The sequence below is a fragment of the Panicum virgatum genome, chromosome 7K (assembly GCF_016808335.1).
Source record: "Panicum virgatum strain AP13 chromosome 7K, P.virgatum_v5, whole genome shotgun sequence".
NCBI classification, from domain to species: Eukaryota; Viridiplantae; Streptophyta; class Magnoliopsida; order Poales; family Poaceae; genus Panicum; species Panicum virgatum.
In genome coordinates this window covers 34,595,740-34,667,127 of record NC_053142.1, presented here as the reverse complement: position 1 = coordinate 34,667,127, position 71,388 = coordinate 34,595,740, and the positions used below count along the sequence as shown (strand labels likewise).

The following is a 71,388-nucleotide window of genomic DNA, read 5'->3' as shown; positions in this document are numbered from 1 at the left end:
CAGCATCTCGCGCGTCTACACCCCACGGGAGCGTCTCGCAGCAGGAGATGAGATACGCTAGCTAAGCCAGGGTCCAGGGATCTGCGGCGGTGTGGACGTACGGTCCAACTGCAACTTGCATTCGCGCCAAGCATGATCGAACACCCAACGACCCAAACGCTCGCTACAATAAGCAGATGTATTATTATTATTATTATTATTATTATGCCCATGATGTGCAGATCAGATACGATCATGGAGGACCTCGATCGTGCTAGCCTGCTAGGGTTAACATCAAACCGGTGGAAATAAGCTCTAGATCGACTCCAAGTTTCGACATGGCTACCCAGATCGGACAAGTATTGCCCGTCAGAGTTTCGCTTCGCGGCCAAGGCAATCATGGAGCTATTTTACCGTGTCACGTCAGAGGGGGCTGCTGACAAGTTGCCCGTGGCTATCAAAGAGATTTTGTTTTCATCAAAAGGTATGAAAGACAGAAAGAGATATCCCTTGGCATTACTCCTGACGGCTACTCCAAAATTAATTTGTTTGAGCTGCGACCTCCAAACGAATTCATCCAAACCTGGGAGGTCGGGCCCAACCTCCCTCGACAGGCTAGCGGTTTTTTTATTTTTTATTTCCGTTTTTTACAAAAATATATTTTCGATTTGGAAATTTACAGAAGTATACCCGGCCGCCCCGCTGCCGGGCGGCCGGGACCTGGCCGCCCGGCTGCCGGGCGGTAGGGACTTAAACGCAAAAAAAAAGAAAAAAAATTACAGACAGGTCCCTGGGGGCCGGTCGCCCGGCAGTGGGGCGGCCGGCCCCCCTGGCCGCCCGGCAGCTGGGCGGCCGGCCCCCCAGCAGCTGGGCGGCCGGCCCCCAGCCCTATATAAGGTGTTGGCCCCCTCAACCCCATTTGGCTTACTAAAAATCCAGAAAAAAAAGAAAAGAGATGGAGGGAGGGAGAGGAGGGGTGAGGGAGAGTCAAAGCGGCGAAGCCCTGTCGGATTTCCAAGGCGGCGACTTTAGGTAACTAAAATTTTCTATATTTTTTAAATAGATTATGTTGTAATTTTTTTTGAAATAGTAGAATTAGCAATCAGTTCAATTATTGTTAGGAGTGATTAGTGGTACATTTAGATGCAGTTACTTATAGTGATTAGCGTTGATATAGTACATTTAGTGTTAGATTTAGTATTAGAAAATACTAGAAAATTGTTAGAGAAGTATTAGAAAATAAAAAAATGCAAGATAATATTAGAAAATTGTAGAAAATTGTAGAAAATTATAGAAAATATTAGAATTTTTTTTAGAAAATGTTAGAAAATAGTTTAGCAATCAATTTAATTATTATTAGGAGTGATTAGTGGTACATTTAGGTGTAGTTACTGATAATGATTAGCGTTGATATAGTATATTAGCTATCTGATTGCTCACTTGTGATTGCTAGGGCTCAACACCATGGCATCCTCAGGATCCACCTACATTCCATGGAATAAGGTGACGGAAACAGTCCCCCAAGGAGTCCAGGTGCCTATGTGTTTTTCGGATCCTTATGCAAACTAATGAAATCAAGGGTTTTGGGGGACGACTTTGGCAAGAGATTCTTCATGTGCGAGAATTACGAGTACGACCCGCCCAAGCATTACGGCAAGGACCGAGCAAAGGTACTACAAAACACTATCAGAGTTTGTCACTTTCTGATCTAGTAATGACTTCTAACATGATTTGGGGAAAGACTCCACCGCCTCTATGTGATTTCGTGCAGTAGACACCGAGCAATCTCAGCAGGATAAGGACCACGTGGAGCGTCAAGCAAGGTGGGCTGCAGAAAGGTGGCAACGAATGCTGCATGAAGAACAGATGGAGGAGAAGCGCAAGAAAAACCAGGAAGATATTCAGAAGAGGATTGCAGAAGTGGAACGTCAGAAGGCAGAGGAACGTGAAGCTGACAGGAAGAGAAAGCGAGAGAGGGCCCGCCGTGCTAAGGAAGCAGGGTCTGAAGCTATTAGGAAGGGAAAATATCCCCGGTGCACTCAGTAAAGCACCACCATGTAATCCCGGCATTTTACATGTCCTAAGGCATGTTAGGTTTACTCACAACACGAGGTTATCGTGTTGCACATGCCATGGTTTTCATTGTTCAAGTATCTAGTAGTACGAAAGCCTTAGGCCTCTGCTTTGTAATCGTAGCATTGTTTACAAAACTGTATTGCAAACCGAAAATTTATGATTCGTAACTACCCTTCTATTTCAGTACAATTTCCAGTTTTTCCAGTGAGATATGAATTTTGAGTTACCACTCTCTTCTGTGTTCTTGGATTGTTCTTCCAACCATCATATATATAATCAGGGAGCGTACAGTGGAAACTCTATTAAATGCATGAACACTTCTCATCTTGTAAAAGCAGAGTCTTTGATTTTTCTTTTCATAATTCGTCAAGGAGAGTTGAAAAGTACATAACAACTCAAATAAAACAAAACACATAACAATTCAAATAAAGCAAAACACAGAACAATTCAAATCAAGCAAAACGTAGAACAATTCAAACACAGAACAATACCTTCGTAATATTACATGCTACAATCTGGTGCAAATACATATCCATACATAACGAAATGTAATTATCACATACAGGTCGGAATACATATCCATACATCTGGTTGAAATACATATGCACACATAACGAAATCTAGACGCGACGGGCTCCAAACTCCGGAGGCAATCCATCGGTGGGATTTCCAGAAGGTCCAACTTCAGCACCAGCATTATCTTCTTGCATTTTAGGGCACTTCTTGTAAGTGTGACCATCTGCTCCACACAGGTTGCATCTTTTTTTTTCTTCTTTCCTGCCTCAGACTCATCCATTCCGTTACGGATACGAAGTGTCTGCCGTCGACCTACCCCTCTCCTAGCATCTGGATTGAGAATGTACATTGGAGAGATATTTGGTGTAGTGAATGATCCCAGACTGCCTATGCCATATATCTCATGGCCCCAAGTGTGCACAGCGGTTCCTTTTCTGTAATATTGTGAAACAAAAACCTCAGGATCCAACCCAGATTCTGAACATGCCGCAATGTACTTGTTGATCCTTCACCGAAATGGCCTGCCTTCTGGTGAATCTGAATTAGCATTGCAAGAGGCCACCCGCGGTCAAGAGCTGCTTGCATGTAAGTCCGCCATTCTTCGGCGTTTGCTATAAGCATAAACTCCCAGAAATCCTCTTCAGTTCTCCAATTTGTCACAGTCTGAACGGTTAGGAAATGAGTCTTTGGATTCACATTGAATATCTCGTGAAGCCATTTGCGTATGGAACAAAAACTCCTCTCTAAGGGTTTATCTATTCCGCACTCTCTTCGTTCAAAAGCTGATAGATCTACTCCATACGCATCATGAGAAATATATCCGTCACCATAATGAACTTGAAAACGAAGCTTGCTCGACATATCTGGACATAGAATCATGATATTAAATTGATTGCTAATCTACTGTTTCAACAAAAATAATTACAACAAAAATAATTGCTCGACATATCTGGACACACAATCATGCTATTTGTAAAGCGTAGAAGAATTTTGGTTACCTGCAGTCGCCGGCTCGAAAAGTCGGCAGGGCTTCGCCTCTCTCCCTCCCTCTCTCTTTTTTCTTTGTTTCTGGAATTGTAGTGATGCAAATGAGGGGTGGGGGGACCAGCCAACCCTTATATAGGGGTGGCAGAGTCGGTCGCCCAGCTGCCGGGCGGCCACGGGGGCCGGCCGCCCCGCTGCCGGGCGACCGGCCCCAGGGACTTGTCTGCAATTTTTTTTCTTCTTTATTTTGTGTTTAAGTCCCTGCCGCCCGGCTGCCGGCAGCGGGGCGGCCGGGGTATATTTTTGTAAATTTCCCAATTGAAAATATATTTTTTGTAAAAAATGGAAATAAAAAATAAAAAAATAAAAAAACCGCGACAGGCTAACCTAACCATATGCATGAGGTCGGTTGAATTTAGCCCATCAAAAATCAGATGGCGACCCATTTCGGCCCATGCGAATTTTGGGTCGTTGATCCAGCTTGGCCCACCGTGGAGCTAACTTTTGTTTTATAGCTCACGCCTAGGCCGTGGACGTTAAAATCGACTGTGGATCGGAAACAAACACGTACGTGTCGCATGCCGATAGGTCTAACGGTAAAGCTACCGCCGTTCCTCTTCTTTTCTTCTGCGATAGCAATACTCAAACAGGACGACGCTGTGTGTGCGTGCCTGCACGCTGTTGTGGGTCGCAGAAGGGAGGCGGTGCTCTGCAGGTGGACCCGTGCGCACTGTGCTTTTTCAACCTCCAGCTCGCGATGGTGGTTAGCGCCGGGGTTAGGGGAGGGGGGGTGCTGGGTCCCGGGGGTGGTTAGTGGGGCGGGCGGCGGCCGGGGTGGTGAGACGTCCCCTGTTGTGAGACACGGACAAGTCATCAGCGTCGCGTGAACCACGCGGCCGGAAGCGTTGAAGTGGGTGGGACCTTTTTTCTTGCCACCTACTTCCTTCATCCACAAAAAAAATATAATTATAGAATCCATACAGATTAAATTAGATTAAGTTTGATCAAATTTATAGTAAATAGTATAGACACTTATATCTCCAAATAAAAATATTATAAAATGTACTATTCTATAACTTATTTAATGGTACTTATTTTGTGTATCATGAATGTTGTTACATTTTTATATAATTTTAGTTAAATTTTAAACTGTTTAATTTATCAAAAGCCAGAATTGCATCATTTTGTAGACGAAGGTAGTTGTTTAATTTATCAAAAGTCAGAATTGTATTCTTTTTGTGGACGGAAGTAGTAGTTTAATTTATCAAAAGCCAGAATTGTATTCTTTTTGTGGACGGAAGTAGTAGTTTAATTTATCAAAAGTTAGAATTGCATTCTTTCGTGGACGGGAGTAGTATTTTTTTTTCTCCAGGTCGATCCATCGCCGCGCGTCAAACGGATCGGTTGAAAGGTGGCCTGTGATTAAAGAAGTTAGGGTTGAAAGATGACGTTATTAGGGGCATGATTGGATGAGTGGATGTGTCCCCTGCTTGGGCGGCACCAATGAACACCAGGCTCTCCGGAGCCAGGTCAGTCGATGCAACCCCAGTCTGATTGGTTGCATGCATCTGAGCGTCCAGGTCCGTCGGAGCCGGTGTTTGGTTGCGATGCTCGCTTCGTTTATCATGATTTTTGCCTTTCAATCGGCGCGGTTCACCGTGTCTTGCATCTTCGGGCCTCCTGGCTCGGGAGAAACATTGGATTCCCACGTTACTCGGGCCTAGCTCAAGCTGTACCCTGCAGGCCTGCACGGCTGTCACTGAGCTCGCATGTGCAGATGCAAACAGAAGGATCACTCTTCATCATGTTCCCTGTGTGTGTGGTGTTGGGCTTGGTGGGGGTGGGGTGGGGGGTTTACATACAGAAAGTGCGCTTCAAGTTGAAAAAATATGGGTTTGGATTCCTCCAACAGTTAGCGCACTACCATGCGTAGTGCATTCATCCTCCTTTCTCCATCTCCCTCACATACACTTTTTCTCTTTCTCTAAAAAACAAAGAAACCGACCAAAAATACAATTGAAGCTTAGTGTGTAATAGGATATTCGAGTCATTGCATCGACTCAAAACTCCCTAAACTCACATACACTTTTTCTCTTTCTCTAAAAAACAAAGAAACCGACCAAAAATACAATTGAAGCTTAGTGTGTAATAGGATATTCGAGTCATCACATCGACTCAAAACTCCCTAAAATCAAGTAAACGGTTTTCGAAGCAAGGCAAGTCAGATAAAATGAACCGGTAGCACACTCAAAACTCGCTAAAATAGTAGCGCCTCATGCATCTCAGCTCATCATACTAGTCATACTGCAGGTGGATGATGCGAAGTTTCACGCGGCTACATATACATTTCAGCTTGAAACTTAATACGAAGCCACGCCCCACGGGCCACGGCCACGGGAGAATCCAAAGCACCAGTGGTGGCCTGGTGGGGGGGCACGCGCAGATGCGATCGGAATAAAAGCAAACAAGCCAAGCATCGATCAGGCCACTGTACACTACCGGCTGTGAGGCTCTGACTGCTGTCCACCACCTCAACTCAAGCCGATCGGCAACGGGGAGCCACACACAGGAACGAGAGCGGGAACCGGCCATGTAGATAGATCCAACAGGAACAAACGTGGCACAAGGCGTTTCAGGCTGCTTTCAGTGGTCCGCTCCATTATTGTCATGATGTTTACCCAAGCTGGCTCCCTGACTAATTTTTTTAGTCATCATCACATCAAAGAGAATATTACCGTTTAGAACTATTAAATGAAATATGTTTACCAAACTTTTTGTATGGATGTTAATTTGCGAGACGAATCTAACGAGTCTAATTAATTCTTACTTAGGCACGGTGATGCTACAGTAAACACCTGCTAATAATGGATTAATTATTCTTATTAGATTCATCTCGTGGCTTAGCATCCATCTATATAATTAGTTTTATAATCAGATTTTAATTAATACTTCTAAATAATAAGATTATTTTTGATATGATGGGACTAAAGCTTTAGTCCCCCTCCTCGCCAAGGCCATTAAGGCTGTGACCACTGACCGCCACCTCAACTGATCAGCTACCTGCTACCCCATCACCAGCGTGAGGGGTAAAGTGGGCCTGATCTTGGTGAGAAAAGTTTTCAATTATTTTTTATCTTTACAGTATAAATAATATGATAGTAGACATTTGCAATGTGTTAGTAGAAAGTTCTTAATTTCGGAGTCAAATTTAACAATTATAAAGTTTTCGGATCCTTGAAATGTTGAAACATGTTAATAGAAACTCTTGAATTTATTAAATTATAAAGTTCTGGAGTTTGTTTCGTAAAATATTTTAAACTTGCATCTCCAAAGTTCCTGAATTCAAAATGCAAAGTTTCCAAATTTTGAATACAAAGTTTTTCACATGCTGTTGAAAGCTGGACATGTCAAAAGTTTTGAATATATCGTTTGAAACTTTTTCATATCCAATCTTAAATATTTTATATGTTTATTTAAAAGTTTGAAATGTACAAAGTTATTTATACAAAGTTTCTCATTCATTGAAATAGAAAATAGTTAAAGTTTTTAATATATGCTTTATAAAGTTTTGTATATATATAGGAGTACAAAGTTTGTCAAATGCTAGTACATAATTCTTGGACGTATAAAGTTTTGAAATTGCAAAGTTTCAAATTTAGGTGTACAAAATTTATAACGTGCTTATAGAACGTTCATAAATTTGGATAAAATTCACTCATATTTTTTGTGCTAACAACACAAGTTTTTTTTATTGAATCAAAATGCTCTGAATATATGTTATCCAAGTCTATGGACTTATAGTTTTACATATTTATGATTTTAAAGTTAGGTATGTAGTTATGATATAGGTACTCAATCCAATATGTAAGAAGTTTTAGATTTACCCCTCAGATAAAATTTACTTAAAAGTTTCTAACATGTGCTTATAAAGTTTTGGACCCACGGAGAATAAAGTTCTGAAACGTGCTAGTATAAATTTTCCTGCAGCTGTGACTGAAAAGTTTGAAACTAAAAATTTTAGAACCGGGATGTCTAAGTTTATAATATAATAGTAAAAATTTTAAATGTTTTAGTACAAATCAACGTTAAGAATTACAAAGTTTTTTTTGGATCCTTGAAATATTCTAAAACATGCCATCAAAAACTCTAAAAAAAATTTAACTAGTGTCTTCAAAGTTTCTAAATTCAAAGTGCAAAGTTATCAAATTTTGAATGTAAAGTTTTTTCAAATGATGTTGAAAGCTGGACTTTGTCAGAAGTTTTAAATATATCATTTGAAAAAATTTTATATCCAATCTCAAAGATTTTAGACATTTACTTGAAAGATTGGAATGCACACATTTATTTATATGAAATTTAAAATTTTCTCAGATAAAATTTTACTTAAATGCCTCTAACATGTGCTTATGAAGTTTTGGACCCATTGAGCATAAAGTTTTGAATGCTAGCATAAATTGTACAAAGTTCTTGATTTTAGTGTTTTTGGATTTTTATAAAGATGTGGACTCCAGTGTAGAAAGTTTGAAAATATGTTAGTAGAAATTTTTTTGAATTTTGTGTGCAAGGTTTAAATTATAGTTTTCAAATATCCATGTATAAAATTTTGTATCTAGTGCCATAGATTTTTTTTGTACATAGTTCTTGGTTTAGTGTATAAAATTTTGAAATTGCAAAGTTGTGGACTCCGATGTAGAAAGTTTGAAAACATGTTATTGCAAAGTTTTTTTATTTTTTTACAGTGCAAGGTTTGAATTAAATTTTTGCATTTGGGAGTACAATGTTCGATATATGCTAGTAGTAAGTTTCAGATATAGGAGTGGGAAGTTTTGGTATATGTCTTCAAAATTTTTTGAATGTTGCACTAAATTAAAAGGTTCTCTATACATAGTTTCAAAGATTCTATTAGCAGCACAATGGTTTGGATTTGAGATATAATGTGCACATGCTAGTAGAAAGTTCACAAATTTGATGAGTGAAGTTTAGAAATACAGAAGTTTAAAGTTCCATATACCCACTACAGAGTTCTAAATATATGATTTCAAAGTATTTTTTTTTGAATTTCAGATAGATAGGGTTTTGATATGTATAAAGTATTTAATATTATATACGATACCAAAGTGTTTTTTATTTTTATTCATCGGGGTTTTTTTATTTAGTTATGTGGATGAGAAGGATATTTTCTCTATGATGCTTTTACTTTGCTATAGATGTCAAAGCAATTTTCTCGCATGTGTACTACCCACCTTATCTGCTGTCCCGAAAGGTGAAAAGATATGCACTAAGATCACTTCTGAGCTAACTTCAAAGTATCATGTAAAATAAAGTAAAAAAATAAATAAAGAAGCCAGACAGGGGAATAGAGAAGCAAAAACTACATGCATTGCTAGTTTATATGTATGCGCGCCGTTGGTAGATGTTTCCAACATTCGTTGGCTGCTAGCTTGCCACAGCGAACGCTCGCCCACTAGTGCCCCCCCCCCAACAAAAAACAGGTACAATGATGGAGGTCATACTTTTAATCATCTATCTATTATATATATATTTGAGTGTTAGAAGAAGCCACCACGTTTGCCGAGAGCGTCTAGAAATTACCACATTAATCTAAAAAAGAAAAAAACTTGCACCATCGGATTTTATGAAGATCTAACGGTCTAAACTAACCAGAAGAGTCTAACTATCCAAAAGAGTCTGTATCCAATTAAAGCTAAAGCTATAAACAGAATATATAGTAAATGTAGTAAATATAGAGTTCGCATAACTATCCAAAAGAGTCTGTATCCAATTAAAGCTAAAGCTATAAACAAAATATGTAGTAAATATAGAGTCCGCATGATACAAGAAACCAACGTTTCCATTTGTGTCTTGATTTATGTACTCTATATACCATCGTATGTTAAGTTATGGCCCACCAGCACTTATATGACATGTTATTTTATTGTCGCCTCCGTCCGTTGGATTTGCTACCGATTAGCATGAGCTTGGCAGTTTTGGCATGTTAACGCAATGATTGCGGCTACTTGACAAGAGCAGTAGTTGGTTGGGCCCTTGGAGCTAGGGAGTTGATAAGACACGTAGGTAAATGCGGTGACTCAATGTGCATCCGAGTGGATAGGATGAGATTGTTGTAGGTTTTTCTATTATTTTAGCTATAGAGTTTTCACTCAATTTGTTTTGCCGACTCTTGCTCTAAAAATCAAGTGAATACATTCGCTCAATATTCATATTTCATCGCCAAACTCTGTTACATGCAAGAAATTTTATTGAGGAAAAAAAACACTCGATTGTTGTATAGTCAGTCCTTTGAAAGGACCATTAATAAGAGCCAGAGTCAGTCTCTTAACAGGATGAGGATATATTTGTCTAAACAGGTGTTCGCCCATGTCCATTTATATGTGAGATTTTTAAGGATGACAAAAAGAACTGAAGGTGCTAATCGATGACCAAAATATTTAGGAGAAAATAAGGCCAAAAACATTATCTACAAAAATATCTTCTTATCAGTAATATAAACATGCTCTGCAAGTATTTAGATAAGTACACAGCATAGTCCTGTGAAAAGTGATCTCAAAATAATCATCTTCGGTTTTCAAAAAAAAATAATCATCTTCGTAATAAGAATATATAATAATCAGGAATTGCTAAAAAAGTATCAGCAAGTATCAAAATAGTGGATATATGCTATGCAACAGTTAAAGCTTACGTATCAGATTTAACAGAGTAGTATGTTAACATACAGAAACTTGAAACATATGGCTCACGCTAAACAATCATTTAAGAAAAAAGCTCTACGGTAAACCAACATATACCTTTCCTGCAATCAGAATAAATATCCTGCTTCCCACTAAGATGTTTTACAAATAACATTAGCCCTTCTGAAAGGTGCCAAAAAAAGTCAGAACCACCGTGCCAACTCAGGATGGCAACCGCGCAGCGGCACGGCCCGACTTGGGCACAAGCTTGGGCAGCGGCGGAGGGAGAGTAGCAGAAGCACCTCGCCTGAGATCACCAGATCTTGGTGCAGCTGGGGGGAGGGAGGGAGCAACAGCGAAACACCAACAACGTACGAGCAGACGACCGGCAGCGGCGGAGGCAACCCAACAGCTCCTAAGGGATGGGCAAAGCAGAGCATATGGTCAGCGTGGGAAAGGATAAAGAAGGAGGTTGAACCGACAAGGAAGGTACAAAAAGTGAGAAGAAAAAAAGAAGTACGAAAAATGAGAAAAATAAGAGAGAAAAAAGATAAAACAAAAATTATTTTATTATGTTTTTCATATAAAATTATATTATTATAAAATCAGATTATAGGTCATTACAGAAGCCGCTTCATCTAAGGGCCATAGCCGGAGCCATTTAAGCCATAGTTAGAACCCTGCCAAACTATCTCTAAGTCGATAGCCTATGATACACGACAAATAACTCCAACAACTGCTGCTACCGCCCTCTTCTCTCAAAAAAAAATAGCAAGCTCTAAAGCACAATCTAAATCAGCAACTGAGTCGAACTAAATAGGAAACTTCTCCGTTATGTGCATCATACACGAAATATACTGATCGATTTTAAATGTGTGGAGTAAGAAAATGGAATGATACACGACAAATAACTCCAACAGCTGCAGCTACCGCCCTCTTCTCTCAGAAAAAATAGCAAGCTCTAAAGCACAATCTAAATCAGCAACTGAGTCGAACTAAATAGGAAACTTCTCCGTTATGAGCATCATACACGAAATATACTGATCGATTTTAAATGCGTGGAGTAAGAAAATGGAATGATACACGACAAATAACTCCAACAGCTGCAGCTACCGTCCTCTTCTCTCAGAAAAAATAGCAAGCTCTAAAGCACAATCTAAAATCAGCAACTGAGTCGAACTAAATAGGAAACTTCTCCGTTAGGTGCATCATAAGCTCTAAAACACAATCTAAAATCAGCAACTGAGTCGAACTAAATAGGAAACTTCTCCGTTAGGTGCATCATACACGAAATATACTGATCGATTTTAAATGCATGGAGCAAGAAAATGGAAGAGGGAGAAATCGACAGGCTAGAAGTTAAAGAAAAGAGTTAAAAACAACATAAAAGACATGTCTGGAACTATCCATCACAAATATGACAAAACTCTAAAGTGGACTCATTTATGCAGTCAGCGGGTTAAAAACAAATTAAAAAATATACAGTAACCAAAGTGAAGGAAATTTATGGGTAAAGCACAATAAAACATCAATATATATATATATTTTGACTGGAGTAAGCAGGGAGGCCCTAAACTACTTTTAAATATAACTTTTAATTTAATTCATAAAATTCTTAATTCGCTCCCACCATGAATTAGATCTAGAACGGCTGGATATTTCTCAGGTGATCTAACAACTAGGCTAGACTTTCTTTCGTTAAATATTATTCAAATTATCGCACAAATCAAAGTCCAACATCTAAGTTACAAGTTGTTGGCTTCAACATCACTAACACATACATATAATATATTTGATACCTATATAAAAACTTTATAAAGGATAAACCATGTATTTAAGTTGATCCCATATTACAGTTAATCATCAAACTTAAATATCACATGCTACAATATGCATTCATATTGAAGGTGGAACAAAATTAAATTGAATCATCATATTTAGACTTTGCAAGTTAAAATATTAAACTATGAAAATATGATATAGAATAAAGTACTTTAGAAATCGATGATCGATATGAAACTATACATAGAAAGCTGTAAGTAGTATTCAACGAGCGAGAGATAATACTTCTATTCTGTTCAGATAAAAAATCTAAAAAATAATTAAATAACTAGCTACCCGTCCTATTAGCGCGGGCCACCTTGCTAGTTTTTTTATATAAAAAATATCACAGCCGATCAAACCCGTCGCGCCAATGCAAGCCCCGAGCTAACATACAGACAAGTTAACGGGCAGCGCACCTCAATTCCACTGCTAATTCCACTTGGCGTTTGAATTAGCCTGCCACGCACTGCCAGCCCCGGCCGCGCGTGACAGGGACATACACGCTCTCTCCTTGATCGGATCAAACCCGAGCCTCCCCCTCGATCAACTTGCGCCTATGGCCTATGGGTGTAGTAAACTAAAACTACTAGTCGTTGGAGCGAGAGAGGAGACTGCGTGAATTGCTAAGCGTGTCGTGTCGTCGTCTTGTCAGAACGAAAGCTAGCTGGTCGATGCCAATTGCCCCGACAAGGATAATCCTGATTACTAGTAGTACACTAGTACATGTTACTAGTACATTGTTAATTATCAGCGCGTTCGACGCATACGTGGATACTGTGATGTTTCCTGTGAGATTCCTGTGTTTGTTTTTGCCTCCGTTGACCTCTGCGTGGATGAGCTACAAAAATGATCTTCGGAAGGAGGAGGATGAGCCACGATAATCTCTCGAGCCGCTTTGGATTGACAGCGTGCTATCGTATAGTACATTATGATGACCTGGCACACGGGATTTTAAGTAATAGTGCCTCCCGTATGCCGATCGCGAACCAGGTGGGAGCGCTGAGCGAGCTTGCAGGACGTACGACAACAAGGAAACCGACCCCGGGCATATATATCACACAGCCAAAATGCTTGTATATATATTTTTACTACTGTACTTGGACATTACCCGGAGCACGACACGAAACCGCCGTGTTCGAGCTAATGTGACTTTTACAATACCCTATTCGTCGCGAGATTAGCGAGGCAGCAACACTGACGTCGCTGCACGAGTAGCAGGTGGTTTCCGGGACAGAAAAAAAAGTGATAGTGCCTGGAATTATTTGAGAGGCGGTGTACGTGGGGCATGGGCAGAGAGCTGCCTCCATGGCTGTCCGCCAGTCCATGTGGAGTTCATGGGTTGTATGTAGTGTAGCCGGCCGGAACCGTTGCTATCTCGGGCAGGTCAACTGTTTTTTTTTCCGCGAACGTGCCTACGTATCGATCAACAACTGTTCACTTAGTTCTTGTGCTTATGGTTTTGATCCAGAGTGATCGAATCATTAGCTATGTATGGGTCCAGGCCACCCCACCTACGTCTGTACGTACGTATTTATCAACTCGCCTCCATCTTAGCTTGGTCCAGTACGGACATTATTGAAGAGTACAACAATACCGCCAAGTGGACACAGCATACACGCATCCTAATAGTAGGTTGAATTCAAGAGCTCTTGCCACCCGACAGGAGCACGTCGTTCACCAGCTTCTCGAGGCTGGCGTACGAGCCCCCGCCGGGCCGCGTCGCGCGCACGGCCGCCTCCCGCCACTCCGCCGCGCGGCGCCGCATCTCCTTCCCTTTCTCCCCGTCCATGGCCTCCCGTATCTTCCCCTCCACGGTCTCCCGCCGCACGTCGTGGCCGATCTCCATGGCCACGCCCCACTCGGCGCACTTGTACCGGCAGTTGGTCTGCTGGTCCGCGATGAAGGGCCAGCACAGCATCGGCACCCCAGCGCAGAGGCTCTCCAGCGTCGAGTTCCACCCGGAGTGCGTCAGGAACACGCCCACCGCCTCGTGCCGCAGCACCGCCTCCTGCGGGCACCAGGTCGCCAGCAGGCCGCGCCCCTCTACCGCCTCCAGGAACTCCGGCGGCAGCACGGCGGCGTCGCCGCTCACGAGGTCCGGCCGGATGACCCACAGGAAGTCGTGGCCGCTGTTGGCCAGCCCCCACGCGAACTCCACCAGCTCCGCGTTGGTCATCACCGTGATGCTGCCGTAGTTGACGAACACCACGGACCCGGGCCTCCGGCCCTCCAGCCAGGCGAGGCAGGAGCCGTCCTCCTTCCAGAGGTTGGAGCCCAGCGCTTCGAGCTGGCCTCCATGGGGCACGATCTGCTCGGCGAGCAGGGCGAGCGGGCCGACGGCGTGGATGGTCACTGCAGGCGGGATCATGGCGCGCATGCCGTCGACCGCCTCCTGCTCGAGCTCGTACAAGGTGTTGAGGACGGCGGCGTCCGCGGCGGCTATCTGCTCCGTCGCCTTGAGGGCGAAATGGACCATGAACTCGTCGGGGTCCGTCGAACGGATGAAGCTTGGGAGGTCCTTGAACCGGATGTGCTTGCTCAACCCGGGCGCGCTCTCCACCGGCGTGTCCAAGAACCCATTCGTCAGCTGCTCCTCTGCATCCACCAAAAAATACACGTGAGCACTGAGCAGTGAGCACTTGACTAAGACGCGTGTGGCCGTGCAACCGTGCGCCGTGCGAGAGGTGTTGGCAACTTGTCACCTTTGAGAGGGAAGACGCCCTCTTCGATGAGGGTGCGGTAGTAGCGGTAGCCCGTGTAGCCGCAGGTGCTGGACGTCCAGAGCAGCGCGCACGGCACGCCGATCTCCCTGGCGGCTTCCTGGGTGAAGCTCATGACGTCGTCGCCGACGACGCAGGTGACCGGCGGCGCGTCCGTGGAGGCGTTGAGCTCAGCGAGGAGGCTCCTGAAGTGCGGGAGGCAGGTCTCCGCCGTGGAACGGCAGAGCGAGGCCCCGTCCTGTGTGACGTCCGCGTCGGACGGCGGCAGGCCGTCCGGGATGGTGGCGAAGCGGAAGCCCGGGAGGCCGTCGAGGGCGCCAGCGCCGCGGGAGCGGAGGAGGCGGCGGTGGTTGTACTCCGTGTTCACGAAGGTGACATGGAAGCCCCAGCAGTGGAGGATCTTGCCCAGCTTCAGCATCGGCGTGACGTGGCCCTGCGCCGCGGCCGGCACCAGCACGGCGTGCGGCTTGCCGGCGTAGGCGGCGATGGAGCCCATCTCGTCGGGCGCTTATTGTTCAAGTGTAAGCGGCACTGATTTGTTTCCGGTTGCCGTGTGTATGTATGGCTGTATATAAGAAGAGAGTAGCGAACATGAACTGATATATATAGAGGCATAGAACGACTGGCAACTTGTTCACCGTATGCTCTCAGATATTGTAAAGTCCGTTTGAGCCCCTAAACTTGTGCCTACATATGTCCTAATGGGCTGGGTCGGATGGAACGCACCAGGCACTACACAAAAAAATACGACTCTAACCCAACCCAACCCACGACCAATAGGATAGGGGCTGACCCAACCCGATAGCTCGGGTCCTGCCGAGGTCGGGACTCCAACCTATATTGCTGACCTTGACCTGACATAACTAACGGACCTAATCCGATCTGACCCGACTAACGAGCTGGCACTATTCAGCCCATTTAGCAGCCCACTCTTCATGTCTTTCAATCTCCCCCTCTCTTCCTTATCTTCCTCTCTCCCTTATCTCTTCTCTCCCTCCCGTCTCTGTCAGTGTTTTTACCGCCGGCCTATTTAGGGATACCCTAAGTATGATATTGCTTTGGGAACAGTGCAAGGACACAAGACACAAATTTAGACAGGTTCGGGCCACCAGAATAGCGTAATACTCTACATTCTGTGTGGTGGTTTGGTATATTGTGCCTTGCGCTGGGTGTTTGACTAGAGTAAGCAGGGAGGCCCTAAACTACTTTTAAATATAACTTTTAATTTAATTCATAAAATTCTTAATTCGCTCCCACCATGAATTAGATCTAGAACGGCTGGATATTTCTCAGGTGATCTAACAACTAGGCTAGACTTTCTTTCGTTAAATATTATTCAAATTATCACACAAATCAAAGTCTAACATCTAAGTTACAAGTTGTTGGCTTTAACATCACTAACACGTACATATAATATATTTGATACCTTTATAAAAACTTTATAAAGAATAAACAATGTATTTAAGTTGATCCCATATTACAGTTAATCATCAAACTTAAATATCACATGCTACAATATGCATTCATATTGAAGGTGGTCGGGTACAATGATTAGGGGCATCCTAATCATGGGACTAAAATCACCCTAAAAACACAAACACATATTAGGCAACCGGACCCACGAAGGCCTACAGCCTCCTTCCAATCTGGGAGAAAGGAAAGGACTCGAAAAAGCCCTACACGCGGCCCAAGTACACGGTGCAGCTCATCCGCACCCCCTTCGGACCCGTGGGGTGATCTCCGCCTCGCTCGAGGGCTCCCCGCCGAAGCCCTCGACCACACCCCGCGTCTCCGCCTCGCTCGAGGGTAGCGAGCCTGCCCTCGGGGGAGCGGATCGTCTCCGCCTCGCTCGAGGGTAGCGAGCCTGCCCTCGGGGGAGCGGATCGTCTCCGCCTCGCTCGAGGGTAGCGAGCCTACCCTCGAGCGGGGCGAATCGTCTCCGCCTCGCTCGAGGCCACCCCTCGACGGAAAGGACAAACGACCACGACACCCGCCCGTCGTACGGAGACAGTAAATGCCAACCACTCCTCCACAACACCCGGGTCAGATGGCGTCAGGCCGCCATTCCTCACAGAGGCAGTGGCCGGAGTCCTGTCCGCCAACCCCTAAACTTGTGGCTACATATGTCCAAATGGGCTGGGTCGGATGGAACGCATCAGGCACAACACGAAAAAACACGACTCTAATCCAACCCAACCCACGAACAATAGGATCGGGGCTGACCCAACCCGATAGCCCGGGTCCTGTCGAGGTCGGGACTCCAACCTATATTGCTGACCCTGACCTGACATAACTAACGGGCCTAATCCGATCTGACCCGACTAATGAGCTGGCACTATTCAGCCCGTTTAGCAGCCCACTCTTCCTGTCTTTCAATCTCCCTCCTCTCTTCCTTATCTTCCTCTCTCCTTTATCTCTTCTCTCCCTCCCGGCTCTGTCAGTGTTTTTACCGCCAGCCTATTTAGGGATACCCTAAGTATGATATTGCTTTGATGAAAGCGATCGGATGTTCTTAGCCTAAGAGGGGGAGGGGGTGAATTAGGCACTCTAAAAATCTTAACCTATGGCTCCAACTAGTTTTCACAAAATTTAAACTAAAATAAGCTATTTAGATGTGCAACTACGGTTCACCTTAGTGTGAAACCCTCATCCCAAAAGAGTTTTGCAACCTATAGCCAATCCTAGAAAAATACTACACTAAGAAAGTAAAGGCACATAAGTTGCAATGCGGAAGCTTAAAGAGAGAGATGAGAGGAAGCAAACTCTCGACACGAGGATTTATCCCGTGGTTCGAATTGCCACAAAGGCGCCCCTACGTCCACGTTGTTGAAGCACTCACGAAGAGTATCGCTTTCCTGCAATCAAGTCTCTTCCGTGAACACAATCACGGTCATTTTGATCCCGATCTTCACTAAAGGAGATTGCCCACGAAGGAGGGATCTCCGTCCCCCGCACAATGTTATCGACGTCGCTGCACACCAAGCTGGAGGGTCATTGACTTGCCGGCGAGCCACCAAAGCTCCAAGGATGGCCGGCACACCGAGATACAATGTTGGTTCACTCTAGAACCACAGCACAAGGATCTAAATCTTGCTTGATCACTCACTCAAGAGCTAACCTAGCACTAACACTCACAAAGCTTGTGCTAAGGACTAAGAGTTTGATATTTATGCTCTTGGATGGCTTGGAGGTGCTCTTGGATGTGTGTGTGATGTCTTGGGACTCCAGCAATCTTCAAATGGCCGGGGGAGCACATATATATAGGCCACACACTTGAACTAGCTATTTGGAGCCGTTGGGCACATTTCTGCGTAGGCATCGGAACTTCCGGTGCTGGGGCGTTGGTTCTTCCGGTCACTCTACACTCTGAAGTAGCTGTTGGACTCTCTGACACAGCTGCAGCAACTTCAGGGACCATCGGATGGACCGATACTATAGCGTCGGAACTTCCGGTGACGCTTGATCTTCATGTAGCCGTTGCTCTTGCTGGCGTCATTGCTCCGACACTATACTCCGGTGGGCATCGGTTCTTCCGGTACTGAAGGGCTGGCTGCTTCACGCTTGACATCGTCTCTGGAACATAGTACATTGATTGCACCGATGCTTGACTTGACAGTGTCGGTTCAACCGGTGCTACACTCTTTCTTCACTTGATCTCCAGAGGCACTCAGTCTTGCACCAAAGCCAGAGCGTCGGTTCTTCCGACAACCATCGGATGCACCGATGCTTGGGCATCGGTTCTTCCGATGTCCGGTGCTACTAGTTTCTGCAGAACTCGTCCAATTTAGAGTTTCTTTGAGTTCTTTCTTTGTATTTTGCTTTGTATGGCCTTTTTACTTCATCCCTGGGATCTAGAAATGTTCACTCAACAAAAATATTAGTCCCATTGATTGCATTGTCATTCGATCACCAAAATCACTCGAAATGGCATAAATGGTGCGATGTTCATTACAATCTCCCCCTTTTTGGTGATTGATGACAACACAATCGACAACACAATCAAAGCTAGTATAAAATTTGCAAAAATTGACAATTTAAACTACTTACACTTGCTTGGATGCTTACCATCATCCAATGACAGTTTGGCCTCCCCCTAAAATATGATTCCCCTTTGATTCTCCCCCTATCTTGCTACTCCTTCCTCATAAGTTGACTTGATTCACTTAGGCATTTCTCCTCCTTTGGGATATACTTCTTCTCCTTGAGAAAATACCTTGCTTTGATCCACATTTCTCCCCCTTTGGAATCAAATCACCTAAAAAGTCTTGCACCTAAAAGGTCTTGCAAAATAATATAGCTCAAGAGAAGATTAGTAGCTTAGGGAGTTAGTTCCATGACTTATGATCCAATTGTATGATATCAATGAAGATACCAATTGAAAATTTCACTACGATGGATCACAAAATCACAAAACTAGCATGACATGAGCTAAGCTTTCCATAAATATGTGCACAAAATGATAATGTGAAAATCAAGTGCACAACTAGATGTTATAATTAGAAAGCTTAGATCATATCATGCACGGAGGTAGCTCTAAAAATAATAAGAAATTGATAATGATACCAATTGAATGAATTTAGAACCTTGCATACCTCCGGGGGATCTTTATTTACCTTGCATGTACCAATTAAAAGTGACTTGCCACAATTGAAGTCTTTAAAAGATGAGCACTTGGTACATCAAAATTAAGCAAATGTATGAGCACATAGCCTATGAACTTAGATATGTGCATTTAAGTTCAATAAGAGCATGGCTTAATATTCATGAAAGCATAATTTATCTAATCACTCGTATAGAGTTGTTTGTTCACATTGATTGGGAATAACATTTTCTTAGAGTGTTAACTCCATCGTGAGACTACAAATGATAAACTTGCAAACATGTTAGTCTCAAAATCACAAACCATAGAATGAACTCCCCCTAAATGTGTGCATTTAGTATTTGAATCACCAAACAAATGTATGCATATTGATTTTAGCACAATTGAGAAGTTTATCCTATATCTTGTGTTCATAGTACACATATGAAATACATACCTCATGAGGTCCGTGTACCATGAAGGGTAATCTTGTGTAGCTTTCTACACACTTATCAAACTATGTAGATTGCTAATGGATTAGAATCATGACTAGGAGATGTAATATATGCAAATATCCTAGCTAAAGCAATGGTGCTACATGATGCTTGAATTGAAATCTAACAATCATTACCTTAATATGGGGGACTTGAGCAATAAATGTCCAAGTTGTGAGTTTAGCTTTTTTGGCTTGAACCTTCACTTCAACTTGTGAGCTAAGCCTCCAAATCCCCCGAAACCGTTCTTGGCTTTAAGTCTCCTTTGGAACCCACACCATTTGAGGCCCCTTCAAGTTGGTGATGATGTCCTTGGGCACTCAAATGGATTGGTTCCAACTCCTTTCCTTCTTCCCAACCTTGTGAGCAACTACCTTGCCATTGGTCTTCTTTTTTATCACATAGGAGGTGCTATTATTTTTGTTCCTCCAGTTGGGTTTGGTGTAGATGAGAGAACTCTTGATTGTGAGCTTCTTCTTGTTCTTCTCATCCGGAAGATTCTTCCTTGGTTGAAGACACTTGTTGGACTTGTGACATTCTTTGTGGCACTTTGAGCAAGCCACGGTGGACCCCTTCTCAAGCTTCTTCACCATGTCTTCACGGTTATCTTGAGAAGGTTGGACATTACTTTCTATGCCTTTGCCCTTCAATCTATACAAGTCCTTCATGAGAATTTTCCACTTCTTGCTTGAGCTCATTATTCTTCTTGGCAATGAGATCATCACATGGTTATACAACAACATTCTTATAGCATTTCTCATTGCAAGGGTTAGAGCAAGATTCATCAATTAAGTTAATGCAAGAAGTTGAAGCATCTACCCTAGAAATTGGAATTGCACAAGGGATAGTTTGCTTTATTTGCAAAAAAATCATTAGTATCATTAATGCTCTCAAATTTTAATTTGAGCTCTTCATGCTCCATGCTAAGCAATTTGAATTTGCACAATAAATTTTCATAATTTGTAGCAAGAGAAGCATTTAGATCATTGAGAGCATTAAGATTTTTGATTTCCTTTGATTGTTTTTTAATAACTTTTTGGTGCTTAGGAACTAAGTCAAGAAGTTCATCAATTGAAGGAGAGTCGGAGTCATCATCACTTACATCGCTATCCAAACCTTTTGCCATAAAACAAGTGTCGGATGATGATACCATGCGGGTGATGAATTTCTTGCTTGGTTCATCACTTGAACTTGCACTTCATTCTTCACCACCGCTTACCCATTCACCAAATATGGCATATGATTTATGCTTGGGCTTATTCTCCTTCTTTTGCTTGTTCTTCTTGAACTTCTTCTCAACCTTCATGAGCTGATGGTGAGACCCATCTTTGAGGAAGACCATATACCCCATTGAGTTGATTTCCTTCAAGCATTTGTTCATCTTCTTCACTTGCTTGTAGAGAATGTTCAGTGTTTTTAATATCTCCAATTGCTCCAGACGCCACGTAACAAAATTGATGGACAAAAGACCAATTTTCTTAGTTGGCGCGCGAGCGCTGCTAGCACATAGCAACGAATAGACATGCTAGTCTTAATACTTGTGCTTTAGCTGATTATGTTCCCTGCCGTGAACGGACGTCTTCATGAAACACGGGTGTTCGTTGGCAACTGTAGCAGTGAACAGCGAGCCAGCTCTAGTTGGAACCACGTGGACTCTTTTATGTCCTCTCATTTATTATCTTTATATTTTTTTCTGTTTCAATTTTTTTCTACGACATGAACAAGACACCAACTGTGCATTTTTTTATAAGTTGGGATGTCTCCGTTGAGCTTCTGTATGCACACATATCTCAAATTTCTAATACCAAAGCTCTGTGTTCATGTTCTTTTGTGTATGGAGTCAAAATGCTCTCAATATATGTTTTCCAAGTTTATAGGCTTATAATTTATATATTTATGATTTTAAAGTTAAATATGTAGATAAATATCTAACCAATATGTGTGAAATTTTCAATTTAGTTAAAAGTTTCTAACATGTGCTTATAAAGTTTTGGACCTACGGAGTACAAAGTTTGAAATGTGCTAGTACAAATTTCTTGAAGCCATGAGCGAATCCGGCAACCAAGTCAAGAGGGGGTTCAGACTCCATTCTCTTTTTTTTCTCCCCTTCTCTTCTTCTTCGTCCCCCTTTCTCCTTCATTCTTTGGTCCCAAAAATTAAGGGGGGGGAGGGGTGGGGGGGCTCATCGGAGGGGTATCCAAGGGATCTTGGGAAGATAGAGGGGGCTTGATCCCCCTAGCTCCCATGTAGATCCGTTCTGCCTGCAGCTGTGATTGTAAAGTTTGGAACAAAAAAAATTTGAATTCGGGTGTATAAAGTTTACTAGCAGAGATGCACGTGCGGCACACACGTGTTTTAAAAATCTTTTAAAAGATTTAAGAATCCACCAATTATAATTCTTGCATTAAAAAATACTATTACTATGATACTATGATTATTTTCATCTATACATCGTAACATATATATAAATGAACAGAGATGCGGGATCACATATAAACCTGCAATCTTCAAATCAGTAAAAACTGAATCAAACATATATTCTATCATATCATGTATCTATAAAAGCTTATACGCACTGCATCCAAATGGTAATCAACAAACGCCAAGCCATCATACAAGTATAGGTTTTTTGTTTGCCACCCTCAAAGGGGACATCGCCCCTCGTTGTCCCTCTACACTGCTATCCTTTGCCTGTCGCGCACCACCTCCACGCGCCCCACAACTGCTGCTCAGCCTTCGCACTTGGTGTTGATCATTGGGGTCTGCCTCCTACCATGGTGGAGGGAGTCGGGTGGAGGTGGGTATGACGGTGGCATTCCGGACGGGGTACCGCTAGAGGTGATGAGAAAAACAATTAGATTTTGACAGAAACACTCTTTAACTTGTGATTTCTATGGGTCTACACCCCCTCCCACCTCCCCTCCACTTGACACGCACATACATCTTAACATAGTGATTAAAATTCCTTAAACAATAAATATATCATTATTTTCAAAGTATATCGTGTCGATTTCACAGCAATCATATAAATTTTAAAAATTAAATAAAAAACTATAATAAGTATGTGCACCAAATCTGAATTGCTCAAAGCCAAGTAGGTAGCAGCAATAGAATGAATATAATACATAAGATAAGTAGATTACTAATCTGAATAGCTCGTTGCTACTCTCATTTTAATTTTTCTATTCCAGATTTTGCTATACTAATCACGAGCTGCTGTTCTTATTTCCATGCGATGGTTGAATAATTGTTGAACTTTCAAAGCAAGGGAAGAAAAGTGGTACATGAAAAAAATTATGTAATGTAGAACATACATGTTTGATTTAAGAAATTGACCAGAATCGTTTGCTCGTCTATTGAACTGATAGACAAGATATAGTCATACCGCAGTCTCCTTGTTGCTCATGGCTTTCCGCACATCATCTAACAGGCTGCTGCAGCTATGCCGAATTCCTCCAGCATGAACACAACAAACCAACTCCGACGAACACCACCACAGGCCACCAAAAGGCTGCACATCGCTGCTCGCTGCCGAGATGCAGAAATGGATTCTGCGATTTGCCGCTGCCAGCGCCGCCAATACACACCGCCGCCCACAATTTGGGAATCGAGGTGGCGCCATCGATCTGTGCCGCCACCGCTTCTCCTCCAACCGGGAAGGGGCTGCCTCACGTTTGCTTCAGTGGAGGGGATGGGAGAGGGGTAGGGCAGGGCGGCGCGGACAAATCAGGGGAGGGGAGGAGTGCGGCTGCGAAGGGAGGAAACGGAGGACACGTGGTTGACCTGGACTCGATGGGTGTGGGTATGCTCGGATGGGTAAAGAGCGATCCGGTGATAAAGAATATTATTTTTTGGTAGAAACATCCTCTAACATCTAATTTTTATGGGTCTACACATCACGTGCGGCACGCACGTAAATCTAATGAAATTTAATTCAAAAATATATTGAATTAAGTATTAAATTAATATATAAAATAAATTTCAAAAATATGTATCATAATAAACATCACTGTTTAGGTCGACAGAAATCCAATCCAATGACTCGTCGTCGCTGGAGCTCTGGATTTTTTACCACCAGAGCCGCAGCAACTAGCGCCACTGCCCCACGTATATTAGCAGTAACAGCAAGAGATCGCGCTAAGCTCAGCAAGTTCTAAGCTCTCCAATAAGATGTTCCTGAAAATAGCATGTCTCATCTTTCTTTACATGACAACATTAGCTCAGAAAATTTTGCTCATCTCATCTCCAAGTACTTGCAACGAAAACAAGTGAAACCAGCTGCGACGAGAATAGAAGCATGCGTATGCTTAGTGCATCTCTAGAGAAAGGATACCTGAAATAGAAGCTCCTCTGAAACTGATCGAGCAGCGAGCAAGGTGTGCCTTGTTGGGATCTTAGCTTCTTAGATGCCCAGACAGGGAGCATGAACAGTAAGGAAATAGCAATGAAAGTAGGTGCGCAACTCTCTTGTAATGACCAAAAAATTCAACCCTTTACACTGTGGAGAGAGGGGGCTATTTATACCCCTAGCCCTCGGCCAGGTTTTCCTAAATTGCCCCTTCCCAACTCATTTACAGCTCACTTTTAGCCGGCTTCGAGGTAAAATTACAAGGTGAGAGGTGTACAAATCCGACCTTCTTACGTACTCAAGAGGTGTACAAGTCCGACCTTCTCACATATTCATGTTTCACACACTCATCTACACCCGACGAAGGTCCTCATGTCCTTCGGTGTCCTTCGGGTGTTCTCATCCTCAAGCTTGTTCCCCCGAGCGGTCAGTCGCCACCTTCGGTCCTCGAAGGAGGTCATCGCGAAGCTCCGCAGGTCCTGGCCCCTGGGCTTGTGCTTCCGAGCGACCAATCATCACCTTCGGTCACCCGAAGGCGCGATCAGTCGTCACCTTCGATGCTCCATAGGTAGTGGCCCTCGGGCTTGGCTGGCACCGGGCAGCCTTTGGGCATTCTTGTCGCCCAACACCGGAGCCCTGCAGACAGGTTAGGAGATGTTTTTGAGGATGGAATTAACCTCTGGGCGCGTTCCTGAAGGTCCAATCCTCAACAGTAGCCCCTCGAGGGCGAGGTCTGAAGCCGATGGTCCGAACCCTTGTTAATGGAGAAGATTACGCATAACCTTCGAGAAGCTCCCGAGGAAAAACATCCCCCGAACTGTCGGCTGCAACGGTCGGTTTTGGTTGTGTACGTGTCGGGCTCTGGTTGCGCCGCTTGGGCGGCCGTCTCCTCGGTTTTACCGTTGGTACTGTTGCTTTTCACCGCCTATATAAGCGGAGGTGGGGGGGGGGGTAAAACCTGTGCCCTCTCGAGTTTGGCTTACCTTCGACGCTTTCGGCTATAAAGCGTTTTTTGCTAAGGTTCTGCTTTCGTGTGCGATCAAGCTGCTTGTTTTCCTCGGTGTAAGTAGCTTTGCGGCTCATGGCTCGCACTAAGCAAACAGCGAGGTTGATCGAAGGTTTATTTGAGCCTTTGTTTCTAATTTGACTTTGTTTTTTTGTAGATATGGCATTCATTAAGAGGGGGGGGTTCTTCGTGCAGACTCTGGTCCAGCTCCCGAAGGAGAGGCGGGTGGTTCGCAGCCGTCTCAGCAGCAGCAGCAGTCCAGCGAGAGTCTTTCGGCGGTGTCCGCAAACATGTTGGAACTGATGGCTCCGGAGAAACGTAAGACTTTGCTTTTCGAGCCATCTGTCGTATCTCAGAGCATGATAGATTTCTATGTTACGAAGGGCTATTTCACCGAGGGGGTTTGTCGCCCTCCGGGGGCAGAATTGATTCCTGTACCGGAGACCGGCGAGGTTGTGGTCTTTAAGGATTTTTTTACAGCGGGGCTTAGTCTTCCGATGGATCCAATTGTACCGAAGCTTTTGGAGCCATTCAACGTGAAGCTACACCACTTTACCCCGAACGAGATTGTTGCATTGGCCAAATTTCTGTGGGTGGTGCGGAGCTTTAGAGGGGAAGTGTCTGTGGATGCCTTTTGTAGGCTTTTTCAGCTGCACTGCCAGCCTCGTAAGGTCTATGTAGATGATAATTCGGAACTTAGAGAGGTTCAGAACGGCTGCTGCACCTTCATTCCTCGTAAGCCGAACAAAAGGACCGGCCTAGTGAAGGTTATGCTCTCGACAGCTTACAAGAACAAGTGGGAGGGGAAACTGGTTAGGATATTAGTTTTACACCAAGATTGGCTTCCCTGATCCCGAAGGTTCTGGCGAGGAGAAGTACCTGTTGGCTTCGGACATTGAGATGTTCGATCACGTCTATCAGCCTGCCTTCAGCAAGCGCGGGCCAGGTTTCAAATCGTGTCTGGAGGCCTTCATGACGGCTTGCCAAGTTTTTGGTGGCAGGGATGCTGTCGAGGAATTTCTGGCTGCGAAGGTTTGGCCGCTGGCTGGTCTCCGTCGAGGTTCGAGCGTAAGCACTTTGTTGGTTTGAAGTATGATGTGACTTCTCCGATTTTTGGGCTTCGGAGGCCCGAAGGTTCCAGTGACGAAGTTATAGTGGATGAGCTGGAGCGGCAGGCTGCGGAGATACTGGGCCCTTGGAACAAAAAGGAGTATCTTTCTTTGGTGGAGGTGTGCAGAGGGAACCTTCGGTTGAATCGGTGCTTGGCTGAGATGGGCGTCGCTTACGAGCCTCGGCCGGTGCCGGCGAACGCCATTCCAAGAATGACGCCGCCGGGGAACATTGGTTCAGAGGTTCCTGAGTCGAAGTCTAGGGGCAAGGCTAAGGTGGAGGAGGCGGGGAGCTCCGGGGCTACTGGCACGTGGGGGCGCGGGCGTGGTCGGAAACCTTCGAGCACGAAGGTCTCTGTCGCGAGGGCTGAAAGCGCCAAGAGGAAGGCGCTAGATGAGGAGGTTTCTTCGGGCGACAGTGGTACGCCCTCATTCATGGAAGAGCTCATGGGGACGGTGGGTGGGGACATCGTAGTTCCCGAGGGGAGGTTTTTTAGATCCCGTTATGATCTCAGCGATGAGTACGGGACCATGCTTTTCGGTTCCGGCCGTCGGGTTGAGGTGGCGAAAGTGCTGATTAACCTTCATTGTTCCTCCGAAGGTACGACGAAATGGAGGAGGATTCAAAGCCTCGTCAAGACTGGGCCCAGGCCTGCGGACCTTCCGAAGCCACCCGTGACGAGGGTGACTGCCTCGACGGCTGATGCCCCGAAGGAAGCGGCCCAGGCGACAATGACTGCGCATCCTATTCTTGTGGTAAGTATCGAAGAGGGGGAAGTCTTGGTTGGTGAAACACTGATGGCGCTCATAGGTGGAGAGGTTCCTGGTGGTTCTGCTCCACCTGCGGACAAAGAGGTCGAGGAGTTGGAGGGAATGGCCTTCGACGAGTCCGGTAAGCTTCAGCTATTTGCCTTTTGTTGATTCCCTGATTCGTTCTTGGCTCTCGAGGGGGTTTTGATTTTATTGTTTTTGCAGCTATGTCTGCGCCAATACAGTAGCTCTTGGCCGTGATGCATGGGCCTGGCACGTCCGGGATTCTCCCTCCTGAGAAGGGTAAGGCTTGGCCATTTTGCATTTTTCGCTTTTGTTCAACTTTCGTTGTCTCCGGAGATGATTTTGTGTTTGATTCAGAGTTTATTGCTGCCATGGCAGAAACATCCACCTCCGATGCTGCCTTCATCGTTGCCGAGTTAAGCAAGAAGCTTGCCCTCGCCAGCCGCATTTTGACACAGAAGGGCAAGGCGGACGCGGACCTTCGGGTCAAGAGCGCCACTGAGAGATTGGATCTAGCGGACAAACTGCGACGGGCTGAGGCGGAGATTCTTATGTTGAAGGACGAGAACAAGCAAATGATGGCTAAGTGTTCGAAGCTAGAGACAACTGCTTCAGACAATGAGAAGGTTCTGGAGAGCCTTCGGAAGACTGTTGAAAGGAATGCGAACGAGAAGGCTGCCCTTAAGGAGAGGGTCACTGAATTGGAGAAGGTTCACGCTAAAGTGGGTGAGATCGAGCAAGCCTTTGCTGAGATCGCTTCGCGAGCCGAGGGAGTGTACCAAGAGTACAAGAAGGCTCTTGCTGCTCTCGGAGCGGAGCCTCTGCCTTTGCTTGAGCCAGCCGAGGGTCCTCAGGCTATCTTTCAGCTTCTGGACTGGTTGCTGTCGGAGTTTGAGGGGCTTGGGGAGGTGATGAGTGTTGCGAATGATAACGCGGCGTCCGTCTCCTTCGAGGGGCTTGTGGGGAATCTTCTCCGCGCCGGCGCCGTGGATCTCTCTAGGCTTGAAGGCGGCTTTCAGTACGTCCCCTACGAGGGTTTGTCCGAAGAAGTTGACAGGATACAAGATGTCAAGGTTGCATACTTCGAGCATTTCTGGGCTCCTTCGGGTAGGGTTGCTGTTCGGACCCTCGCGGCCGCAGCGACAGGGGTGAGTGTTCTTTCAGCCGGCTCTACGTTTGTTGGTTTTTTGCTTTCTTGTGTTGACTGTAGTTTGTGCAGGAATTGAGTCCTGATCAACCTTCGGGGGTCGGGGGGGGCGCCCGAGGACAGGAGGTCTCCTTCGGGATGTGGGGCGTACAAAACGCTGAGGGCTCAGGTCTAGAGATTTAGCTTGTAGGGATTTGTTTTGAGGGCTTTAGGATTTGTTTGTAAATATTCCCATGCTGCAGGACGCGAACAGCGCTAGGGTATTGATGAGCTGGGAGGCTTTCAGCCTTGCTCATCCCGGATGCAGCGTTGCAGAATACTTGTGCTGGTCCGGTCGTGATTCATTGTAACTTCTTTTGCTTCCTTGACTGAATGTGACATTCGCGTCGCTTTTCGAAGTGTATAATATTCTCGCAATTGCCTTGGGTTTTCTTACTGCACCTCTTGGGTTTTCTTTCCTTGCGCATCCTTCGGGATGCCCTTCTGGATGCATCCTTCGAGGTGCTTTGCGCGTGTGCATCCTTCGAGGTACTTTGATTTGTGCATCCTTCGAGGTGCCTTGATATGTGCATCCTTCGGGGTACTTTGATTTGTGCATCCTTCGAGGTGCCTTGATATGTGGATGTTATGTGTCTTGAGAGAAACATCTCCCTTTCTGTTGTAATCCTCCCGGGGGTTTGCTAGGTAAGGTATGACTGGGCGGCACGCGGGTATTTTGTTTTTGGAGCGTGTTGTCCCAGGGGATCCTTTTCAAAGGCTGCTTTTTGCAGGGGGCGAGTTCCCTTCGGAATAAGTTGGACGGCTTTGAGTATGAGAAATGTCCTTCGGGAGGCAAGTTGTTGTTGTTCGGGTCGACGCTTGTTAGGGTTGTTTTTCTTGGAAAAAAAGTCCCCCCTTTTCTAATAAGCCGTCGCCCGGACGTAATTTCTTTTTTTGCTGTACCTCGATAGATAGTTTGTTTACCAATCGAGTCAACGCGTAAGTATTGTATTTTGGGAAAAACGTCTCCCCCCTTTCTTGCGCACTGTTGTCTTCGAGTGGTTTAGTTATTTTTGTTTCGGGTAAATTGAATGATGGGTGGTGAAGGTTCTTATGGAAAAAATGTCTCCCCCCTTTCTGGCATCCATCTTTCGATTTTTCCGAGGTAGCCTGTTGGCCTTCGCTTTGCACTTATTGTGCCCTTTTTTCGAAGGTTTTTGGTTCGGACCCTTTGAAAGGCCCATTGGAGTTTCTGCACTTGTTGTGCGTTTGTGCCGAATGTTTTTTGTTTCGGACCTTTCTTAAGGTCGAAGCCCCTTGGCGTTTTTGCACTTGTTGTGCGTTTGTGCCAAAGGTTTTTTTGGTTCTAACCTTTGGAAAGGTCGGAGCCCCTTGGCGTTTTTGCAATTGTTTTGTGTTTGTGCCGAAGGTTTTTTGGTTCGGACCATTTGAAAGGTCGAAGCCCCTTAGCGTTTTTGCACTTCTTGTGCGTTTGTGTCGAAGGTTTTTTGGTTTGCACCTTTCGAAAGGTCGAAGCCCCTTGGCATTTTTGCACTTATTGTTCATTTGTGCCGAAGGTTTTTTTGGTTCGGACCTTTTGAAAGGTCGAAGCCCCTTGGCGTTTTTGCACTTGTTGTGCGTTTGTGCCGAAGGTTTTTTGGTTCGGACCTTTTGAAAGGTCGAAGCCCCTTGGCGTTTTTGCACTTGTTGTGCGTTTGTGCCGAAGGTTTTTTGGTTCAAATCTTTTGGAAGGTCGAAGCCCCTTGGCGTTTTTGTACTTGTTATGCGTTTGTTTTGATAAGTATGCAAAGTTTACGGATTCTGCATACTTTGCTAACTTACTATTTTGTGCAGCATGTAGATGCTTGCCGAAGCTTGACTTTTGGGCTGCTTCGGCGAAGGTGACACTTTATTTGGGGAAAATTCATTGTATTGAAATTGTTTACACTGGGTCTGCCTCGTCAAAAACCTCACCTCCTGTGCGGAGTTTCCCCTTGTGAGGAAAAGAGTACAGCCCGTTTGCAATGTAAAAAATAACTGAAAGTAAATGCGAAGGTCCACAATCGCTTATAACTTCGCGATGCGTCCTTTTTACAAGCTTATATGTAGTATTTTTTGAGGCTGTCTGCATTCCAAGGATACTGCAGCTCATTGCCTTCGGCGTCGGACAGGTGATATGACCCTGGTCTATTGCTCTTGATTACTAGGAATGGCCCTTCCCACCTGGGTTGAAGTTTGCCGGAGGTTTCAGCATTTGGCTTCCTTTTTAGGACCCAGTCTCCGACTGCAATGATCTTTTTCACAATCTTCTTGTCTCTCCACTTCGTGGTTTCCTCTTGGTACTTTTCTAGGTTCTCCGAAGCTTGTAGGATGTCTAGTTCCATGAGGTCTTTGTCATCCGAGGGGATGTCCTCAACTGGGTGAGTCACCCTTAGGCTTCGTTTTTTTTAGCTCCTCCGGTGTCATTGCTTCGGCACCGTAGAGTAGCCTAAATGGTGTGAACTTGGTGGTTCTTGATTCTGATGTGTTGTGGGACCAAATGACCTTCGGGAGTTCATTGGCCCATTTGCCCTTTTTCTGATCAAACAGGCACTTTTTGATGCTGCCGAAGATGATGCCATTTGCTCTTTCGACGGCCCCGTTGGATTGCGGGTGGTACACCGAGGCAAAGATTACCTTCGTGCCCACACTGTAACAGAATTCTCTGAAGAGCTGTGAATCAAACTGTTTGCCGTTATCTACAGTGATCTCCCTTGGGACCCCGAACCTACAGATGATGTTCTGCCAGAAGAATTTTTTGATTGTTTCTAAAGTGATGTTGATTAGTGGCTTGGCTTCGATCCACTTTGTAAAGTACTCAACAGCGACTGTTGCGTACTTGTAGTTGCCCTGAGCTGTGGGTAGAGGTCCCACTAGGTCGATTCCCCATCTTTGAAGAGGCCAGGTCGGGGGTATCAGCTGAGTTGGCTCGAAGGTTTTGATGACTTCGGACTCATCATTTGGCATGCCTGGCATGTTTTTACTATTTGCTGAGCATCCTTCAGCGCTGTTGGCCAGAAGAATCCTTGCCTGAAGGCTTTGGAGACAAGTTGTCTGAAGCCAATGTGGGATCCACAGAACCCAAAGTTAATTTCTTTGAGGAGTTCGATTCCCTCGGTTGTCGAGATGCGTTTTAACCATGGGCTGGTTACTCCTGACTTGAACAACTCTCCCTCGGAGATAACATAGCCTCTCGTTCTCTGGAACATTTTCTTCTCCTCTTTCTCATTTGGTAGTTCGATGTTTCCCCGAAGGTACTCTATTATAGGTGTTCTCTAATCTTCGGCTGAGATGATTGAAACTTGCTTTTCTTTTTTTGGCTTGATTGAGGGTTCTGTGATTTCTTCGAAAAATACATCCGAAGGTAACTGCTCTTTTCTTGATGCTGCCTTTGCCAGCTTGTCGGCTTCGTCATTCATGTGCCTCGGGATGTGAACGATGTCGAAGCCTTTGAAATACTTCTCCATGGATCTAACGGCATCGAGGTACTCGATGAGCTCTGACTTTCTTGCCTCTGAGTCCTTTTCGATGTGGTCTCTGACAACCTTTGAATCTGTTCTGACTATGAAATTTTGATGGCCAAGGGCTTTCATTTTGCGGAGTCCAAGGAGCAAGGCTTCGTACTCGGTGGTGTTGTTGGTTGATGATTGGAGGTTGCCGAAGGCTAGTCGTGCTGTGTATCTTGTTTTTGCTCCCGAAGGAGACTCTATGATTGCAGCAATACCCGCTCCGTCGTTGCACCAGGTCCCATCGCAATGCACGATCCAGGTTTCAGTCGAAGGTTCCTCCTTGAAGGTTGGGGATATCCAATCGGCAATGAAATCTGCCAGCACTTGTGATTTGATGGCTGTTCTTCTCTCGAAGTCTATGTAGAACTCCAAGATTTCCGAAGCCCATTTGGCAATTCTAACTGAGGCCTCTCTGTTGCTGAACAAGTCATGCAAAGGTTGATCTGTGACCATGATTATCTTGTGAGCTTCGAAATAGTGTCGAAGCTTCCGAGCAGACATGACTACTGCGTATGCAATTTTCTCTAGCTCTGAGTATAGGAGCTTCGAGCCTGCAAGAGCTTCGGATACGAAGTAGACAGGTAGCTGCTGCCTCTTTCCTCCAACTTCTCTCTCGAGGACGAGCGCTGCACTGACAACAGAGTAAGATGCTGTGATGTATAGGAGCAACACATCCTTCGGGTCGGGTGAGGTCATTTTGACCATGTTCTAGAGATGGTTTTTGAGTTCCTGAAGGGCTTTGCTTTGCTCGTGGCCCCACTCAAATTTGTTTGCATTGCGAAGGACCTTGAAGAATGGTAGGCTTTGGTCTGCAGAGCGGGGGTTGAATCTGTTTAGGGCTGCAATCAGCCCTGTGAGTTTCTGTACGTCCCTGATGGACTTTGGCTCCTCCATGTTCCAGAGGGCTTTTACTTTGTCAGGGTTTGCTTCGATGCCTTTGGTGGACACTAGGCATCCTATCACCTTTCCTTTGTGAACTCTGAAGATGCACTTATTGGGGTTCAAGGGCAGTCCAGCTTTTCTTAAGCTTGCGAAAGTTTCGGCCAGGTCTGCCACATGGTTGCTTCTTATTGAACTGGTTACAACAATGTCATCAACATAAGCCAGGACATTCCTTCTAAGTTGATGCTCTAAGACCACTGAAGACATTATTGAAAAAGACTGTCCTGCATTCTCTAGTCCTTCGGGCATCCTCACGAAGCAATAGGTGCCGAAGGGGGTTATGAAGCTTGTTTTTTCTTCGTTCTCTTTCCTCATCCAAATCTGATGGTATCCGGAGAAACAATCCAACAGAGACATCAGTTGACTGTTTACTGCATCATCGACGACTCTGTCGATTCTTAGCAGTGGGAAATCATCCTTCGGGCAGGCTTTATTGAGGTCGGTGAAATCGATGCACATGCGCCATTTGCCATTCTTCTTTTTGACCGGCACAGTGTTTGCCAGCCATGTTGGGTATTTGACTTCTCGAATAACATTTGCTTCTAGCAGTCTTTGGACTTCGGCCTTGACTGCTACGACTTTTTCGTCTGCCATTTTGCGAAGCTTTTGCTTCTTTGGCCTGATGTTTGGGTTGATATCCAAGCCGTGCTCAATGATGTCTCTGTTGACGCCCCGTAGATCACTTGCGGACCATGCAAAAACATCTTGGTTCTTGCGGAGGAACTCAAGAAGCTCTTTTTCCTCCTCGGGCTTGAGGGTTGCATTGATGGTTACCATCTTGTCGGGTAGATGCACGTCAAGGGGAACCTTCTTGACTTCACAGTCTTCCTCGAAGGTTATTTTCTCGCTGTCTCTCTACTGCTCTTTGAAGGTAACGGGCTTAGATTCAGTCCGAAGGTTGTGGACATTTTTCTGGCCTGGGGTGTATCCCCTCTCTATGTCCCGTGCAAGTTGCTGGTCTCCGCGGATGGTGATGTCCCCTGCGGGAGCCGGAATCTTCATGCACAAGTACAGCCGATGAACGATAGCTTCGAAGTTGTTGATTGTCCCCCTTCCTAGGATTGCTCTGTATGGGTAGGGCATTTCTACCACATCAAAGGTGATGTGCTCTGTTCTTGCGTTAGCTGTATCTCCGAAGGACACGGGTAGTGATAGTTTCCGATTGCGTTCACTCTTTTTCCTCCGAATCCCATTAAGGGGATATCCGAAGGCTGAAGCAGGCTTCGGTCGATACCCATCTTATCAAAGGTGTCAGAAAATATGATGTCTGCAGAGCTGCCAGTGTCAACTAGTATCTTGCCAATCCTCCATCCTTGAATGTTTGCCTCGATGACAAGGGCATCTGTGTGTGGGTAGCTAATGAGGTTGACATCTTCTTCGGAGAAGGTGATCGGGGAGTGTGACCACTGGGTTCTCTTGGTTGGATCTTTAGAGACGATGCAATGGACTTGCCTGAAGTAGTCCCTGCGCTGCCTCTTGTTTTCGAAGTCCAGGTGGGAACCTCCGGAGATGGGCATGATCATACCGAAGGATGGTAGTGTCGCGGGTTGGCTATTTGTGGTTTGGTTTTTTTGTTTTGGTGGGTGGGCTGGGGTGGTGGTAGCTGCTCCTGAGTGGGTTGAGCTTGGGTGGTGGGTTGAGCTTGGGTGGTGGGTTGAATGGTTTGCGTTTGAGGGTTTGGCTGCGACTGCCGATTGTGATTGTAGTTGTAGTTAAATATGGGTGGGCGGAATGCTTGTGCAAATGGGGGAGGTGGAACGAACAAAGGAACGCACGTGTTTTAAAAATCTTTTAAAAGATTTAAGGATCCACCAATTATAATTCTTGCATTAAAAAATACTATTACTATGATACAATGATTATTTTCATCTATACATCATAACATATATATAAATGAACAGAGATGCGGGATCACATATAAACCTGCAATCCTCAAATCAGTAAAAACTGAATCAAACATATATTGTATCATATCATGTATCTATAAAAGCTTATACGCACTGCATCCAAATGGTTATCAACAAACGCCAAGCCATCATACAAGTATAGGTTTTTTGTTTGCCACCCTCAAAGGGGACATCGCCCCTCGTTGTCCCTCTGCACCGCTATCCTTTGCCTGTCGCGCACCACCTCCACGCGCCCCACAACTGCTGCTCAGCCTTCGCACTTGGTGTTGATCATTGGGATCTGCCTCCTACCATGGTGGACGGAGTCGGGTGGAGGTGGTTATGACGGTGGCATTCCGGATGGGGTACCTCTAGAGGTGATGAGAAAAACAATTAGATTTTGATAGAAACACTCTTTAACTCGTGATTTCTATGGGTCTACACACCCTCCCACCCCCCTCCACTTGACATGCACGTACATCTTAATATAGTGATTAAAATTCCTTAAACAATAAATATATCATTATTTTCAAAGTATATCGTGTCGATTTCACAGCAATCATATAAATTTTAAAAATTAAATGAAAAACTATAATAACTATGTGCACCAAATCTGAATTGCTCAAAGCCAAGTAGGTAGCAGCAATAGAATGAATATAATACATAAGATAAGTAGATTACTAATCTGAATAGCTCGTTGCTACTCTCATTTTAATTTTTCTATTCCAGATTTTGCTATACTAATCACGAGCTGCTGTTCTTATTTCCATGCGATGGTTGAATAATTGTTGAACTTTCAAAGCAAGGGAAGAAAAGTGGTTACATGAAAAAAAATTATGTAATGTAGAACATACATGTTTGATTTAGGAAATTGACCAGAATCGTTTGCTCGTCTATTGAACTGATAGACAAGATATAGTCATACCGCAGTCTCCTTGTTGCTTATGGCTTTCCGCACATCATCTAACTGGCTGCAGCAGCTATGCCGAATTCCTCCAGCACGAACACAACCAAACCAACTCCGACGAACACCACCACAGGCCACCAAAAGGCTGCACATCGCTGCTCGCTGCCGAGATGCAGAAATGGATTCTGCGATTTGCCGCTGCCAGCGCCGCCAATACACACCGCCGCCCACAATTTGGGGATCGACACTACCGGACTCAGGTACTTTGCCGAGTGTCACAGACACTCGGCATAGACAGAAAAACACTCGGCAAATTGTTGGCCGAGTGTAGCACTCGGCAAAGCGCACACGGCCTTTCTTCTACCGGCGAAGCCGGCTTTGCCGAGTGCCTTTTCTCGGGCACTCGGCAAACTTTTGCCGTGTGCCAAGTCGCACTCGGCAAAAATAGTTGAAACGGGACGGACGGACGGACAGTTGAACTGGCGAACGGGACGGCGAACGGGACGGCCGAACGGGACGGGTCGAAAACTTTGCCGAGTGCCATATGCTCGGCACTCGGCAAAGATTCAAACTTCGCCGAGTGCCAACCTGGCCGCACTCGGCGAAGTTTGGGTTTTTGCCGAGTGTCAGGCGTCTGGCACTCGGCGAAGTTTGGGTCTTTGCCGAGTGCCAGTCTTCTGGCACTCGGCGAAGTTTGAAACTTCGCCGAGTGCCAAGGTAATTACACTCGGCAAATACGTTTTCCAGGAAATAGAAAAATGATTGCTTTGCCGAGTGTCAGGGTAAAAACACTCGGCAAATTGTTTCTGTTTTTTTATATGTTTTCTGTTTTTATGTATTAACCACATTCATCGTCACAAAAAAAACATATATACATTCCAGACAAGCGTTACATATATATGGCACATCCATCACATAATAACACAAATATCTCACGCTGTGTCGCATGAATATCACAAATAGCATAAGTCCAACATCGATGGTATAAGTGTAACGTTCAACAAGCACAAGTCCAACTAATTAAACAAGTCTAGTCCAACAACAACAAGCCCGTAGAACAAATATCATAAACAACTCTAAATCAGCTAGGTGGCCACTACGACGCTGCACGTGCCGGTGAATGCTCGTCCGGAGGCTCATTTGACCCCCCAATCGATTGATTCTGTAAAAAAAAATATTTTAACTTTTGGCATGGTGATGCATAGAGCCACTATCTGAACAAGGTAAAATACAATAAAAATGCAGGCTGTATATATTGCATCAAACACAAGTATTATTTGCAATGCATCTGAACCAGTATTAGCTTGATAAAAGAAGGAAAAAATAAAAGGAGTACTGAGATTATACTACTTGTCCATCATGTATGATCGTTCTAAACTTCCACTAATTTTCCAAGTGTGGCTGAAAGATCAGTCCTGGTGCCTCCTAATCATACGTAATTAAACAGCAATATATAGTCACGAATTTACTGTCTAATTTGTGGGAAATTACATTGGCAGCCTAGCTAATCTCTAGTATATAGCACGAGAGATCTTGGGAAGGATCATGTAGCACACGTGTTCGATCAGCCAACCACTAAGTATCTCAACACTCCACTAAGTGAGTCTAGATGTTCTTTCAGATATAGCACATGATATATTGACATAAAGTATCTCAAAATTTGAATATATATGTGCAAGCAAAGTAAATCTATATATCATACTCACAGGAGTGCCTGTAGCGCCAGATGGAGGAAAGATAGACGGAATGCCTAGCGGTGGCAGCGGTGGTGGAGGCCAGGCCATCGTTGGCGGCGGTTGATAGTTGATTGTCGCGCCAAGGCCTTGGAGATATGAGAACGTGGTCTGCATCTGTTGTTGCGCGGTCTGTCGCTCAGCAAGAAGCGCCTGCTCCATCCTCTGCCGCTCCTGCATCCGCTCTTCCTGCCACCTGCGCTCTTGCTCCTGCCTTAGCGTCCGCTCCTCCTCCAGCCTCGCCTCGATCTCCTCCCGCCTCTTCGTCTCTTCGTCCATCCGAGCCTATAAGATTTCACCCAAATGTTACAATGTGAACAAAATATAACTAACAGCAACGAACGACAAATGGAGCAGAAATAACCTGGATTGCACGCACGCTGGCCACTGAAGTCTTAGGCCGTGGGCGTATTGGCGGAGTTGAGTCGGTGGTCCTTGCCCGAAGCTGAGAGAGAGTCGGCGTACTGGCTGTGTCGACAAGGCTGTTGGCGATCCAGTAACGGCCGTGCTTCTTCCCTCCTCCTGCCCTCATGATGGCTTCTCCAGAAAGGGGTTGGGTGGCCGGATCCCATGTGTCCCCATGGAGTACCTTTCCCATCTCCGTGTACTCAGTGATGCGCGTGTGGACGCTCGGGTTGCTGTACGCCTCGGGTGGATCCGCCGGGTTGTAGGAGACGTCGGACGTCGCCCTGCCCTTGTGCGCCATACAGTATGCCTGGAAGTCATTGCATTCCTGGTCTTCATGTGACCCCGACTGCAAGCAAAGCGAAAGAATACAATGATTAGTGAGAATGCAGAATTTAGAGTTTGAAAGTACCAAAAAGTGTAATGACTTACCCAAGCATCCCTGTACTCGGGAAGGCCTCGGCTGCCTTGATGGTGTGGCGCACCTTGCATCAACAAGCGGCGCTCCCGGCATAAGTTGTGCCGCTGAATCCACTCCTCGCTAAGCCACATGTCCACCATCATTTCCCAGCACGCGCCCTTGCCAGCACACCAGTTCGGAGGCACCTACATGTAATGGAAGCAAAGTGGATGACATTTCCGAAAATGAAATTCAAAAGAAATGAGTAGTGATTTCGTCATTTACCCTCAAGTATTGTTCCCGCGTGAGAAACATATTTCTTGCTACGTCCTTGCCGACCTTCCTTTTTTCCACATCGGCGCAGTAGGTAATTACGGCCTGAACACGCGCCTCGTAGTGCATGTCCTTCACTAGTTTGCGACATGTTGTGTCAGCCACCTGAGCCGCTATGGCCTCATATCCTGGCTCGCACCTGAAGAAATCCTGTATAGACTCGATAATTGCAGTCAATATTCAAAGAGTTTCAAATATATGGTAACTATTCACCAATATAGTGCGACGACTTACCCAAAATTCTCCCACCACCCGTCTCGCCTTGTTGCCGAAGGACCTCCCTTCCCGATCTTCTGCATCTGGGACGGCGATGTAGTGGTCCCACGTGTATGCCGGCTCCAGGTTCCCGGCATGCATCACCAGCCCAGGGAAGAGCTCCCTGCATAGGGTTCCCAGGATGCCGTTGGGCTTCCTTTTGTGGGCACCCGCCTGCACGAGCATCCAATACCTGTAAAAGTGTATAACATAAAGTATTAGTATCTTGTCATTTTGAACATATGAATTGAAAAATAAATGCCATTGTGTATAACATAAAGTATTACCTGTCTGGTACCGGTCGAATGATCGGGCGTCTCGCAAGAGGTATCGGCCGCTGCGGCAGTTGCGACGGTCCTCGCAACCACACCGCCCTCGTATCTCCTGCTGCCTCCTCCTCCTCCCCCTGGTTACAAAGATATGCAAAGATCCGCATATCTCAATTGTATCTCTTCCGAATGGGAGACGCCTAACTAGGTTACATGAACTACGAGGTGCTAGATATGCAAAGACGGTGGCGGTGCTAGATATGCAAAGACGGTGGCGGTGCTTACAACGGGTCGGCGGTGTAGGCGTGGCCGGCTTGGTGTGGACTCGCAGTTCAAGCTTCTCGTCGAGCACGTCGCAGGCGGACACCGCTACCAGCCTATATTTTGTGCAGTCATAACAAATAAAAGGTTAAGCATCATGACTAGCAAGAAAGCAAAATCATCAGCGGAAACTACTAAAGCATTGAGGGCACATTGAACACGACTTTCTCTGTTGACATAATATCCACCTTTGCATTAATTGAACACGACTATCGTATGCATATGAAACAGCAATGATACAAATCAGCCCTTATACATACAAAACAGTACCTTTGCATTAATTGCTCGGTCAGTATTAGTCACTAAGACATGATGTCCTGAGACCTGATGTTGTTAGAATCTGATAAATGCTACTGATTGAGCTAGAGTTTAAAGAAAGTCCCAGGAAGGAGGTGACATCAAAGTTCAACAATTTATAGTAAATCAACAATTTTCAAGATACATGGTTCCTAGTGATGCATGACAGAAGACCGTCTTGGGGCCCGGCCTCGTCTCCTAACTACACTAGACTACTGGAGTATGATGAATCGCAGGTTAGCATCACCTAACCTTAGTGTTCAATACATTCAAGGACAACGACCCTAAGTAGTAAGTAGTAGTAAGTATACCAAATTAAATTGAACTCCAGAAAAGTAGTAATAAGTATAAAATAATCCATATATTCGAGGAATTTGCAGGCTCCACACTGATGTGACACCAACAAATATGCAATACAAACTACTAAAACTCTACCAGATTAGTATTCTAAAGCTTGGACATGGACCTGTATTTACCAAGAGCAAGTATCTGTCACTATGACCAAGAGATCTGACAAATCTTGATTACAATACAAGAAAAGCAAAGCAACAGTAGGTCATTAGCGTTAGTGTAACATTACGAGCTACCAAATCCTGCTCCTCTCGCGAAGGTAAATCTCATTACCTCTCATGATCATGCTTTCTATTCACTTACTCCAGGCCAGATCCATGCCCTAGACGCCGGCTACCACAGATGATTCAAAGAAAAACTGGATCCACGAACACGGAGCTGTGAGCCAAGAACCCTAGGATATGAGAGAAAGGAGAAGAGCGACGGGAAACTTACCGGTGAGAACGGGGCTACCGGAGTGGACAGCCGCTGCCGGGGAGCCGAATCCGCCAGGCCGCCTCCGCCGCCGCCGCCGCTGGACGGCCGCGCCGCCTTCGCGTGTGCCGCGCCGGCGCCTCCCCTCGAGACTCTGGAAGGAGAAGGAGAGAACGAGGATTCGTTCCGGACCTAATGAGGTGGGGTTTCATTCCGGGCCGGAAAGGGGGAGGAAAGGTCCGGGGCGAGGAGGCGGCGGGGCAGTGCGCGGCGCGCCGGGGCGGGGCGTGGAGGCGGCGGGGTAGTGCGCGGCGCGCCGGGGCGGGGCGTGGAGGCGGCGGGGCAGTGCGCGGCGCGCCGGGGCGGGGCGTGGAGGCGGCGGCGCGGCGGAGTGGAGGCGGCGGGGCAGTGCGCGGGGGGCGGGGCGTGGAGGCGGCGGGGCAGTGCGCGGCGCGCCGGGGCGGGGCGTGGAGGCGGCGGCGCGGCGGAGTGGAGGCGGCGGCGTGAGTACGGGTGTGTGCGGCGTGAGTGAGTGCGCGTGTGTGCGGGCCGGTCACTTAGCTGGGGGCAGGGGCAGAAACTTTGCCGAGTGCCAGATCACGGCACTCGGCAAAGACACGACCGCTTTGCCGAGTGCCCTGATCTGGCACTCGGCAAAGCCGCTACCGCTTTGCCGAGTGCCATGCTGGCAGCACTCGGCAAAGCCAGGATTTCATTTCAAAATCCTTCAATTCAAAATTTATTTAAACATATTTCTTTGATTATAATTTAACATTTCATTACTAAACTTATATTTCAGACAAATATATCATGCTTCAATGATAAAAATTATATTATTTCAATCACTTTTAGCTATATTTCAATTTGTATGAACTAATTCACTACATTTTTCAAAAAAAATAAAAAATACGAAAACATTTCGAAAAATAACCAAACTTTAACATAAACCAATTTATGAGGTCTATTGCGTATATAAAAAATTTAACATACTTTAGCCAAAAAAATTCCATTATTTCATGCAGTATAACTTCAAATTCAATTTACATAGTACTAAAAAAACTTTAATATTATCAAATGGGCTCAAAAAATAATGAATATTTACCATAAACCTATCCATCATGTCCATTGCCTACACAAAAAATTTTGAAGTCAAAACTCAATTGGATGGTCCGTTGGACTCGAAAACTTAACTGACTCATTCAAATGTCTTTGGATCCTCTTCAGGATTTCTCATCCTGTAACCAACGTATGTGATAACTTTTTTGAAATCTTCTCAAATTTTTTCCACAGCCTCTACTTATGATATCATGCTTTCACTACAAATTTCATAATTTTCGGACTTCATTTGTGTTTTATAGAATTTAAAATCTATTCGGCCACAAATTCATTGCTATGTTTCCTGAATAAGATATTTGATTTTTTTTCTTTAAATTCTTGTACAAACCCTCAAATTTGACTCAATAACATGAATATAATTTTTCCATTAATTATCAACACTTTTGACAACATTTGGCAGTTCAAATTTGAATTATACACAAAATATTCTTGTAATCAAATAAATAATCTAAATATAGTAAACATAAAATATAATTTGCCAAATTTAAATATGATGTCTTTCACATAGTATGAGAACGGAGGAAAAAGTTTGGAGGTCGTTGGAGAAAGTTTTTGTATTTGTTTGCCGAGTGCCAAAGACGACACTCGGCAAAGTTTATTAAATGCCGAGTGCCTGTTCCATTACACTCGGCATTACAATATGTTTGCCGAGTGCCCCAATTTGGCACTCGGCGAAGCATAACGGTAACGGCCGTGGAAAAATAGGAACGTTCGTGGCAACAGCGTAACGGCCTTGGGGAGCTGGCGGGTGCGGTGCACGTGACAGCGTTTGCCGAGTGTCGACTGTAGGGCACTCGGCAAAGATCTTGTTGCCGAGTGTCCCCATGTAGGCACTCGGCAAACAAAAGCATCGCCACCGTAACGGACGTCTGCGGGTCGTCTGTTGGTGCACGTGACGCTCTTTGCCGAGTGTCAACTGACTAGCACTCGGCAAAGTGTGTCTTTGCCGAGTGCCATATGGCTGGCACTCGGCAAAGAGATAGTCCGCCGAGTGTTATTTATTCGCCGAGTGCATGTTTTTTGGCACTCGGCAAATAGTATCTTTGCCGAGTGCTCGAGATTATGCACTCGGCAAATATCCGGGCACTCGGCATATGTCGGTTTTCCGGTAGTGCGAGGTGGCGCCATCGATCCGTGCCGCCACTGCTTCTCCTCCAACCAGGAAGGGGCTGCCTCACGTTTGCTTCAGGAAGGGGCTCCTCCAACCTGTTACTTAATTCAATATATAAAATAAATTTCAAAAATATATATCATAATAAACATCACTGTTTAGGTCGACAGAAATCCAATCCAATGACTCGTCGTCGCTGGAGCTCGGGATTTTTTAGCACCAGAGCCGCAGCAACTACCGCCACTGCCCCACGTATATTAGCAGTAACAGCAAGAGATCGAGCTGAGCTCAGCAAGTTCTAAGCTCTCCAATAAGATGTTCCTGAAAATAGCATGTCTCATCTTTCTTTACATGACAACATTAGCTCAGAAAATTTTGCTCATCTCATCTCCAAGTACTTGCAACGAAAACAAGTGAAACCAGCTGCGACGAGAATAGAAGCATGCGTATGCTTAGTGCATCTCTAGAGAAAGGATACCTGAAATAGAAGCTCCTCTGAAACTGATCGAGCAGCGAGCAAGGTGTGCCTTTGCTGCAAGCTTGCTGCTCCTTTTAAAGGAGTCTCACATGTAGTAAGTTCGCTGAAGAGTATCCCGACTGCCTTGGCTTAGTACTGTACGGCATTTTATACTTGGTAAAGTTCGCGAGAGTGAACTAATTGAAAAAAAATCAGCTCATCAGAAGACTAAGACGAGAACGTTCGACAGGTCGATGTGCTCGGTGAGGGTGGCGGCCGAGCGCGGGGCTCGTCCGGCGGTGACTCCAGCGGGGTGGCATAGGATTGCAACTCGACGAGTTCGCATTGTCCCAGAGAACCTCGCGGCAAGGTCAGGTTTCAGATGTGGGATGGAGAGGCAACGAATTTTGGCGCGCTGCCGGCGGTTGAACTGCCAACTGCGGAGATGGCGGGTTCGCGCGCCATGGCCGTGCACGAGGACGACAGTGGATGCGGGATTGGGGTGGCCTCGTGGAGCACAAGGAGTCGGTGGAGACCGGAGAGCGTGCTGGCTGCCTCTCCCGCTTGCAGTCGGCAAAGGTGAGAGGTCGACGGCGGCGGGCATCAATGAACAGGGTGGAGAGAGATCTCGTTTAGGTTTCGGCTGGGTACAGGGGGTGGGTAGGGTTATGGGTGGTGTCAAAATAATTTGATTTTTGGCAGAAACACTCTCATAATTTTTATGGGTCTCCACCTCCTCCCACCTCCCTCGACCCTGACATGCGGGTCCGGCGTGAGGGGTAAAGTGGGCCCGATCTTGGTGAGAAAAGTTTTTGATTATTTTTTATTTTTACAGTATAGATAATATGATAGTAGACATTTGCAATGTGTTAGTAGAAAGTTCATAAATTCGGAGTCAAAGTTAACAATTACAAAATTTTCGGATCCTTGAAATGTTTGAAACATGTTAATAGAAACTCTTAAATTTATTAAATTATAAAGTTCTGGAGTTAGTTTTGTAAAATATTTTAAACTAGCGTCTCCAAAGTTCCTGAATTCAAAATGCAAAGTTTTTCATATGAAGTTGAAAGCTGGACATGTCAAAAGTTTTGAATATATCGTTTGAAACTTTTTCATATCCAATCTTAAAGATTTTATATGTTTATTTAAAAGTTTGAAATGTACAAAGTTATTTATACAAAGTTTCTCATTCATTGAAATAAAAAATAGTTAATGTTTTTAATATATGCTTTATAAAGTTTTGTATATATATAGGAGTACAAAGTTTGTAAAATGCTAGTACATAATTCTTGGATGTATAAAGTTTTGAAATTGCAAAGTTTCAAATTTAGGTGTACAAAATTTATAACGTGCTTATTGAATGTTCATAAATTTGGATAAAATTCACTCATATTTTTTGTGCTAATAACACAAGTTTTTTTATTGAATCAAAATGCTCTGAATATATGTTATCCAAGTCTATGGACTTATAGTTTTACATATTTATGATTTTAAAGTTAGGTATTTTTAGATTTACGTCTCAGATAAAATTTTTCTTAAAAGTTTCTAGCATGTGCTTATAAAGTTTTGGACCCACGGAGGATAAAGTTCTGAAACGTGCTAGTATAAATTTTCCTGCAGCTGTGACCGAAAAGTTTGAAACTAAAAATTTTAGAACCGGGATGTCTAAGTTTATAATATGATAGTAGAAAGATTAAATGTTTTAATACAAAGTTCATAAATTCAGAGTCAAAGTTAAGAATTACAAAGTTTTTTGTGGATCTTTGAAATATTCTAAAACATGCCATCAAAAACTCTAAAAAAATTTTAACTAGTGTATTCAAAGTTTCTAAATTCAAAGTGTAAAGTTATCAAATTTTAAATGTAAAGTTTTTTCAAATGATGTTGAAAGCTGGACTTTGTCAGAAGTTTTAAATATATCATTTGAAAATTTTTTATATCCAATCTCAAAGATTTTAGACGCTTACTAGAAAGATTGGAATGCACACATTTATTTATATGAAATTTAAAATTTTCTCAGATAAAATTTTATTAAATGTCTCTAACATGTACTTATGAAGTTTTGGACTCATTGAGCATAAAGTTTTTAATGCTAGCATAAATTGTACAAAGTTCTTGATTTTAGTGTTTTTTTAATTTTTATAAAGATGTGGACTCCAGTATAGAAAGTCTGAAAATATGTTAGTAGAATTTTTTTTGAATTTTGTGTGCACGGTTTAAATTATAGTTTTCAAATATCCATGTATAAAATTTTGTATCTAGTACGATAGATTTTTTTGTACATAATTCTTGGTTTAGTGTATAAAATTTTGAAATTGCAAAGTTGTGGACTCCGATGTAGAAAGTTTGAAAACATGTTATTACAAAGTTTTTTATTTTTTTACAGTGCAAGTTTTGAATTTAATTTTTGCATTTGGGAGTACAATGTTCGATATATGCTAGTAGTAAGTTTCAGATATAGGAGTGAGAAGTTTTGGTATATGTCTTCAAAATTTTTTGAATGTTGCACCAAATTAAAAGGTTCTCTATACATAATTTCAAAGATTCTATTAGCAGCACAATGGTTTGGATTTGAGAGTACAATGTTTATAATGTGCACATGCTAGTAGAAAGTTCCCAAATTTGATGTGTGAAGTTTAGAAATATAGAAGTTTAAAGTTCCATATACCCACAACAGAGTTCTAAATATACGATTTCAAAGTATTTTTTGAATTTCAGATAGATATGGTTTTGATATGTATAAAGTATTTAATATTATATATGATACCAAAGTGTTTTTTATTTTTATTCATCGGGGTTTTTTATTTAGTTATGTGGATGAGAAGGATATTTTCTCTATGATACTTTTACTTTGATATAGATGTCAAAGCAATTTTCTCGCCTGTGTACTACCCACCTTATCCGCTGTCCCGAAAGGTGAAAAGATATGCACCAAGACCACTTCTGAGCTAACTTCAAAGTATCGTGTAAAATAAAGTAAAAAAAATAAATAAAGAAGCCAGACAGGGGAATAGAGAAGCAAAAACTACATGCGCTGCTAGTTTATATGTATTCGCGCGTGTTGGTAGATGTTTCCAACATTCGTTGGCTGCTAGCTTGCCACAGCGAACGCTCGCCCACTAGTGCCCACAAAAGACAGGTACAATGATGGAGGTCATATTTTTAATCATCTATATATATATATATATATATATATATATATATATTTGAGTGTTAGAAGAAGTCACCACATTTGCCGAGAGTGTCTAGAAATTCTAACATTAATCTAAAAAAAGAGAAAAACTTGCACCGTCGGATTTTATGAAGATCTAATGGTCTAAACTAGCTAGAAGAGTCTAACTATCCAAAAGAGTCTGTATCCAATTAAAGTTAAAGCTATAAACAGAATATGCAGTAAATATAGAGTCCGCATGATACAAGAAACCAACGTTTCCATTTGTGTCTTGATTTATGTATATACCATCGTATGTTAAGTTACGGCCCACTAGCACTTATATGATATGTTATTTTATTGTCGCCTCTGTCCGTTGGATGTGCACCATGAGCTTGGCAGTTTTGGCATGTTAACGCAATGATTGTGGCTACTTGACAAGAGCAGTAGTTGGTTGGGCCCTTGGAGCTAGGGAGTCGATAAGACACGTAGGTAAATACGGTGACTCGATGTGCATACGAGTGGATAGGATGAGATTGCTGTAGGTTTTTCTATTATTTTAGCTATAGAGTTTTCACTCAATTTGTTTTGCCGACTCTTGCTCTAAAAATCGAGTGAATACCTTCACTCAATATTCATATTCCATCGCCAAACTCTGTTACATGCAAGAAATTTGATTGAGGAAAAAAAACACTCGATTGTTGTATAGTCAGTCCTTTGAAAGGACCATTAATAAGAGCCAGAGTCAGTCTCTTAACAGGATGAGGATATATTTGTCTAAATAGGTGTTCACCCATGTCCATTTATATGTGAGATTTTTAAGGGTGACAAAAAGAACTGAAGGTGCTAATCGATGACCAAAATATCTAGGAGAAAATAAGGCCAAAAACATTATCTACAAAAAGATCTTATCAGTAATATAAACATGCTCTGCAAGTATTTAGATAAGTACACAGCATAGTCCTGTGAAATGTGATCTCAAAATAATCATCTTTGTAATAAGGATATATAATAATCAGGAATTGCTAAAAAATATCAGCAAGTATCAAAATAGTGGATATATGCTATGCAACAGTTAAAGCTTACGTATCAGATTTAATAGAGTAGTATGTTAACATACAGAAACTTGAAACATATGGCTCACGCTAAACAATCATTTAAGAAAAAAGCTCTACGGTAAACCAACGTATACCTTTCCTGCAATCAGAATAAATATCCTGCTTCCCACTAAGATGTTTTACAAATAACATTAGCCCTTCTGAAAGGTGCCAAAAAAAGGCAGAACCACCGTGCCAACTCAGGATGGCAACCGCGCAGCAGCACGACCCGACTTGGGCACAAGCTTGGGCAGCGGCGGAGGGAGAGTAGCAGAAGCACCTCGCCTGGGATCACCAGATCTTGGTGCAGCTGGGGGGGAGCAACAACGAAACACCAGCAACGTACGAGCAGACGACCGGCCGCGGCGGAGGCAGCCCAACAGCTCCTAAGGGATGGGCAAAGCAGAGCATATGGTCAGCGTGGGAAAGGATAAAGAAGGTGGTTGAACCGACAAGGAAGGTACAAAAAGTGAGAAGAAAAAAGGAAGTACGAAAAACGAGAAAAATAAGAGAAAAAAGAGAAAACAAAAATTATTTTATTATGTATTTTCATAAAAAATTATATTATTATAAAATCACATTATAGGTCCATTACAGAAGCCGCTTCATCTAAGGGCCTTAGCCGGAGCCATTTAAGCCATAGTTCCCTGCCAAACTATCTCTAAGTCGATAGCCTATGATACACGACAAATAACTCCAATAGCTGCCGCTACCGCCCTCTTCTCTCAGAAAAAATAGCAAGCTCTAAAGCACAATCTAAAATTAGCAACTGAGTCGAACTAAATAGGAAACTTCTCCGTTAGGTGCATCATACACGAAATATACTGATCGATTTTAAATGCGTGGAGCAAGAAAATGGAATGATACACGACAAATAACTCCAACAGCTGTTGCTACTGCCCTCTTCTCTCATAAAAAATAGCAAGTTCTAAAGCACAATCTAAAATCAGCAACTGAGTCGAACTAAATAGGAAACTTCTCCGTTAGGTGCATCATACATGAAATATACTGATCGATTTTAAATGCATGGAGCAAGAAAATGGAAGAGGGAGAAATCGACAGGCTAGAAGTTAAAGAAAAGAGTTAAAAACAACATAAAAGACATGTCTGGAACTATCCATCACCAATATGACAAAACTCTAAAGTGGACTCATTTATGCAGTCAGGCGGGTTAAAAACAAATAAAAAATATACAGTAACCAAAGTGAGGGAAATTTATGGGTAAAGCACAATAATATATATATATTGACTGGTGTAAGCAGGGAGGCCCTAAACTACTTTTAAATATAACTTTTAATTTAATTCATAAAATTCTTAATTCGCTCCCACCATGAATTAGATCTAGAACGGCTAGATATTTCTCAGGTGATCTAACAACTAGGCTAGACTTTCTTTCGTTAAATATTATTCAAATTATCGCACAAATCAAAGTCCAACATCTAAGTTACAAGTTGTTGGCTTCAACATCACTAACACATACATATAATATATTTGATACCTATATAAAAACTTTATAAAGGATAAACCATGTATTTAAGTTGATCCCATATTACAGTTAATCATCAAACTTAAATATCACATGCTACAATATGCATTCATATTGAAGGTGGAACAAAATTAAATTGAATCATCATATTTAGACTTTGCAAGTTAAAATATTAAACTATGAAAATATGATATAGAATAAAGTACTTTAGAAATCGATGATCGATATGAAACTATACATAGAAAGCTGTAAGTAGTATTCAACGAGCGAGAGATAATACTTCTATTCTGTTCAGATAAAAAATCTAAAAAATAATTAAATAACTAGCTACCCGTCCTATTAGCGCGGGCCACCTTGCTAGTTTTTTTATATAAAAAATATCACAGCCGATCAAACCCGTCGCGCCAATGCAAGCCCCGAGCTAACATACAGACAAGTTAACGGGCAGCGCACCTCAATTCCACTGCTAATTCCACTTGGCGTTTGAATTAGCCTGCCACGCACTGCCAGCCCCGGCCGCGCGTGACAGGGACATACACGCTCTCTCCTTGATCGGATCAAACCCGAGCCTCCCCCTCGATCAACTTGCGCCTATGGCCTATGGGTGTAGTAAACTAAAACTACTAGTCGTTGGAGCGAGAGAGGAGACTGCGTGAATTGCTAAGCGTGTCGTGTCGTCGTCTTGTCAGAACGAAAGCTAGCTGGTCGATGCCAATTGCCCCGACAAGGATAATCCTGATTACTAGTAGTACACTAGTACATGTTACTAGTACATTGTTAATTATCAGCGCGTTCGACGCATACGTGGATACTGTGATGTTTCCTGTGAGATTCCTGTGTTTGTTTTTGCCTCCGTTGACCTCTGCGTGGATGAGCTACAAAAATGATCTTCGGAAGGAGGAGGATGAGCCACGATAATCTCTCGAGCCGCTTTGGATTGACAGCGTGCTATCGTATAGTACATTATGATGACCTGGCACACGGGATTTTAAGTAATAGTGCCTCCCGTATGCCGATCGCGAACCAGGTGGGAGCGCTGAGCGAGCTTGCAGGACGTACGACAACAAGGAAACCGACCCCGGGCATATATATCACACAGCCAAAATGCTTGTATATATATTTTTACTACTGTACTTGGACATTACCCGGAGCACGACACGAAACCGCCGTGTTCAAGCTAATGTGACTTTTACAATACCCTATTCGTCGCGAGATTACAGCAACACTGACGTCGCTGCACGAGTAGTAGGTGGTTTCCGGGACAGAAAAAAAAAAGTGATAGTGCCTGGAATTATTTGAGAGGCGGTGTACGTCAGGGTTTACCTTACTGCCGGTAAACTGGCGGTTACCACCAAAATTTACCGATACCGCTATTATGCGGTAACCCATACCGACGGTAAATTTCAAAAAAATTCGCCGAAATTTAAATTTTTTAAAAAAATCTAAAATAAAAAAAGACGGTTACCTCCGGTTACCGCTAAAATTTTCCGATACCGCTGAACGGCGGAAAATCGGTTACCGGCAATAAGGTAAACCCCGATGTATGTAGGGCATGGGCAGAGAGCTGCCTCCATAGCTGTCCGTCAGTCCATGTGGAGTTCATGGGTTGTATGTAGTGTAGCCGGTCGGAACCGTTGCTATCTCGGGCAGGTCAATTGTTTTTTTTTCGCGAACGTGCCTAAGTATCGATCAACAACTGTTCACTTAGTTCTTGTGCTTATGGTTTTGATCCAGAGTGATCGAATCATTAGCTATGTATGGGTCCATGCCACCCCCACCTACGTCCGTACATACGTATTTATCAACTCGCCTCCATCTTAGCTTGGTCCAGTACGGACATTATTGAAGAGTACAACAATACCGCCAAGTGGACACAGCATACACGCATCCTAATAGTAGGTTGAATTCAAGAGCTCTTGCCACCCGACAGGAGCACGTCGTTCACCAGCTTCTCGAGGCTGGCGTACGAGCCCCCGCCGGGCCGCGTCGCGCGCACGGCCGCCTCCCGCCACTCCGCCGCGCGGCGCCGCATCTCCTTCCCTTTCTCCCCGTCCATGGCCTCCCGTATCTTCCCCTCCACGGCCTCCCGCCGCACGTCGTGGCCGATCTCCATGGCCACGCCCCACTCGGCGCACTTGTACCGGCAGTTGGTCTGCTGGTCCGCGATGAAGGGCCAGCACAGCATCGGCACCCCGGCGCAGAGGCTCTCCAGCGTCGAGTTCCACCCGGAGTGCGTCAGGAACACGCCCACCGCCTCGTGCCGCAGCACCGCCTCCTGCGGGCACCAGGTCGCCAGCAGGCCGCGCCCCTCTACCGCCTCCAGGAACTCCGGCGGCAGCACGGCAGCGTCGCCGCTCACGAGGTCCGGCCGGATGATCCACAGGAAGTCGTGGCCGCTGTTGGCCAACCCCCACGCGAACTCCACCAGCTCCGCGTTGGTCATCACCGTGATGCTGCCGTAGTTGACGAACACCACGGACCCGGGCCTCCGGCCCTCCAGCCAGGCGAGGCAGGAGCCGTCCTCCTTCCAGAGGTTGGAGCCCAGCGCTTCGAGCTGGCCTCCATGGGGCACGATCTGCTCGGCGAGCAGGGCGAGCGGGCCGACGGCGTGGATGGACGCGGCAGGCGGGATCATGGCGCGCATGCCGTCGACCGCCTCCTGCTCGAGCTCGTACAAGGTGTTGAGGACGGAGGCGTCCGCGGCGGCTATCTGCTCCGTCACCTTGAGGGCGAAATGGACCATGAACTCGTCGGGGTCCGTCGAACGGATGAAGCTTGGGAGGTCCTTGAACCGGATGTGCTTGCTCAACCCGGGCGCGCTCTCCACCGGCGTGTCCAAGAACCCATTCGTCAGCTGCTCCTCTGCATCCACCAAAAAATACACGTGAGCACTGAGCAGTGAGCACTTGACCAAGACGCGTGTGGCCGTGCAACCGTGCGCCGTGCGAGAGGTGTTGGCAACTTGTCACCTTTGAGAGGGAAGACGTCCTCTTCGATGAGGGTGCGGTAGTAGCGGTAGCCCGTGTAGCCGCAGGTGCTGGACGTCCAGAGCAGCGCGCACGGCACGCCGATCTCCCTGGCGGCTTCCAGGGTGAAGCTCATGACGTCGTCGCCGACGACGCAGGTGACCGGCGGCGCGTCCGTGGAGGCGTTGAGCTCGGCGAGGAGGCTCCTGAAGTGCGGGAGGCAGGTCTCCGCCGTGGAACGGCAGAGCGAGGCCACGTCCTGGGTGACGTCCGCGTCGGACGGCGGCAGGCCGTCCGGGATGGTGGCGAAGCGGAAGCCCGGGAGGCCGTCGAGCGCGCCGGCGCCGCGGGAGCGGAGGAGGCGGCGGTGGTTGTACTCCGTGTTCACGAAGGTGACATGGAAGCCCCAGCAGTGGAGGACCTTGCCCAGCTTCAGCATTGGCGTGACGTGGCCCTGCGCCGCGAACGGCACCAGCACGGCGTGCGGCTTGCCGGCGTCGGCGGCGATGGAGCCCATCTCGTCGGGCGCTTATTGTTCAAGTGTAAGCGGCACTGATTTGTTTCCGGTTGCCGTGTGTATGTATGGCTGTATATAAGAAGAGAGTAGCGAACATGAACTGCTATATATAGAGGCATAGAACGACTGGCAACTTGTTCACCGTATGCTCTCAGATATTGTAAAGTCCGTTTGAACCCCTAAACTTGTGGCTACATATGTCCAAATGGGCTGGGTCGGATGGAACGCACCAGGCACTACACGAAAAAATACGACTCTAACCCAACCCAACCCGATAGCTCGGGTCCTGTCGAGGTCGGGACGCCAACCTATATTGCTGACCCTGACCTGACATAACTAACGGGCCTAATCCGATCTGACCCGACTAACGAGCTGGCACTATTCAGCCCATTTAGCAGCCCCCTCTTCCTGTCTTTCAATCTCCCCCCTCTCTTCCTTATCTTCCTCTCTCCCTTATCTCTTCTCTCCCTCTCGGCTCTGTCAGTGTTTTTACCGCCGGCCTATTTAGGGATACCCTAAGTATGATATTGCTTTGGGAATAGTGCAAGGACATAAGACACAAATTTAGATAGGTTCGGGCCACCAGAATAGCGTAATACCCTACGTCCTGTGTGGTGATTTGGTATATTGTGCCTTGCGCTGGGTGTTTGGCTTTGTTGAGCTTATTGTTGGTTCTATGCCGATCTAGGTACCCCGCCCTCCTTTATATAGTCCACGAACTGGGATACTAATCGGTCTACAAGTAGGAGTCCTAGAAGGATTACAAAGTAGAATCATAGTAGGATTACAGACGGGTCCTAATAGGCATATAATTTCTTCCTTGTGGTGTGCACGGTCCCATGGGCCTGGGTCTGACAAGCCCCCGAGCGCTTCGTAGCCGAGTGCAGCAGGAATCGAGTACTTCCAAAGGCGCTTTCAAATGCTTATGGAGTCCTCCAAGTGCTCCATCGAATGTTTCGAGTAATCTTCCGAGTACTTTCATGGAATCTGAGTACTTTCATGGCTGCATTGAAGCTGTAAGGTGCTGAATGTTTTAAGTGCTCCGCGTAGTAGAGCCAAGTCAATACGCTATTGGTGCGATGAGCCGGAAGGATAGATAGTAGTAGGATCGCAGGCGATTAGCCGAGATCGGAATGCAGTTACTGGCTCGTCCGGCCACAATAAGTTCGTCGGACAGGCGCACGCGGGGTGTGCAACGCGTACACCCGAAGTGGAATTTATCCATCAGTGTACCGGTCGATTACGCTGCCTGCGTTGCATTTTGTACCCCACCGAGGTTAAAGATTCAACCCCCTAGTAACTGCATGCATAAACACACTGTCACCGGCGAGTAGGATAAACCGAGAGAGATGGTGCTAGCGATACAGGTTGAAACAGCGAGCGAGGGCGGAGAGCGACACTGGAGGATGAACGTCCCCTTGGCATCTGGCCATCTGGTTAAGGGCGTCCGCAGTGGAGCCGGCGACTTCGCCAGCATGCGGGGCAGAGAGAGAAGACAAGCGCACATTACGAGACGGTTTGGGCCCACTTCTCTTTCAGCTAGGCATAAATCGCCGATTGATTTGTTCGTCGCTATCGAGTCTTCTCTCTTTTTTCCTTCCACGTCGGACGTTAGCTAGCGACGTCGCTAGGTCAAATCGACCCACTGCCCTAAAAAGAAACCATTTGCGGCTACACGCGAGATCGTGACCAGCCCCACGCGACCGTGCTAGAAACTTTGCGCTGGCTCTTCTTCTTCTTCTTCTTCTTTTTTTGAGGGGTCTTTGCGCTGGCTAAATGCCTAGTGCGAACATGTGGGGGCTGCGGATTGGCAATCCGCGGGTCCGGACTGCCAGGCCTCGAGGCACTGAATTTTTGTGGCCCGGTACAGCAATCAATCAATCAGATCAAGCGATGAAACGCGATCGCCAGGACTGCGGGCTGCGGCTACTGGCTAGAAACGCAGAACGGGGCCATCGCCCGGGCTCAACCAGCTTGTTGCTTGTCCAATCCAACAAAACCTGCAGGGTTTTTTTTATTCTGGTATAATCTGCGTCCATGCAGTGAGGATCAGATGCAATCTGCAACAATCCTGGAGGGATATGAAAAAAGGGAAACAGACGCGGACGTCTATCAACCACAAAGTCCGTGCAAGGACCACAACAAACGGGCTGTACATAGCGCGTGATTGCCATCGATCGTGTCGCAGAGAGCGCTTCCCACAGTGACAGTCTGCCCGACCTGTCGCTGCTTTCTCGGCCCATGGCCCACACTACCAGGCTAGTAGTCCCTTATCTTAGATTGCGAAGAAACAACAATTATTCTACCTTTAAAAATAAAATGTTCCGGGCAAAATGTGCTCCAATAAAATATTTTGCAATGTTAATAGAAAATGTTCTAAGAACAAAATAGAAATATTATAGAAATAATATTATCAAATATAGTGGAGCATAGGCTAGCTATGAAAACCAGAATTAAGTTTGGATAATGATTTTGCAATACAATTTTTTCTGAAGTTTCTATTTTGCACGGAAATCTACATAGCGTGGATAATATGTGGATAAAATGTATGATGTATGACAGCAAGCACTAGACTACCACTACGGTCCAATGAATGAACGAAGTAAAAAGAGAAGAGACCAGCCAATGAAAAAAGAGAAGAGACCAGCCAATAACGTTGCATACTTGCATCCCCTCGTATGCTGCTTTCTGCGACGTCTAAAGATCCCACCCGCGTGCGCGACCCCTATTATTTCCGCCACAAACACCCTCCGACCTTCCTTCTCAAGCCGAAACCGACCAACCGAGCTCAAACGATTCACGTATGTGTGGACTCTAAAGGCCATAAACGACAAGGGACCACTAGCTGTGTGTATCATCGCGTCATTAGGTGACAGCGGCCATATGAGAATTCAAAGCCAGGGAGTAGTGTCACGACGCACGCAGACATCGATCCCTTGGGCACGTGACGACGGTGGGCACACACAACGTAATCATTCACGGCAAGCAACAGAACCAACAAACAAATCTCGATAAGAAACGATTGGATTCAGCATCCGAGTTTTGTCAAGATCTGTATGTGACTCTGAACTATTTCTGCCGTCCAATTCAGATCAACCAGAACCGCCATGCACACCGGGTGTGACGCAGGCGGCGGAGGAAGGCTTGGGCCCGGGCGCGACGACGCAGGCGGCGGAGGAAGGCTTGCGCGCGGGGGTGGCCGAGGCGGCGGCGGAAGGCTTGGGCGCGGGCGTGACGGAAGCGGAGGAGACCGCGGAGACGTCGGAGGGCGCGGGGAGGGACCGGCGTGCGGTCCTGGGCTTGCTCGGGGTCGGGGTCTCAGTGAGGACGAGGAGGTTGGTGACGTCGCCCAGCGGCGCCGCTGCCGCCGCCTTCCGCTGCCGCTTGGTGGCGCAGGACTTGGAGCTCGTCAGGGACGTCGGGACCGCCGCGGCGCTCTTGGAGGACCTCATCGTCGGGGTCTGCACCGCGTGCGGGAAATGGGAGAGCGGTGGATTCGGAGAGCGGGAAGGGGAGCCAGGAAGAGAGGGGAACGCGCGGAGGCGGAGAGAAATCGAAGCTTGCAGGGGAAGGTTGTAGAAGAAGGGTAGTCTTTGTGTTTGTGGACCGACGTGGGCTTCAACCATATGGATTGAGGTGGGCTATAGCCCAACGCGTTAATTCCAAAGGGGACCTTTGGGGGCTTTAAGATATACTGGGCCTATTTAAGCCATCTGTTCTCTGTTTTTTAGTTTTTTCAAAATTTCAAACACAAACTTAAGCTGGATAATAAAATAGAAAAAATAGGACCTACATGAAGCACTAGAACTAGTCAGATAGATAATTTAGAATGAAGTACTCCATCCGTTCCAAATTATAAGTCGCTTTGATTTTTTTGGTTCATCTAATGATGAACCAAAAAAATCAAAGCGACTTATAATTTGTTACTAAATGGATGAACCGAAAAAATCAAAGCCACATATAATTTAGAACGGAGGGAGTACTATATAGTCAGATAGATAATCTGCACAAGTAAAATACTCTTTCAAAAGTTGGTTGAATCCACATTGTCTAGAACTAGTAGAACATACTAGCAGGCCATCCAGTTGAGAAGATAACACTAGGTTACCACAAATGATTGAAGCATATACTATAGCTTAGTTAAACTTAACAAATCCAACCTACATGTGTGTCTAGCCTGCTCGACACAGAACAGAGTTAGCTATAATGTTAATCCTACATGATAACTAACTTGCAGCAATCAGCCAAAGCTTCATCCTCGCGCAAGCACAATATGTTGCGGAGATGGATTGATCAGTCAAACTTTGAACTTTTTTTTCTCGCAAAAAAAAGGGCTTGAGCTTCTTTCCACAAAAAAAAGGCTTCAATCAAAACTTGGTAATTCAAGGGTGCCCCCATATGAAAAATGTCCGGTTAGAACTGATCTCTCCTTTTTAAGATGAAAGCTAAAACAATTAGTAGTTAAGAAAGAAAACAAAAAGGCAGTGAACAGAAGATACAATAGCAAAAACAGGAATGATAACTAGCTTTCCACTTCTTTAGTAGCCTCTCACTCACGGGCGCGGACGATGGCGTCCCCAGGCTGCTGGGTGGGCTCCAGTCTTCCTGTCCGAACAGGGTGGAGGGTAGCACCTCTCCGACCACCCACCCTCTAATCCCCGTGGTTTTTTCTTTTTTATATTTTTTAAAAATAAAAATTTCAAAAATATATGTCCGTTTTGAAATATTTCAAAAATACCCCCGGTCGCCCCCCATAGGGCGACAGGCCTTAAGTGTAATTTTTTTTCTTCAAATTCGCAATGAGGTCCCTGAAAAAAAAAGCCCTGTCGCCCCCCAGCTCCACCCCTCCCCTTCCCTCCTCATTTGAGCCCGAAAATTCCACCAAAAATCCAGAAAAAAAAGAGAAGTGAGGAGAAGGAAAGCGGCGAATTTAATGATATTTAAGTACTACGTATTTAAGTATGAGTAATTTAAGTAGGGGTGAGTAATTTAATTTAATTAGTGCTATAGTAGAACCATTTAAGTAGGAGTTTAATGATACTTTAGTTTGTAGTTACGTAGTAGTAAATTAGTTTAGAAAATTAGTTCTACGCATTTATTATTACAATTGCAGTACTATTAGAGACGTGTTTATAAATTAATTATGATTTAGAATAGAATTTGGCATATGCAGTATAGAATTTGAGTGTCATCACGTAGTTATGAATACTTATATGTTGTAGTTGAATTTCATACTTAGTTTTTTACGGATTATTGAATAAGATAGTGAAGTAAAGAGTATAACTCGATAAGTATTATGTGATATACAGATATGTCGAGCAAGATGCAGTTTCAAGTATAACGACCAGATAACGAGACCTTCACCTTAGACGACTTCGACAGCTTGAGTCCAGAAGAGCCTGCCGCGCAAGGTGACCCCGATGTCTTGGGGTATTCACAGCTAGGAGGAGCACCACTTGGGATCTCTCAGCAGCAGACACCGCAGCACCTTGCGCGTCCTGAGCGACAGGTGAGGTCTCCGGATGTTCTCACCTACTCCGAGGGCCATGTCCGTGCCCAGCAGAGGGCTAAGAGGGTCCGACGCCCTAGGGGTGGTTAGATATACCTGATGTTTGTATCTCTGATGTTTATTTGTAATGAGATAGCTGTGGACCCGCTTATTTGTATCCGATGTTTATGATTGTGCTAGTTTACTTGTCATTTGTTTCTATACATACTATTGATGTGAACTTATTATATTTCTGGGTTCCATAATGCTCGTGAAATAAGGGAAGTTCTTGCGATTTTTTTTCGTGATTTAATGAAGGACAAGTTATGTGCGGTAGGTGTTAGCGGCCCAGATCCTGCCGACGATGATGCCGACTAGACGCTCGAATAACTCAAAATAGGAACCATAGTGTATCTAGCTGCGAGTACGAGATCACAGATTGCCACTACTCAGCACGGCGATCACGGGTTTCCCAAATGTCGCATTCTTTGCCCAGACATACGTGACCCAATAGTAGTGCTCTTCCACCATTTCAAAAAGATGTAACAACACGACAAGCACTCCAGCTTTTTTCCTGAATTTTTGGGCTCAAATGACAAAGGGAATGGCGGCATATGGCGGCCAGGGTTTATAAAAAGGGAGGGACCCTGTCGCCCCCCCAACGGGCGATAGGCCCCTGTCGCCCCAGGGGCGGGCGACAGGCCCCTGTCGCCCGTTGGGGGGGCGACAGGGCTTTTTTTTTCCAGGGACCTCATTGTGAATTTGAAGAAAAAAATTACACTTAAGGCCTGTCGCCCTATGGGGGGCGACCGGGGGTATTTTTGAAATATTTCAAAACGGACATATATTTTTGAAATTTTTATTTTTAAAAAATATAAAAAAGAAAAAACCGCCTAATCCCCGCACTGTTGCTACACGACCCACAAACAATTCGGCCCATACGATGTTTTTCAACTGTTGTGGTGTGGTGGTTGACCTTTCCGTACGAGTCGGCCTCCCGTGCAGGGCAACGACGGCTTCCAGTTCCAGGAAATGAGAAGACTTCACTGAACCAAGAGACCAAAAGGCAAACTAGAACCTTATAATACAATCTTTGGAAACCAAAAATATATAGGTTCATCGATATGAATAGATGGATACATTTTAACAAGGTGATTTAACATACTAAGGTCATGATTAAAGTTAAGGTTCTACATGTGGTTCTGGTTCCTAAGTTAACCATTACTAAAAAGGGTGTAAGTACAAGATATTATAATGTAAAAAATGTGTAAATAAGTGACATTATGACTTATAATGGCTATAAACCTCAATTCAAGACTTGGGAAAAAAAAAGGAATTGAAAATTCACACAAAATAATAAAGCATAAAGCTTTAAACTAGGTTTATTAAACAAATAATACTATAATTTGTTTGACCAAAGTCAACCATGTGACAAATTAACTCTAATTAAGTTAATGAACAACTTTTATTAAGGTGTTGAGCTCAAGATATGTGAAGAAGATGGTTAAATAAGCTAAAACCCTAATTTTCAAATAAATAACTTTATAGCCTTTTCTTAGGCCAAATAAATGAATATTTAATTAAATACTTCAAAATTCACCAACATATGAAATATAGTATACTTTAAAATGGTGCAAATCCTTGATGAAAAAATGATGTTTAAATAACTTGATTAGGGCCTCCAAGTTTGAATTTAATTTGAATTTATAAGGAATGCACATTCTATGTCAATAAAAATTCACAAACATTGTGCTTTCAACGGTGTCGTGGAGCCAGGATGACCAGGTGACAATGCCAAGGTGACGTGGTGGCTACAAGTATGGCACTTGGGTTGGATCGAGTGGGCAGCAATAGATAGGGATCACTGACACTACTGTACCTAATGATCACTCTCTTAGTGCGAAGATCACACGACATATGTAGCACTTAAGCTTGCATATATCAACCTTCACTCAGATCGTTCAAAACGGAACCCAGTTTGATGCCACCCGAGAGCACAGTACACCTCACACCCTGGGACTTTAACCCACGGGCATCCAGGACTTTAACCCACGAGGGCACACGCTACTCCCGCCATCTCTCCACTCCCAGTGCACAATTGTCGGTTTCCGATTTGACTTACCACCAAGATCGGGCTTCCCTTAGTATGTGGCAGTACTAAAAGCTCCCGAACTTAACAATCCTACAACGGAACGGTCCTTAATCGACAAGTCGGAAACAGTACAGAGAGACTCCCTTCTCAGTGCAAGTTACCCGACCGATCTCATATTCAAACACCATATCCCAGTATGGTTTCATAATATAGCATCCTTTCTCAGTAAATGCCCATTCGGGCTATGATCATAGACTGGTCACATTTTGACTCAAAAAGTCTAACTAATTAAGCACAACTAAGCATTTCTAAACATTTTCGCCAAAACGGGTTGTCAAGGTAGGTATCGAAATAATCAAGGGGTAGATAATGCATCAATCAGGTTATCACATAACTCTTATCACCTAATGCAGTGTATTAAGCAAAGGTGATATAAAACTTTGTCAAACACAAGGAAGGGTTTAAATGAACCGGGGCTTGCCTTGACTTGCGAAATATCCGGATTCTAGAGACGGGTCGAAACTTGGATCAACAAGATAACCTTCTTCAGGAGCTCGATCAATAATCCCTTGATCGCTCTCTTTCACTACACGAGATAATAATGTATGCTTTACATGATGATAATGTAAACATGATGCTTGATGAGGATACATGAAATGATAAACAACTTGAGTACAACTTTCCTTCACGATAAAGTTGCAAGCCAACAAAACCAACTTGCAACACTACCTACTTTATTAGAGGAGTTCTCAAGGACCATTTAATATGTTATGATCCATGGCTTTCAAAGGAATCCTAAAGCTCCACTTAAAACAATTGTTTTTGCCTTTATAAACATTTATAAACATTTTATAAATTATTTTATAACTAAGAATGAAATAAATTTATTTCAAAATGGCTCCAAAAATTTTATACAGAGAGGTCATATCATAAAACAGTGACAAAACCATTTTAATGATTTTTGGATAAATAAAATAATTATTAAAAATCATGGAAGTTGCATTTTTCAATTAAATATTGTATTTTTAAATCACTCCAAAAGTGTTCAAAATTCAAATTTCATATTTTTCCTAGATAGTAAATCTAATTATTAGGCTACATAAATATTTTCAGAATTTTTTAACTAGTATTTGAAGTTATATGAATTTTGAAAGATCAGGTACTATTCAAATAACTGAAATTGAATAAAACAGGAAATAATTGAAAAAGGCACGCGGGCCGATTCTAACCCAGTACTATGCGGCCCATACTATTCATTTTGGCCCAAAACTATTCCTTGTGGGCCGGATTTTATTTTATTTTAGCCCACTACAACTTTTGGCCCACTACTGTGTATGATAGGCCGGTACTGTTTCTTACTGGGCCGGCCCATAAGCTACAGTAGCAAAGCCTGCTACTGTGCTTGTGCCACTCGCGTGCATGCCCGCGGCCATGGCGGCCGGCGGTCACCGCGCGGGGCGGCATCGCCGGAACGGCGACGGGACTACGGTAGAGTGGAAAAGGAGAGGTTGAGGAGGGGCAGGAGCTCACCTCGGTTCCGGTGCGCGTGCTACTTTGGATGAAGACAGGGCGGAGGAGGGTGGACGGCGGTGGTAGCGGTGGCGACGGCGACAAGGTCGGTGTTCCAGTGCGCGGAGGCTTCGGCTGGGAGAAATAGGTGGCCGGTCATGACTACGGAATCAAAGTGAACTCAAGACAAGACGAAATGTATCTTGAAGCTCACCGGAGAGGAAGAAAAGGAGCGGCGGGCTCGCGGCGGCGCTTCGGACGGCCGTGGAGAAGACGACGACGTGAGCGTGATTGAGGCAACGATAAGCAACGCGAGCAGGGGAAAACGACGCGAAAGAAAGTTACGGAGCTGTGGTAGAAGTGGAGCGGCGAGCGGAGGAAGAACGACGGCGAAGCGAGACGGCGGGTGGAGGAGCTCCGGCGACGACGGAAATGAAAGAAAGAAGAAGAACGACGGCCACAGTGGCCTATTTATAGAGAGAGAAGGATGGTGAGGTGGCCGGAGGTGTCTCGAACGTCCCCAGATGGTCGGTTTCGCGAGAGGGTGGCGGTGGACGGCGGCGCGAAGGTTGGCGCCGGCGGTGGCGGCCGGTGACAGGGGAGGGTACTGTTCACTTTCCCCAATTCAGACCCTAAATCGAATTTCCAAAATTACTTTTGATTTTTGAATAAAACTTGAAAATATCCAAAAATAAAAGTTGCTCAAATTTTCAAATTCTAAAACTTTGGTATTCAAAACATTTTGAAATTCGACCTAGATTTTGAAATCCAAATTTGGGGCTAGTTAGGGTTTTGTCGGAATTCAAAATTACTTTAAATTTTTGAACTAAACTTTAAAAACTCAAAATACCAACTTTGTTCATTTTTGAAAGATCTACAAAGTTTCTTTTGACACCATACCCAAATTATTGATAGTTTTTGAATTATAGAAAAGGGGGTAAAAAGGGGTTAAAAATTAGGGTTTTCCGACAGGGGGTAACTTCCGGATTCCGATTTTTTTCGCGTCTTTTCATCCAACAACTCAACCAATGCTATAATTAAAATTATTTTAGTTCAATGCAATTCATGGTGAGCTAAACATATATGCTTTGCAATGATGATATGATGCCATGTCCTGTTTTAGTAACAGTAACACCAGGGGTGTTACAGCAGGCGGGCACGTCTTGCTACTTGGGCGCCCCTCCCCTGTGCCGGCACAAGCGCCTCCCCCCGCTCTTGAGGCAGAGGCCTCGAGCACGGGGGGTGCTTTGCCCAGACAGACTGCTGGCACTGCCACCTCACCCTCCTCCTCTTCACTTCCGGCGGCTCTCTGTGCCCCGCTGCCGGTGCCACCGCCGCCGCCCTCTGCCCTGGAGGTGGGAACCTCGGGCAAGGAGCCACGCGTCGCCAAGCGCGCCTCAGCGGCGACGACGATCCTGGGCGCGGCCCGTCCCGTCGCTGCTCCCTCCGCTGTGCAGGCAGTGGCGGCCCCCGTGGCGTCGGTCGACCAGACTGGCTCGGCACCCCAGCCGTCGCCGGCCACCTTCCTGGAGGTCACCCGCCGTTCGGTGACGCCGCCAGCACCGTCACCCACGACGGAGGTGCCTTCCTCTTCCTCTGACGCTCGTCCCAAGCGTCGCCGTCGCCAGTGGCGCCGGAAGGCAGCCGTGCTGGTGCCAACCCTGGGCCAGCGTCCGCCCCACCTGCGGCTGGGTGTGAACCCGCAGCCCCGGCTCACAGCGCACCAGCGTCTCGGCGCCGGGGAGCGGCGGCCGGTTCACCTCCGCCTCGGCCAGCACCAACGCGCGACCACGCCCGACCATGATGGCTGGCAGGAGGTGCTGCCCAGCGGCCGGAGCAACCTGACACCGGGCGCTGGCAGGCAACCCGGGCTCCCCGCCCGAGGAACCGCGTCAGGCCCACCGACGGCAAGTGTCTTAACTGCTTGGCGACTGGGCATCGGATGGCCACTTGCACACGGCCTCCGCGGTACTTCAACTGCCTCGGCGAGCACCACCTGGCCAAGGACTGCAAGAGGCCCAGGGCGGCGGACGTGCCTGGGCATCGCCTCAGCCGTGACGAGGGTCGGTCCGTCCGCCAGAGGCGTGGCGGGAGCCCCGGCAGCGCGGGTGACGCGGCCGGCGCCTCGCCGCCACCACCCACGCCTGACACGCCGGTCGGGTTCCAGGGCGGGACGCCATCGCCACAGCCCCCGTCCAACGTTGAGTCCGAGCATGCTCTGCCGGGCGCTCCCCGTTCGCGGCCTCGCGAGACCTTCTGCTACATCAAGCGGGATGCCAGCATCCGCACCGCGGAGGAGGCCCTCCTGTTCGCTGTGGTCATGGTAGCCAGGGACGGCATCGCCTCCCTGCCTATCGAGGACGTCCGGGCGGCCATCGCCGCCGTTACAGAGTCCCGTCTCGAGGAGATCGTCATCCGGCCGTTCTACCCTGAGCACTTCATTGTCTTCTGCGGCACTCAGGAGCGGACGTACCGGATCGTGGGCTGCTCCCCGCTGTCCCTGGGGTAGAAAGTCCTCACACTGACCCCATGGTCCAGGCGCAGCCACGCGGTCGAGGCGTCGCTCAGCTTCCGTGTCAACCTGGTTCTCGAGGGCATCCCCCCGCATGTTTGGCGCGAGGATACGGTGGCCAAGATCCTCTCTCCTTCGTGCTGGGTGCAGAGCGTCGACCCGGACTCGTCTGGTGGCGGCGACCTCTCCTCGTACAGGGTCACGGCGTGGACCGCGCACCTCTCCCTCGTCCCCCAGATTTGTTGGCTGGGTGTGGATGAGGAGGACGCGCCGACCCATTAGTTCGCCGGTGGTCCAGCCATCCCGCAGTACCTCCGAGAGGTCCCGACCCTGGGATACGAGGTCCTGATCCACCTCCGAACTGTCGCTGACTTCTCCGGGGCCGGCGGGTCGCCACCTCCGCCAGGGGATAGTGATGCTAGGGACGGTAGCCAAGGTGGCCTGTCGCACTTCGGGCCACACTTGCACTCCTTCCCCTGCGACCGCGGTATCCCGGACGCCGACGTCAACAACGTGCATGGTCGCGGCCGGGGCCGCATCTCCGGCCCTTGGCGTTCCCTCTCGACCCCGAGCGCCGCCACCGCCGTCGCGCCCGGCCGTGCCGCGCACCGCCGTGTGGCTCCTCGGCCCACGCGCCAGGTTCCCGCCCGTCCCGTACAACGGGTTGGACGTCGCGACCAGCAGAGAGCGCCTCCCTCGGCCGCGGGTCAGGCCCCTAGGCCGCAACCGCCGCGGCCGCAGCCGCCGGGCGTCCGCGCCACTGCCAGGCCCTGGCGGCGGTCGCCGCCTCCGCGCCGGGAGTGGCGCCCAGTGCAGCGGGTCCCCGCTCCGGACGCACAGCCTGGGGTGAGCGATGAGGACGAGGTCCTCCGCCATCCCACGCAGACGTCTGTCACTCTCGGTGACCCACCCACCCACGTCCTGGCGCAGCCTGCCGAGGGCGCCGTGGACCCTCTCGTTCTGGACGCGCTTGGGGAGGCCTCCGGCAACTCTGCACGGATGCTTGTGCTTTCGGGTACGCGGATTGTGGACGAGGTCCCCCGCCAACCCGGCCGCACGGAGGACAACCTGGCAGCAGCCTCTCACGCCGCGCCTCCCCGGCTCGTGCTCGGGGCGGCTGACCCACGAGCATTCTGCAGTCCGGCCGTGGACTTGGCGGCCGTGCTGCCACCGTCACCGTCCTCACCGCCGCCCGGTTTCGGCACTCAGGTGAGGGTTGAGGACGTGGTCCTCCTCCCACCTCAGTCACTGGAACCGCGCACGCCCGATCCAGGCGCCTTGGCCACCACGGCTAAGACCTCGGACATCCTCCCACCTCAGTCGCTGGACCTGCGCAACCCTGACCCGGGCGCCTTGGCCGCCACGGCTACCGCGGACGTCGTGTTCTTCGAGGCCTCGGGGCAGGGACCGGCCTCGGCATCGGCACTGACGTTGGCGGCCATGGCTGCGACCACGCCGGTGGTCTCGTCGACGTAGTTTAGGCCGACTCTTGTGTGAGTGTTGAGGACGAGGTCCTCCACCCACCCCAGTCGCCGGTTCACCGCACCCCGGGCGACGCATCCGCCTTGGCTGGTGACGACCCGCCCTCCTCGCCCTTGGGGACTCCTCCTCCCTCTCTACTTCCTCAGCATGCGACCGCCTTGGACTGGACCGCGACGTTGCAGGGCCCGTTGCCAGCCCTCTCTCCTGATGCCACAGAGCCCCAGTCACCGCCTCCCGCTGACCCTGCCTTACTGGTCTACACCAGGAGGGCTAGGCCATGACCTACCCCGGGGGCTAGGCCTGGGCATTCGGTTAGTACCGAACCGATCGGTTCGGTTCCTCGGTTCTCACAGAAGTTCGGTTCCCAAAAAACAGGAACCGATCGGTACTTTATATAGTTAAGAACCGAGCAAATTCGGTTCTCAGTTCTAACCGAGAAACCGAAATCTCAGAAGATGGTTGGGGACGAGCGCCGGCCGGAGCTAGGAAAGGCACTCCGCCACGCCGGATAGGGTAGCCGGGCAGGGGCTGGCCTGCGGCAGAGGTGGCCAGGGCCGAGGCAGGGGTGGCCGGACACCAGCTGGTAGCCGGCAGCCGTGACGCGCTCGCAGAGTCGCAGGAGGGCGGGCGTCGAACGCGGGCGGGGCGCCGCCGCGCCGGGGGCAGCTTGGCGGCTGGCGGCCGGACGCGGAAGCCGAGCCTGGGCGCGGGCGGTGGCGGCTTGGGCAGGGACCGACGGCCTGGCGACGGCCTTGCCGGCGGGGGTTGGGGTCGGGGGCGGGGGCGGCGATGCAGCTTGCCGGCAGCCCGCGGCCGGCGCGGTCTCGACCCTGGACCTGAAGCCTGGAGGCCTCGAGCAGGGGCGCTCGTCGCTCGGTGGGCGCCGGGGCGGGGCGGCTGTCGCGTCCGCCGTCGGGGACGGGAGTGTCGGTCGGGTGGGAAAGAATCAGGGGGAGGCCGGGAGGGCGGAGGGGATCTGAGGATGGGGTTCTAGGGTTTGTATTGGGCCGACTTGGGCCTTTCCCAGCTGGGCTAATTTGGGATTTGGCATAGGGGTTCGGTTCTTCGGGTAACCGAAGTCAAGAACCGAAGTTACCGAGGAATTTTGGTTCCTCAGAACGTGGAACCGAAGTAGAACCGAAATTTCTCGGTTCCGATTTTTTCGGTTCCGGTTTTTTCGGTTCCGGTACTCGGTTCTTTCGGTTCGGTATTCGGTTCTCGGTTATATTTGCCCAGCCCGACCGGGGGCTTCCTCCGCCCCGCCCAAGCTACTTGGCGGCAGGGCGTCTGGCGTGGCCACCTGCATGCCGGTGGACCCCCCCCCTTCCCTGTGACGGGAGTTGAGGGCTCTTGCGTTGAGGACGAGGTCCTTCGCACGCCACCTCGCCCTTCACCGACGACGACACCGCCCGGGGGATGCATGGAGGACGAGGTCCTCTGCACCACCCCGCCGGCGGCTCCCTCCACAGTTGCGGGTGATGCCTCGCCTTCCTCCCTCACCGACCGCGTCAAGCGGTTCGCGCAGTAGTCGCGGCTAGGGGGCCGGATATTCGACTCTCCGACGTCCACGTCGGTTGCTACTCCGTTACCGTCTCTGTCCACCCGGACGGTGATGCACTCCCCCCGTGGTGGCTCACCGTCGTCTATGGAGGCTGTTAGAGACGCTTGCCTGGGACCTTGGGCGGTCCTTGGCAACTTCAACTTGATCCTCGACGAGGCGGACAAAAACAATGACAACATAAACAGACGTACGATGTCCTCCTTTCGTCAGACGGTGGCCGACCTCGAGCTCCTCGACTTGCACCTTCACTTGGAGCAATGAGCGGCGCTCGCCCACCCTTGTGCGGCTTGATCGCGCCCTCGTCTCCCTCGACTGGGAGAGCATGCACCCAGACTGCCATCTTCAGGCTCTCTCTTCCGACGCCTCCGACCATTGCCCGTTGCTGCTCCAGACACGGATGGCAATTCATGCCAAATGTCATTTCCTCTTGGAGGCCTTTTGGCCCAAGTCCAAGGGCTACCTGGAGGCAGTGGCCGCGGGTTGGACATGCCCCGATGGCATTTCCGACCCCCTTCGACGCTTGGATACGCTGCTGCGCAATCTCAAGAAGGAGCTCCACAGGTGGTCCGCCAGATCGATTGGGAATGTTCGGGATCAGCTGCTTATGGCCCGGGAGATCATCCTCAGGTTCGACCAGGCCTCAGAGCGTCGGTCGCTCACTGACGACGAGTTCGAGCTGCGCAAGGACCTCAAGTTTAAGTGCCTCGGCCTTTCCTCCCTCAAGTTTAAGTGCTCCATTACGCCGATCCATGGCCCGGATGACAACATACAGCAGCTGCCGACCATCTTGGGATGCCAAAGGGCGGAATTCCCCATCACCTACCTTGGCCTCCCTCTGAGCGTAAAGAAAGTACCCAAGGCCAAGATCCAGTCCGCGGTGGACGCGGTCGCCAGGCGTATGCCAGCGTGTCATGGTCCCCTCATGAATAGAAGCGGGAGGCTAGTCTGGATCAAGTCGGTCCTCTGTGCAATCCCGATCTACACCATCATCGCCGATGATCTTCCTCCATGGGCGATCGAGGAGATCAATGCCATCTGTCGGAGGTTCCTGTGGACCGGTAAGGACGGTAGCGTCAGGGGGAAGTGCATGGTGGCATGGCCCACCGTCTGCCGCCCACCAGACCTCGGGGGCCTCGGCATTCCGGACCTGCGGTTATCGTCTACTCCCCTGCAGACGAGGTGGCTTTGGCTGCAGCACGCAGATGAGAGCCGGGCATGGGCAGAGCTGCCGCTTTCCGTGCCCCGGGAAGTGGAGTCCTTCTTCGAGGCGTCTACGTACACCGTGCTCGGTGATGGCCGGTCCACCGCTTTCTGGACGGGTCGCTGGATACAGGGCATGGCGGTCAGGCAGATCGCGCCCAGTCTGCTGAACTTCGTCAGTCGCAATGACATCCGTCGGACAACTGTGGCCGAAGGGCTGCAGGGGCGCTCATGGGTCCGCCAAATCACTGGAGGCATCTCTGTCGATGCTACAAACCAGTACCAGCGGCTCTGGGATCTGGTCGAGCTTGAATCCTTAAACGGCAACGCGGACCGCTTGGTTTGGAGATGGAACCAACAGGGCACCTACTCCTCCCGTTCGGCCTACAGGGCGCTACACCTGCCTTCGCACCCGATCCCCGGTTGTGCTCGGATCTGGAGCACCTGGGCGCCGCTACGCATCAGGATCTTCCTTTGGCTGGCCGTCCGGAGGAGGCACTGGACCACTGACAGAAGGCATCGGCATGGCCTCGACGCGCGCTTCGAATGCTACCTCTGCGAACAAGACCCGGAAACTATTGACCACATCATCACCTCGTGCTCCTTCTCCAGGCACATTTGGTGGACCATCTTAGCCGTGTTGGGAGTCGACGCCTCTCAGGTGGGGGGCGGACCCATCTTGGATTGGTGGGACCGTTGGAGACGGAGGTGGCATGGAGACGCAAGGAAGGGCGCCGATACACTCTTTGGGCTGGTGGCGTGGGAGCTTTGGAAAGAGAGAAACGCAAGACTATTCAGAAACGAAGCGGCCACCACTGCGCGGTTCCTGGCCAACATCAAGCAGATCACAGACCTGTGGATAATGGCGGGGGCGCGTCACCTAGGGGGGTTAGTTAGCGAGTAATCGCCATGTGTAATTCTCAGGGGAGGCAGCGCCTATTGTAAACTTTTCCCTCCCGAAACGCGCACTTGCGCGGTGTAAAACATTCTCTTCTTAAATACAAAGATGCGCAAATCTTTTACGTATTCGAGAAAAAAAAAACAGTTATCACAAGATTTGTCAGCCCATTTCAAAATATTAAGTTTAGAGAAATGACGATTATTGCCCCCCAAAGGCTTAGAGCTACAAACACTTGCTTGTGCTGCTCTTGGTAATGTGTATGCGCTGATAGGATTTAAAGCTTCAGCTGTAGTGCTTGGCAAGGAACCTCTTCAACCACAGTTGCCTGTCGCTCTCAGACTATGTCCATGAAGACAAGTGCTGCCCCTTTCCTCTCCATGAAATGGTCAAGAGCACATGAGTTCATCTCTAGAGAATCCAGGGACATCCATAACAGCATGGTAGATGCCCTTACACGCCTCAGCCTCGGCTACTGTAACACCCGGTCCATTTATAGCATATGGTAGTCCTCCATTGCTTGATCCTCCTTCTTGGTTCCTCTTTCTCTTCAGTGTCCTCACATCTTGCTTCATCTTGTTGTCTTCCTTTGTTTTGTTGTCGAGCGAGTGGTCTTCATTTGGATCTTCACCTCATAGGCTAGCAATTCCATCTCCTGGCTGTCCCAAAGCTTCACCTGACCCCAGTGCATACTTGCCTGTAGCAACCCCATGCCTAAAGATCACTTGCATCTGGTAGTAGTTGACAATCGGCCTGTTCAAGAATTCTGCATCTTTTGGGTGGGCCTAATCAGCAAAGAGAAAAGCAAAGGCCAGTAACATTAGAATAACAGTAATCTATTGTGTAATGTACAACTGTAAGATCAAAGCTTGCAAGTATACCTTCACAACTCCATCATAGTGATCACTGTCCAGTGCCTCATCCCATCCAGTCTCATTCATTTGCTTCAGCTTGCAAACCTTCACCCGTCTTGCCCTCCAGAACCTCAAGTGGTTGTACACTTGTATTCCTGAACATAGGGTCGTTACCATCCTTGCCACTTGATTGAGGTGGACGTCCTTGAACCCCTTGTCAGTCTTTTGGCCCTGTTCAACAATGTCTACAAAACGGCATAGCATGAATCCAGAGCAGGCATCATTCCAGTAGAACCTGGCAGCAGCTACTTGGAAAACCAAGTACAAGACGATGAACCTATTGGATCGTGTGTTTTTTAATCTTTCAGTTAATCTGCTGAATGCGAGTGAGAAACCAAGTTTCTGGAGTTGCTCTGTTTATTTGAGTTTGAGACTTTTAAACTACAAACTTTTGGAGCTTTCTGACTGTTTATAACTTAGAAGACTACAAACTTTTGGAGTTTTCAAAAGCTAAATAACTCCCATGAAAGGAAAAAAAAAGACCAAAAGCTCACCATTTCAGGAGCTTTCTGACCTTTGAAAGGTTCAAAGGCTGAAGTGTGAAAAGTTTATAGGAAATCCAAACAAACAGGGCTTTGTAAAACCTATTTTTATTGCTGTCTTTCGCTTTGGAGTTAAGCTTGTTCATTTTTCTCTATGTTATATCACCAAACGAAGCACTCATCTTTAATTCGATTGAAAACCGCGTTGCTCGAGCTCGTGGTTCTATCGAAGACTGGCATTTCTCTCCTTCTAGATGTGCCACAACGTTAGGATGGCAACTGAATGTGCCGCTTGGCGCCCGAATTAGTCATTGCCACAAACCAATCCTCCACTTCCTCGCTCGCCGCCCAGTTGTTTGGATGTAGATTTGCACATTTGCTCCAGGATAGCACCAGGCACCAAACCTCGCATGCAAAGGGGCACTCAATGAAGAGATGTGTTGCGGTCTCCAGGTTCCTCTCACTGAGGGCGCATAAATAATTCAATCTCGTGCTTATCCAAATAACGTTTTTATTTATTTTTCTTTTTTTCTCTTTTTTTTAATAGATTAAGGGTGCCATTAAGATAACATGGTAGCTGCTCTCGCATTGAATTGTACTCCCTCTATCTAAAAAACATGTAAATCTCATTTCCCGAGGAGTCAAAGAATCTCTAAGTTGACTAAATTTATAAAACGTATTATCTATATTTAATCTCAAATTGCGTTTATAATGAAAATATCGTTCATGATTAATCTAATGATACTTATTACATATTATAAACATCAATATTATTTTATTTATATTTGATCAAAATTAAGAATCTTTGACTCCTCGGTATGTGAGGTTTACATGCTTTTTAGGACGGAGGTAGTAGTGTTGATGTTTGTAATAAGATTGTTCGATGCAGAGGCTAGAATATTTATATTCTCTTTTCGAAAAAAAAAAGATAACATGGCGACGAGAATACCAACGGATAAAGCACAAGGCAGAGCATTTTTTGGTAGAAGAGAAAGGAAGAGAAAAGAAAAAACGGGTTTAACCCTACCCAACCGCCGGCCATGACGTCTGCGGCCGCCGGCGAG

The 71,388-nt window shown here is 46.6% G+C and overlaps 2 protein-coding genes, 3 long non-coding RNA genes and 1 pseudogene across 5 annotated transcripts; 1 reads left to right on the top strand and 5 right to left on the bottom strand.

Moving 5' to 3' along the window:
* Positions 1-13,489: 13,489 nt before the first annotated feature.
* LOC120642248 (7-deoxyloganetin glucosyltransferase-like) lies at positions 13,490-15,368 on the bottom strand. The gene is made up of 2 exons (XM_039918710.1): positions 14,771-15,368; positions 13,490-14,663 (listed from the first exon to the last, which is right to left on the bottom strand). The coding sequence occupies exons 1-2, from the start codon at positions 15,282-15,284 to the stop codon at positions 13,708-13,710; spliced, it is 1,470 nt and encodes a 489-aa protein (XP_039774644.1). The 5' UTR covers positions 15,285-15,368; the 3' UTR covers positions 13,490-13,707.
* Positions 15,369-22,344: 6,976 nt separating this feature from the next.
* Positions 22,345-23,655, bottom strand: LOC120642247. The gene is made up of 2 exons (XR_005662546.1): positions 23,247-23,655; positions 22,345-22,693 (listed from the first exon to the last, which is right to left on the bottom strand). It is a non-coding gene; the product is annotated as an uncharacterized LOC120642247 (long non-coding RNA).
* Positions 23,656-34,538: 10,883 nt separating this feature from the next.
* LOC120642246 lies at positions 34,539-35,746 on the bottom strand. Its single transcript, XR_005662545.1, has 2 exons — positions 35,526-35,746; positions 34,539-34,971 (listed from the first exon to the last, which is right to left on the bottom strand). It is a non-coding gene; the product is annotated as an uncharacterized LOC120642246 (long non-coding RNA).
* A 689-nt stretch (positions 35,747-36,435) lies between these two features.
* Positions 36,436-37,516, bottom strand: LOC120642245. The gene is made up of 2 exons (XR_005662544.1): positions 37,214-37,516; positions 36,436-36,669 (listed from the first exon to the last, which is right to left on the bottom strand). It is a non-coding gene; the product is annotated as an uncharacterized LOC120642245 (long non-coding RNA).
* A 12,910-nt stretch (positions 37,517-50,426) lies between these two features.
* LOC120642244 (7-deoxyloganetin glucosyltransferase-like) lies at positions 50,427-52,279 on the bottom strand. The gene is made up of 2 exons (XM_039918708.1): positions 51,673-52,279; positions 50,427-51,565 (listed from the first exon to the last, which is right to left on the bottom strand). The coding sequence occupies exons 1-2, from the start codon at positions 52,184-52,186 to the stop codon at positions 50,610-50,612; spliced, it is 1,470 nt and encodes a 489-aa protein (XP_039774642.1). The 5' UTR covers positions 52,187-52,279; the 3' UTR covers positions 50,427-50,609.
* Positions 52,280-71,290: 19,011 nt separating this feature from the next.
* The window catches only part of LOC120642243, a 15,430-nt pseudogene continuing 15,332 nt past the window's right edge, over positions 71,291-71,388 (top strand).

What these genes read in the sequence shown, in the direction of transcription:
- LOC120642248 (XM_039918710.1), bottom strand. Translation starts at nt 15,284, where the DNA reads ATGGGCTCCATCGCCGCCTACGCCGGCAAGCCGCACGCCGTGCTGGTG. An exon ending in GGGCGTCTTCCCTCTCAAAG is followed by an intron (nt 14,664 to 14,770) that starts GTGACAAGTTGC and finishes TGGTGGATGCAG; the next exon opens with AGGAGCAGCTGACGAATGGG.
- LOC120642244 (XM_039918708.1), bottom strand. Translation starts at nt 52,186, where the DNA reads ATGGGCTCCATCGCCGCCGACGCCGGCAAGCCGCACGCCGTGCTGGTG. An exon ending in GGACGTCTTCCCTCTCAAAG is followed by an intron (nt 51,566 to 51,672) that starts GTGACAAGTTGC and finishes TGGTGGATGCAG; the next exon opens with AGGAGCAGCTGACGAATGGG.